Source organism: Heteronotia binoei, chromosome 19 (assembly GCF_032191835.1).
Source record: "Heteronotia binoei isolate CCM8104 ecotype False Entrance Well chromosome 19, APGP_CSIRO_Hbin_v1, whole genome shotgun sequence".
In the NCBI taxonomy this organism is placed as follows: Eukaryota; Metazoa; Chordata; class Lepidosauria; order Squamata; family Gekkonidae; genus Heteronotia; species Heteronotia binoei.
In genome coordinates, this window is record NC_083241.1 from 33,664,953 (window position 1) to 33,736,222 (window position 71,270).

General features: G+C 46.7%; 1 protein-coding gene, 1 long non-coding RNA gene and 2 other non-coding genes across 4 annotated transcripts in view; all 4 read left to right on the plus strand.

Moving 5' to 3' along the window:
- The first annotated feature begins 5,466 nt into the window (after positions 1-5,466).
- Positions 5,467-30,278, plus strand: LOC132587663 (zinc finger and SCAN domain-containing protein 20-like). Its single transcript, XM_060259979.1, has 6 exons — positions 5,467-5,931; positions 18,300-18,350; positions 21,508-22,005; positions 27,757-28,110; positions 28,533-28,647; positions 30,163-30,278. The coding sequence occupies exons 1-6, from the start codon at positions 5,494-5,496 to the stop codon at positions 30,276-30,278; spliced, it is 1,572 nt and encodes a 523-aa protein (XP_060115962.1). The 5' UTR covers positions 5,467-5,493.
- On the plus strand, positions 13,517-13,591 carry TRNAT-UGU (transfer RNA threonine (anticodon UGU)). Its single transcript has one exon. It is a non-coding gene; the product is annotated as a tRNA-Thr (tRNA).
- A 19,386-nt stretch (positions 30,279-49,664) lies between the features above and the next one.
- Positions 49,665-49,739, plus strand: TRNAT-UGU (transfer RNA threonine (anticodon UGU)). The gene has a single exon. It is a non-coding gene; the product is annotated as a tRNA-Thr (tRNA).
- An 18,914-nt stretch (positions 49,740-68,653) lies between these two features.
- LOC132587761 (uncharacterized) overlaps positions 68,654-71,270 on the plus strand; it is a 5,368-nt gene continuing 2,751 nt past the window's right edge. Inside the window, exons 1-2 of the long non-coding RNA XR_009556466.1 lie at positions 68,654-68,718; positions 68,915-69,041. This is a non-coding gene — a long non-coding RNA (uncharacterized LOC132587761). The remainder of the gene's footprint in view (positions 68,719-68,914; positions 69,042-71,270) is intronic.

Here is a 71,270-nt window from a genome sequence, read left to right on the forward strand (position 1 = left end):
AGGTGAGGGGATTTCCTCCATGTCAAGTCGGCAGATTCAATAATGAGTCCTTGTTGATAATAAAGTAACTAGTTTATTGATATCATGGTTCTCGACTACAGAGAAGTTGAAAGACTAAAGATCATACAGTAGAATGCAAGCATATAAGGTACACTTCAAAGGGATTCTTGCGGGTGGGGCACTATGCAGGGCACGTTCACACATTGATGTTACATTTTTGTTCTCAGGCCTACTCTGGCCTTGAGTGTCTCTCAGCTCCAACCTCCCCCGTTGCCCGGCCTGAGAAGGTCCGATAAATCTTTTCACACATTCCCATTTCAAAGCAAAGCTACATAACAAAGGAAGAGAGGGGGGTGAGGAAAGTTCAAGCTAGCAGCATTGGAATACATTGGCATACAGTATGGCTTTACCCAGGATGCTTCTTTCCTGAACCAAGGATTGAATGCAGGCCTGACCAGATCTAAAGCAGACTTGACACTCCAGGCATGTCCAATTCAAGCAACGATATCTGGCCTCATCCTGAAGTTTCCCTGTCAGACCTTTGTCCAAGTGTTAATCATGCAAATGGGAGATGTATCGGCTTCCCTTCAGTTGCCTTGTCTGCTAGAGAATTTTTATCTCCATCAGATAACTCACCAGGTCTGCTGACAGAAGGGTGCAGAGTCTGGGAGTGGGGCAGGACCCATTGCTTGCTGTCTTCCATTCCATCTCTCACCCCTCTCCCTCACTGCTGTTTCAGATGTTGGGACCACCCGTGAAGATAGAAGTTACAATCCCTGAGGCGGAAGGAGGTCCTTCTAAGGCGGGGCAGAGGGCGCAGGCCATGGAGCGTGCCCAAGATAGCCTCTCCTGTGGTAAGGACTCTCTGTGCCTGGGCACAACTGGGGCACCTTTTGAATATGATGGATCTAGAGTTCAGGTCAGGAAAAATGTCACACAACACAGAGTTACATCCATACATACACCTTTCTTGGCATAACAACACAGAGTTAATTTGTGGCACTTAATGTCCACTAACTGCGATGCCTCTAAAAGAAGAATAGATAGCGTCATAGAGGGCAATTGCTTCAATTAATTTAAATATTCATATCTGAGCTTCCTTCCAAAAGAGGAAATCAAAGTGCCTCAGAAGAGAAAAGGTGAAGAGATCTCAGCAAAGTTATCCAGACTGGTGAATAAAGGCAGCCTCCATCTTATGAGGCAGCAGAGCTCTGAAAAACAGTGTTAAGCAGGGAACTAACAAGCAAGCACCCTTCCTTCCTCTTTTGTCTCAGTCGCAGGTGCTGATGAGATGTTGAGCTGCCATCTTTTCAGAGGTGTTGAAACTGCTGCTGCACTACCAGTCCAGGTAGGAGAGGTGAGCAGGGGACAGCCTGGGTCTCTCCTCCTTCCTCAGGGGGGCTTTTGCTCCTGCACTTTCTACACGTTGTCAGGGCTAGAGGTCCTCTAAATGCCATTCCTTGTACCCACACCAAGCCATGCATCCTGTACCTTCCAGGGTGCCATCTCTGCCATGGCCACTGAGGAAGGAATCTGCTTTTTCTTTCAGGGTCCCTTTTCCTTTGAGGAGGTGTCCGTCTATTTCACGGAGGCAGAGTGGGCCCTGCTGGATCCGGGACAAAGAGCTCTGTACAAGGATGTTATGTTGGAGAACTACGGGAATGTGGCCTTTCTGGGTAGGAATCTTTCATAGGTGCCAAAGTGTGACTTGCTGCCCTTGTGATGAGGCATGAATCAAAATAGTGACTAGCAAAACATGATTTTGAGGCCTGTCCTGGTACTTGGGGAGGGGCTGTGGCATGTAGAAGATCCACGTTTCAATCTCTGGCATCCCCAGTGAAAAGGTTCAGGTAGGAGGTGATGGGAAAGACCTCTGTCTGAGACCCTGGAGAGCCACTGCCAGTCTGAGGAGACAATACTTGACTATGCTGGACCAAGGGTCTGATTCCATATCGAGCAGCTTCATGTGTTCCTATGTGTATGCTTGCTGAAGGGCAACTGAGGTCAGTGTTTTGGTTCTCACCCAAGCCAGAGAAGATGTCCTCGCCTGAGGTAAAGGAGATGAGAGGCCCTCAGAAAGACTCTGGAAGGGGACAGATCCACATTTCTCTGTTGCCAACTTTTAAAAGTCACCAGGGCTATTTTTTCCTGGGGGAACACGGCGGAACAGAGTTCTGGAACTTCTTAGTGGAAACAAAATTCTCAAAAAATGTTGAAAAGCTCATGAGAGGCACCCATGTGTTTCTCCTTCATTTCCCTCTTGAGAGTTCTGGCACCTCTTTTTCCAGAAAAAAAGCCCTTCAAGACACCCTTCCCCCTGGTTGGGATTACAAACTTCCTCTCTGCCTGTGATCTAGAAATCATCCTGTCTGGAAACAAAGCTTGCGTTGCCCGGGGCCAGTAGTCTTTGTCCCTTGGCAACATCCAGTTCATTAGGTTCACGAGGAGAGTGCATACAAGTAAAGCAGACCCCTTTTAAAAATGCATAAATGTTTAGTCGCATTAACCTTTGGGGAAGAAGGGTACTTTGTCTCACAGATCCATTCTCTTTATACTGTTTTTGTTCTTCCACTGCTGTACAATAAATAAATTCTCTCTTTCTCTCCCTCTCCCTCTCTGTCTGTGAAAGAAGCGAGAAGTATAAGAGAGACTACAATGGAGACGGATAACAGTCTTACGTCCAAAGAAAGCCTGCAGAGTTCTTCAAGAGTGTCCCAGGAGCATATTTCCTTCCCAAATGAGCTGGCCGAGAGTGAGTATCCTTCGTGGCTTTGTCAGTGGAACAGGCAAGGAATAGCCATGGGGGATTTCTGACTCACTTCTGAATAGAGATGTAAAATTTCCAGAAATTTTGAAGCTCGGCAATTTTTGGAAAAATGGAAAAAATTAGCACTTCTTTTTTCTTTTCCAAATTGAAAGTCATTCTGTTACTTTAGGAATATAAAATATGACTATGGACAATTTTACTGGGCATTAAAGTATCATAACTAGCATATTAAAAATATAGTGTATCCAAACAGTTATTACAAAAAAAATTACTTTTTAAATATTTATTTGTAATTGTAACAAATGGAGCAACAATCTCCTGAACTGTTTACTAGTTTATGTGGAATACACAAAAAAACCTCCACAAAACAATTTTTTTAAAATCCAGAAGTAACCATTATTCATATTTCCTCTCCACAGTATTAAATAAAATTTAAAAAAAACATTCATGTTAAAATAAAATGTTCGATAATCAATATATTTTATTTTATTTTTTCAGTTTTTCCTATTTTTCAGAAAAAAAACCCAAAAAGGCTTCAGGAAAAAACCAGAAAAACCATTTTTTCTGAATTTTTCCCTTTTTCCCCCTGGGCCTTCACATTTCTACTTCTGAGCAACACTTAGTTGGAACAATTGTACATCCTTTCTGGGTAAGGAGGGAGGCAGGACTTCTGGGGACTGGAAATCTGGAAACTCAGAAACCCCTTCAGGGCTAGAACTCAGCTGTGGCTCTTGAGAGAGTTTGAGGTATCCTTAAATACTATATATTCTGGGGAAAGCTGGTTAGGATAGTTACGGTCAGTCAAGCAGAATGAGGCGAAAGGGCCATCAGTCCTTTTTTATTGCAATAGATGCCTTTAGACCTTACGAGCCCTCCCAGATGCTAACAAGATCTCTCTCTTTTTTTCAGCAAAGGATGATCAGAGGAATAAAGAGGGTGAGGAATTTCATCAGCAAATGCCAGATAGAGATAAGAATGAAACCTTAAAAGAAAACATCAGGAATCAAAGCACAGCAAAGAGAAAGAAAGGTGGCAGTATGATTGAGAAACGAGATGGAAGAGAGCATAATGCCCATTTTCCAAAGCACAGGATAATGAAGGCAAGTCAATCCATTCATTGTGAAAACTACAATGGAAATAGATCAATGCTCCTTGGGCACCAAAAAACCCACACAGGGGAGAAAACTTTTGAATGTTCCGTGTGTGGAATGAAATTCAGTCAGAGCGGCAAGCTTCAACAGCATCAAAGGAGTCACACAGGGGAGAAAGCTTTTGAATGCTCAGAGTGTGGGAAGAAATTTAGTCTGAGAGGCAATCTTCAAAAGCATCAAAGAACTCACACAGGGGAGAAACCTTTTGAATGCTCTGAGTGTGGGAAGAGATTCAGTCAGAGTGGCGGTCTTCAAGTGCACCAAAGAACCCACACAGGGGAGAAACCTTTTGAATGCTCAGAGTGTGGAAAGAGATTCCGTCATAGGAGCAATGTTCAACTGCACAAAAGTGAACACATGCGGGAGAAACTTTTTGAATGCTCAGTGTGTGAAAAGAGATTCAGTCACAGTAGCAAACTTCAGTGGCATCAGAGAACTCACAAAGAGAAACGTTTTCAATGTTCAGAGTGTGGAAAGAGCTTTAGTCAGAGTGGCGGTCTTCAACAGCATCTTAGAACCCACACAGGGGAGAAACCTTTTGAATGCTCTCTGTGTGGAAAGAGATTCAACCATAGTGGTACTCTTCAACAGCACCAAAGAACCCACACAGGGGAGAAACCTTTTGAATGCTCAGAGTGTGGAAAGAAATTTAGTCTGAGAGGCACTCTTCAACAGCATCAAAGAACTCACACAGGAGAGAAACCTTTTGAATGCTCAGAGTGTGGAAAGAGATTCAGTCAGAGTGGCAAACTTCAGCGCCATCGGAGAACTCACACAGGGGAGAAATCTTTTGAATGCTCAGAGTGTGGAAAGAGATTCAGTCATAGAAGCAATCTTGAACTGCACCAAAGTGAACACACAGGGGAGAAACCTTTTGTATGCTCAGAGTGTGGAAAGAGATTCAGTCACGGTGGCAAACTTCAACAGCATCAGAGAACTCACACAGAGAAAAGTTTTCAGTGTTCAGAGTGCGGAAAGAGCTTTAGTCAGAATGGCAGTCTTCAACAGCATCTTAGAATCCACACAGGGGAGAAACCTTTTGAATGCTCAGAGTGTGGAAAGAGATTCAGTTGGAGTCGCAGTCTTCAGATGCACCGATGTAACCATACAAAGGAGAAACCTTTGGAATGCTTTGAGTGTGGAAAGAGATTCAGTCAGATTCAGTATCTGCAAAAGCATCAGGGAACGCACACAGGAGAGAAACCTTTTGAATGCGCCGAGTGTGGAAAGAGATTCCGTCAACGTAGCAACCTCCAACTGCACCAAAGGACACACACAGGGGAGAAACCTTTTGAATGTTCAGTGTGTGGAAAGAGATTCAGTGAGAGGGGGTCTGTTAAAAAGCATCAGAGAACTCACACTGAGGAGAAACCTTTTGAATGCTCCTCGTGCGGAAAGAAATTCCGTGAAAGGGGGTCTCTTCGAAAGCATCAGATAACACACAAAGGGGAGAAGCCTTTTGAATGCTCAGACTGTGGAAAGAGATTCAGTTATAGTAAAGCACTTAAGTTGCACAAAAGAACTCACACAGGGGAAAAACCTTTTGAATGTTCAGAGTGTGGAAAGAGATTCAGCATGAGGAACAGTCTTCAAAACCATCAGAGAACCCACACAGGGGAGAAACCTTTTGAATGCTCAGAGTGTGGAAGGAGATTCAGTCAAAGTAGCAGCCTCCAATTGCACCAAAGAACGCATACAGGGGAGAAACCTTTTGAATGCTTTGAGTGCGGGAAGAGATTCAGTATGAGTGGCAATCTTCAGCATCATCAGAGAACCCATACAGGGGAGAAACCTTTTGAATGCTTTGAGTGCGGGAAGAGATTCAGTATAAGTAGCAATCTTCAACATCATCAGAGAACCCATACAGGGGAGAAGCCTTTTGAATGCTTTGAGTGCGGGAAGAGATTCAGTATGAGTAGCGATGTACGACGGCATCAGAGAACTCACACAGGGGAGAAACCTTTTGAGTGCTCAGAGTGTGGGAAAAAATTCAGTTATAGAAACAATCTTGAAGTGCACCAAAGAACCCACACAGGAGAAAAACCTTTTCAGTGCTCAGAGTGTGGAAGGAGATTCAGTGAGAGGGGGTCTCTCCAAAAGCATCAGAGAACCCACACAGGGGAAAAACCTTTCGAATGCTCAGAGTGTGGAAGGAGATTCAGTGAGAGGGGGTCTCTCCAAAAGCATCAGAGAACCCACACAGGGGAGAAACCTTTTGAATGTTCAGAGTGTGGAAAGAGATTCAGTGTGAGAGACAGTCTTCAAACCCATCAGAGAACCCACACAGGGGAGAAACCTTTTGCATGCTCAGAGTGTGGAAAGAGATTTAGTCAGAGTAGTGCTCTTCAGCGGCATCAGAGAACACACAGGGGAGAAACCTTTTGAATGCTCAGAGTGTGGAAAGAAATTTGGTCACAGTAGCAATCTTCAGCAGCATCAGAGAACTCACATGGGAGAAACCTTTTGAATGCTCAGAGTGTGGGGAAAAATTCAGTCATAGAAGCAATCCTAAAGTGCACCAAAGAACCCACACAGGAGAAAAACCTTTTCAGTGCTCAGAGTGTGGGAGGAGATTCAGTCACAGTCACCATCTTCAAAATCATCTGAGAACCCATACAGGGGAGAAACCTTTTGAATGCTCAGAGTGTGGAAAGAGATTCAGTGAGAGGGGTATCTTCAAAAGCATCAGAAACCACAGAACGGAGGAACCTGTCATGAGTCATGCAGGTCAGGGGGTACGAAGTCACCCAATGGTTGCTGCCAGGTCTAGGGTTGCCAACTTCCAGGTGGGATGCGGAGATGTCCCAGAATTACAACTGAACTCTAGACAACAGAGATCAGTTCACCTGAAAAACATGGCTGCTTTGGAGAGTGGGTTCTATGGCATTTTAAATCCTAAACTGCTGTTGGGCTGGGCTGTGGGTGCAAACAAACTTCTACTAATCCCTGAATAGACAGATTATAATGTTGTTTGGGAAGATGGAGATCTTGAATGACTTTATGCTGCCCGCTTTTGAGGGAATTTGGCTCACTCTTGCTGAATTGATTAAAAGCCGTGTCCCAGCACACCCACATTATCCAGAAGTGACATGAGCACATCAGTGGAATGCTTGCATCACTTTCAGATAACACGGGTGCTCTGGGGGCAGGGCCTGATGCTACCTGGAACAGCGTGCATGCATTGAGCTGAACACAGAGTCAAACCAGACAGGCAAGTTTGGGGCAAGTGCTGGGCAAAGTTTGATCTGAATTTTGGCTCAGATTTGGACCCATTCCTATCTAAGACTCAACCCACAAATCTCCAGGAATTCCCCAACCTTGAACTCACATCCTTGGCAAAGTGTCCTTCCTTGGATGTTTTAAAAAGAGGCTGGATGGCCATCTGATAGCAATGCGGATCCTGTGAATTTAGGGGGAGGTGTGTTTCCTGCATTGTGCAGGGGGTTGGATTAGATGACACTGGAGGTCCCTTCCAGCTCTATGATTCTGTAACAGGTCACAGGCAAGCAGGTCATGAGCCAAGCTGTACAACAATGCACAGTCCAGTCCAAATAGTCACTGGCCAGAGATATGTTGCGAGAGAAGATGTCCAGATACCAGTCTGGGAAAGGGAGAGTGGGGTGGAGTGTATCCCTGCTCTCCATCAGTACCACAGATGGTAGTATCCATCTCTGCCAGGTAGCCAAGATGACAAATGGGGGCACCATCCTCTGGTGCTATGCAGCTGACCAGTCTCAAAAGTGGGCCTGAGGACCCGTACTTCACTTGTGGCACAGGGTCCCAGAGCTTTCTCTCTTGTCCTCCATGCTTTGGATTCTGGACTATTCTGAGGGACTTTGAGAATCTCAGAAGTATCTCTGCCGGAGTCTCTGTTCTGCCCCCTCCCTGCACATCAGTCAGTTTGTTAAGAGCTTGACAAGACCTGGTGCAGTGTTTAACCAACTAACAATCAAACAGAGGTGTCACATCAATGCGTATATACAACCGAAACTGCTTTAAGCGTTGGTCCGCATAGCCGTTCACATCTATTGGGCTGGCAGTGGTTGTCCCGGTTTTCTAACATAGATATTTTCTAGGCCGGCTGCAGTGATTCTTCTTTAACTGAACATGGCAAAGATTAACCGTTCTGCGGTCCCTTCAGCCACTGTGCCACACTCCTTCTGTGGGGCCACCTGATGTGAACTGTCTTCAGGCAGTGGGTCACAAAGTGATAATAAAAGAATGTTCCTTCTGCATTCCAAAATATTGTCCTGAAGTGCCTTTAAGGCAGGGGTGGCCAAACTGCGGCTCGGGAGCCACATGTGGCTCTTTCACACATATTCCACCGCCCCAACAGCAGGCTTGGAGAAGGTATTTGTCTCTTTTAATCACTTCTCTATGCCAAGCCAGCCGGAGACTCAGAGAATGCATTTGAATTTAAAGTTGCTTTCTTTCCACCTCTCCCTCCCCCCATCTATTTGCCTGCCTTCCTGACTTTCAGATCTGACGTTTACTCTGTGTGGCTCTTACATTAAGCAAGTTTGACCATCCCTGCTTTAAGGCATCCCAGTTTGTTTCTTTGTGGTACTGTTATTTGTTTAATGCTCTTTCTGTGATGTTCTAGAGCAGGGGTGTCAAACCTATTTGTTATGAGGGCCAGATCTGATACAAATGAAACCTTGTTGGGCTGGGCCATGTCGGGTTGGGTTGGGCCAGGTCATATGTGTATCTATTTTAGGATTTGGTAGATTAGGTAGCAGAGATATAAACTTTATAAAGGACACAGACAAACACAATTTAAAAAAAAAACTTAAAACATGATTAAAACATCATCACTCAGTGGTATTAAAGGTGCTTTCTTTGTATCTCTCCCATGGGATCCAGGGATCTGGGCAAAGGCTCTGGCTCTTTCCTTTCTTCCTTGACCAGGAGGTGAAAGGAAGTAGCTTGGCTCAGTAGCTCTGCTGTGCGATTGAGTGAGCTTGGAAAAACAAGCTCTGCCTTCCCCTCTTCATCCCCAAGACAGGAGCCTCAGCCAATGGAGAAAATAGAGGTTTTGCTCAGTAGCTCCTGTGTGATTGAGCAAGCCTTGTAAAGCAAGCTGTTATGCAGAAGGAAGCAAGAGAGAGGAAGAAGGAAGCAGATAACAGCCAGTTGCTCAGGGGCCTGATTTGGTCCCTGGGCCGCATGTTTGACACCCCTATTCTAGAGGCATTTTGGCCAGGAAAGGGTTAATTACATCTGCATTTAGATTTCCAAAATATTGTTCTGAAGTGACTGTAATGCACCCCACTCTTTCCTTTAGTAAAAGTGCAAGAGGTCCATGTTTTAACTTTTAAAATATTTTTTTAAATTGTCTGTAAAGCACCCCCCCTTTTTTTTCTTTGCTATACTGTTTATTTAATGCCTGTTCTGGCCTGTTTCGGGGTGTCCTGGGGGCATTTAGACTGTAAAGGGTTAATGAAAGGGTAGGCAATCCACAAACAGCCCTGTGGAACAGAGTGGTAAGATGCAGTACTGCGGTCCAAGCTCTGCTCATGAACTGAGTTCGATCCCAGCAGAAGCTGGGTTCAGGTAGCTGGCTTGAGGTTGACTCCGGCTTCCATCCTTCCAAGGTGGGTAAAATGAGTCCCCAGCTTGCTGGAGGTAAAGTGTAGATGACTGGGGAAGGCAACGGCAAACCACTCCGTAAAAAGTCTACCGTGAAAACATTGTGATTCAGCGTCACCCCAGAGTCATAAATGACTGGTGCTTGCACAGGGGACTACCTCTACCTTTTTACCTTTATGCAGGTTTTAAAAGATGTCAGGGCAAATCTCTCATCTGCCAGCCGAGGGCACCTCCAAAAACCATCCGCAAGAAGGGTGACTTTCGGCTGCCCAACTGTTCAGACGGTCGTTCCTTAGAGACTCCTGGTTGGTCTCTAAGGGGCTGTTTTCCCGATTTGATGAAGCACCTTTGCTCACCGGGCGGGCAAGAATATGCCTGTTCCACATCGGGGCCATTTTCCTGTCCTCAGCCTCCCCATGGCTGCCATTCTGCCCCCCTCCCAAAAAAAATTATACTAAGGCTTTTTAAAACCATAATTCATTGAAATATTGATATAAATCAGAGAGCCTGTTTGGTGTAGTGGTTAAGTGTGTGGACTGTTATCTGGGAGAACCGAGTTTGATTCCCCACTCCTCCACTTGCAGCTGCTGGAATGGCCTTGGGTCAGCCATAGCTATCGCAGAGGTTGTCCATGAAAGGGCAGCTGCTGTGAGAGCCCTCTCAGCCCCACCCACCTCACAGGGTGTCTGTTGTGGGTGGAGAAGATATAGGAGATTATAAGCCATTCTGAGTCTCTGATTCAGAGGGAAGGGCGGGGTATAAATCTGCAATTCTTCTTCTAAATTAATTAACTTTAGCAGTCGATTATCAATATCAACAACATGATTAGGGTATGTCTGTTACATATTTTGGCAATATCTGAAAACAGGCTCTGCAGCCACCTGTTTCATACCACTGGGACCTGCAATTAACTGCCATAGGTCCCCAGCATAATAGCCAAAAAGAGGAAATTGTAGACTCCTTGGTTTCCCTCGCTCAAGTAGCCAGAATGGTAACTACCCGGGCCAAGTCGAAACAAAACCACTCTATACCAAAAAAGGGGGGGGGGGGTAGATGGCTGGCCATGGAAACTGAGAACGAAGGGGAGGAACGGCCCGGGGAAATGCAGAAAGGGGAAGATGGATTCTGGTACAAGGATGGGAAATTGTATGTCCCTAGGAGCCTCCGGGCCGTGGTCCTGCAATTTTGCCACTCCAACAAATTAGCGGGACATTTTGGGTACATGAAAACTTTACACTTAATCAATCGAAAATTCTGGTGGCCTTCTATGAAAAAAGACATCTCTGAGTTCATGGCCTCTTGTCCTATCTGTTTAATGGCAAAAGGGGGGGGCAAGCCTCCTGGTCTACTGAAGCCTTTGGAAATGGCGAGGCGACCCTGGTCCATAGTATCCATAGACTTCATAGTGGAATTACCCGCTTCACAAGGGAAAACCGTAATCCTTTTAATAGTGGACCCGTTTTCTAAACAAGCCCACTTTATTCCCTGTGCGCAATTGCCCACTGCCAAGAGATTGGCTTATTTATTCTTCCAACACATTGTGATACTCCACTCCTTCCCGGATAAGATAATTAGTGACTGTGGTCCACAGTTCATTGCCAAGTTTTGGTGGGAGTTTTGCAAACTGACGGGTATAGAACAGGGTTTGAGCTCAGCCTATCACCCCCAAACAGACAGACAGACGGAACGAGTAAATGCGCTGCTAGAGCAGTATTTATGGTGTTACATGAATCACCAACAGTCCAACTGGGTGGATCTGCCGAGTATGGGTACAATAATAGCGGTCACAGTTCGACTAAGGCTTCACCTTTCCAGATAGTGATTGGCTACAAAGGGAAGCCCTTTCCTCTGTTGCCAGGGGATAATGGATCTCGGACCCCACGACTTTTGAACAATGGTGGGGAAAATTGGGGGAGAGTTGGAAACTCATACAAGAGAACTTGGAAGTGGCGAAAGAAACCTATAAACAGCAGTACGACAAATCCCATGTGCCGGTATGGGACTTCAGGGTAGGGGATACCGTGTTTGTGTCAACCAAGAATATGCTACTTAATCAACCTTCCAAGAAACTGGCGGATCGATTTTTGGGTCCTTTCAAAATAAAGAGGGTAATTAACAAGGTAACTGTAGAACTGGAACTGCCCAAGATGTTTAGTAAAATACACCCTGTCTTTCATTGTAGTCTTCTGCGCAGAGACCTGGGTGGCACACTTTGGCACCCTCGGCCTCCAGCTCCACAGCCTATCCGGATTGGGAATCAGAGTCATCATGAAGTACAAGAAAGTTTAGATGCAAAATTCAAGCGTGGAGTATTGTATTATCTGATTAAGTGCTAACATTTCCCTGCCAGTCAAAATGAATGGGTGGCAGAGCAAAATGTATTGGCCCCTGAGTTGATCAATAAATTCTGTAAAGCTTACCCGCACAAACCTCAACGCTGAGCAAAAGAGGGGCAGTATGTCAAACATGGTACAATTGCAATGGTGATTTATGGTTTTATTGCTCCCTAAAAGCTGGTCTGCGTAACATTATGGGGAGCTGGCTTGGCTTGACTATGTTATTCTTCCCCTTTCCCCCTCCTGCTTTATTGCAGTGTGTAGTAGAATAGTGAGAAACGAAACTAGCGGTGGGAGGAAGAGAAATAGCACCTTCCCATACATTCCGACATGGGAGTGTAGGCCATCTGGGAAAGCAAGGACGAGACACTGATAACATTGTGGGAATGTGGACATTTTTGATAGTTTATGTGCTGACTGGCAACCCTGTGCCCCTCCCATGAGCACCCTTTGAAGTATTCCTTAAAAGTATTGTATCTGTGTAGTATTGGTGTCATTCTCAAGGTCTCGAACCATGAGAGCATCCCGATTTAGCAATAAACGTAGTTTTGTATCCACTTGACTCGTTCTTTTGGAAATCGTAAGCTTGACAAAGTACAGAGACACACATCCAGGCCCGTAGGGAGAGGTGGTCCCACAGGTAGGAGGTACCCAGCCCATGAAGGGGTTTGCACATGATAGCAAGTACCTGAAACTGAAGCTAGATAGAACATGTGGCAGTAATCTGGCCTCCAGGTTACCATAGGGTGGATCCAAGTGTCTAGGTAGACATAAGGAAAGTATAACAATGAGCGCAACACATTGAGTGATGCTGAAATTCCATAGTGGGATCCTAGTTTCAAGAAGCTATGCATCGTAGCATGGATCACAGTCCCTAATAATTTCACCAAGTGACTTTGGGAACCATTTAGCACCATGTCACTCTTGCCTGCAAAGAAAAGCCCTCTTGAATAACGCCATGTTGCATGGCTTCTGGCAATAAAAAACACAGCGTTATTTCAGATCTCAGGCCTCCCCGACCAGCATCTTGCCTGGGGTAATTTCCCACTTGTTCACTTGCAGCCATTTGACCCTCACCAGTCTGGCTCCATCCCTCTGGGAGAGGCTTCCTTAATGGGACGTTTTCTCCATGCCATGGAAACCTGCTCATCTCCATGCACTGAGCCTCTAGGAGAGGACATTTTCCTCCACGCCAGGTGGCAACCTGTTGTGGTCCGTTTTGTCTACTCTAACTGGCAGGGGCTCAGAACGTGCTTCTCATTTTTATGATGCTGATGGAGAACTCTACAGTTATTCCTTGTTGAAGGCCATCTTTTTCACATCTCACTTTTCAGACACGTTCCAAACTTGTTGAATTCTGCCTCTGTCTTCTGGCGGTGTTTGCTACACTTCCCAGTTTGGTGCCATCTGCAAATTTAAGGAGATGTCCATCCGCCTCATCATCCAGATCAGTTATAAAGATATTGAAAGGTATTGGGGTCTAGAACTGAGCCCTGAAGCACCCCACCTGGAGACCTCCCTCCAATCAGATGAAATGCCATGTTGGGTGGGGTTCTCCAACCAGTTCGCTCTCCAACTTGGTGTTCTAGAGTCCAGTCGGCAATCCTCCGTTTACTCATCAGAACATTATTGGGAACCCTGTCAAGAGCTTTAGATTAGATTGATAGATTAAGGGAGGGACTGTGGCTCAGTGGTAGAGCTTCTGCTTTGTAAGCAGAAGGTCCCAGGTTCAATCCCCAGCATCTCCAACTAAAAAAGGTCCAGGCAAATAGGCGTGAAAAATCTCAGCTTGAGAGCCGCTGCCAGTCTGAGTAGACAATGCTGACTTTGCTGGACCGAGGGTCTGATACAGTATAAGGCAGCTTCATATGTTCATATATGATATCCCAGCAATAAAAGCAATAAATCACAGTAAAACAGTGATGACAGATTAGCAGGAAAATACATTGATTAATCTGACTAGCTGCTTTTATCCCTGAAATCCAGATAGACAACGTTGACAGTGTTCCCACAATCCAGTAAGCTCATCACTCAATCAATGGAGGGAATAAAACAAAGAAGCCATCTGGAGTGTGGGCAAGCCAACTCTCAGAGTAGCCTACCTCAAAGGGTTGTTGGGAGAGCAAAATGGAAGAGGCAAGACCAGCATACACCCCCCCCCCGAGCTCCTCAGAGGGAGGGACTAAATAAAGGACTAGATAAATAGCTTTCAAAACCACAGCCTTCTCCCTGGAGTGCCACAGGAGAGGGAGGGGCTGTGATGGGCAGGGCCCCATCATGACTTTTATGGGCCCTGGGCACTTCTGCCTTTGTACCACCACTGCACCTGGCCACCGGAGAGAGATGGGGGTAGAGTTTCCAGATCCAGGTTTGGGGGTGGAGCCTGAGGAGGACAGGGACCCCAGACGGGTACAATGCCATAGAGCAGGGGTGGCCAACGCTAGCTCTCCAGATTTTCTTTTTGCCTACAACTCCCATCAGGCCCAGCCAGCATGGCCAATGGCTGGGGCTGATGGGAGTTGTAGGCAAAAAACATCTGGAGAGCTACCGTTGGCCACCCCTGCCACAGAGTGCACCCTCCAAAGCAGCTACTTTCTCCAGGGGTATAATAGCAGAGACAGTTCTTGGTGTCAATAAAGATCAAATAACAAGAACTCACCAAAATAATCAATATTGAAATCTGATATGATAAATAAATATAATATTATTAGAAATTTACAACAATTATCACAATAGTGCATTCAAAGCAGCTAAGAAGTCCGTGAGTAATAGCTCCTGTAATCCTGCGGCGTACTGTCTTCTTTAAAACAGAAAGCCTTCCCGGTCTGTTCCACATTTGTAGCTTCTGTTTTAGAACTGCTAATGGTCACCAAGGCTCCAAAAATGCAGGAAAGAAGCAGTAGGTCCACAAGAAAAAAATTATCTAATGAATTGAGAGCTGAGAGTACTTGCCCAATCTAGACGATGGCAGTTTCCCAACCTTCATCGGCTCTCTCTCTCGTATTGAAAACTTTCCACAGAGCTATATGGATATGATTACATAAATTACAATGGTACTATTATAAAAGAGAGAGTAATTCTACAATACAGTCCAAACATACTCACCCACAGTATAATAATCTTTAATATAGGATCAATGTGTGTTCTTCTCTAATCAAGTCTGTCCCCGGCTCTTGGTTCTGGGAGTTGTCGCTCCCGTTAAATACCAAATGTCCAATTATTCTTAAAGCGATTTTACATCTTGTCGAATTACAGATAAGCAGAATAATCATTATTAAGTCCTCCAGGATGCACAGTTTGGGGTTTTTGAATCCAATAACTCTCCTGTTGTAAGAGGATCTTGTTTATATCCTCTGTAATAAATGGTTGGTATTTATATAGTACAAAGAATTTTAGTTTTCTGACGTTATGTTTTGTTTCATTAAAATGAAAAACATGGGACTTTCTCGTACAGCTTTCCATTCTTGATTTATGTTCCAAAGCCCTTACTTTCAACATTCTTAAAGTTATACCAACATAATTTACATTCACACAATGCTAAATATACTAATTGTTTTGAGTTGCAGCAGGTTAGAGGTTTCAACACAATCTTTTCACCAGTGACTGGATTAATAAACTTCTTAATAGGTAACATCATGTCACATGCTTTGCACATTCCACAAGGGTAGTGTCCTGTGGGTCTATTTTGAATTTGATTATCTTCCTGGTCATTCTTTAGTTCTACTCTAACAAGTTGGTTTCTCAAGATTTTCAGGGTTCCTAAACCCAATTTGTGGTGGCATGGAGCAACCTGGAATGTGCACAACTATGTGCCAAAATTTCTGAATGGTTCTACAAATTTTATATGCTGTAGGAAATCTAAGTAAACCACATATTCAACGTTCCAACTTAGTTCTAGTCATATCCTGGAGCAAGGAGTCTCTTGTTCTATTTTCTGCTCTCCATCTGGCATTGCATGTTACTTTCTCTGGATAGCCTCTATCTAAAAGCTGCCTTCCAAGTCTATCTGCTTCTCTTTTATAATCAAGCTGAGAGCGATGGGGGTAGGGTTTCCAGATCCAGGTCGGGGGACTCCTAGAGATTTGGGGATGGCACCTGAGGAGGACAGGGACACCAGTAGGGTACAATGCCATAGAGTCCACCCTCCAAAGCAGCCTCTTTCTCCAGGGGAACTGATCTCTGCAGCCTGGAGATGGGCTGTAATTCCAAAGGATCCCCAGGTCTCACTTGAAAGCTGGCATCCCTACCTCCCACTATAATAATAATATTAAATATTATTTTTGGTTGAAATACTTCAACTTGTTTCTGTTTTGGGCAAAATGTAATAGCCTTTCATGGGCTCTAAAATTTCAGTTGTTTTCTGATGCAAGGAAAAATACATTTTCTTCTACCTAAAATTTCATTTTTCCTTCTGATTTTAAAAGAATTCTTTTTAAAAAAATTGTGACCCCCCCAACTGCAGTATTGCCGCCCCAGGCATTGTGCCTACTGTGCTTTATGCAACAGTTGACCCTGGTGGCGAGACAAGCATCCCTTTTAGGGTCAGCCTCTGGCCCACGGAAGATTCACCGCTGGGCAGATCCTAGCCGGCAGCCTCACTGAGGACTGGCAGCTTCAGAAGTGTTAGGGTTGCCTTTCCAGGATCCAGATGTGTTGGCATAGGAAATGATGCCAGTAAGGCATGAGGCATTGCTTACTGATCTGACAGCTACTGTCAAATAGATGACTAAGGATGATCTGGCAGATGAGAACTGGTTCTAGCCAGAAAGATGATGTAATCAGGTGAGGAGTGCCGAATGACTCAGCACTGTCTCCTCATTGGTGCAGTAATTAGCATCAACTGTATAATAATGGAACTATGCTGTACCTACTATCCTCTTACTATTTATATGATTGATTGGCGGAGCATTATGATGGAGTGTCCGTACATATGTAAATAAAACCTTGTATATGGTTTAAGAACACAGTGTGGTGTTGGCTGTGTTAAAACTATTTCTCATCGGAGTGAACAGGCAGAGGCAGACAAAGGCAGTCACAAATCTGCTAACTTATACACCGACAAGATGAGTCACAAGGACTCCCCTCACCCCCAAAATGTCTTTTCTTTAAACTCTTCCCCCCTCTTGCTTGCAACATCTCTAGCCTGCCACCAAGGGTTGCCAACTCCCGAGCTGGAAATACCTGACGATTTGGGAGGGGAGGGACGGTGGCTCAGTGGTAGAGCATCTGCTTAGTAAGATCTAGCTTGGTGAGATCTAGCTCCCAAAATCTCTTAAAAATCCCTGAACCAAAGGAGGGCAAACTGAAAACAACTCGAGAGCAGGCCTTCTCAATAATGGCTCCCCATTGGTGGAATCAATTACCAGTGGAGGTTCGAGCCCTGCGGGGCTATAATCAGTTCCGCAGGGCCTGTAAAATTGTCCTTTTTCAAATGGCCTACAAGACTGAATCCTGAAGTGACACCTAGCCATCTGATATATACTGTCTTGTATTATAGCACCTTAACTTGTGGTTTTAATTAAATTATTTAAATGTATTTTATTGTATAATGTATTTATTGTAATCATGGCACTTTCCATGTCTGTAAGCCACCCTGAGCCTGCCTCGGCGGGGTAGGCGGGATAGAAATAAAAAATTATTATTATTATTAAGCAGAAGGTCCCAGGTACAGTCTCTGGCATCTCCAACTGAAAAAGATCCAGCCAAATAGGTGTGAAAAACCTCAGCTTGAGACCCTGGAGAGCCGCTACCAGTCTGAGTAGGCAATACTGACTTTGATGGACCCAGGGTCTGATTCAATATAAGACATCTTCATATGTTCATATGAGGGGGTGACGCATAGGTATGGAGGATTTTGGGGAGACCTCCGTGGGGGGGGGGTGATAATGCCATGGAGTCCACCCTGCCAAGTAGCCATTTTTGAAGGGGAATGTCATCTGAAGATTAGTTCTAATTCTGGGAGGTCTCCAAGGCCCATGGGGGAGGTTGAGAATTCTCTGCTAGCCCCCCCCCCCCCGCCCGCTTCAAGCATCGCAACCCTTTTCCTTCACTGCTTTGTGGCTCCTTTGCACCAATCTCCCCTCCCAACCCCACCAAAGAAAAGGCTGCTCTCTCTGATGTGTTGGAAATAAAGGACTTTGCCCCATTTCTTAGCCTCAGATTTCAGAGGCTGGACCATAGAGCAGGGTTGGCCAAACTTTGGGGAGGGATGGTGGCTCAGTGGTAGAGCATCTGCCTGGTAAACAGAAGGTCCCAGGTTCAATCCCCGGCATCTCCAACTAAAAAGGGTCTAGGCAAATAGGCGTGAAAAACCTCAGCTTGAGACCCCGATGAGCCGCTGCCAGTCTGAGTAGACAATACCGACTTGTAGGCCGCTCTCTGACTGATTCAGGAAGAAGGTGGGGTATAAATCTGCAGCCTTCTTCAGTTTTTCTCCTTCCGTCTCTGGGGCTGCAGGCGGACAGTTTCTTCCCAGAGATGAAGCAAAAACTTGAAGGTGGGGGTCGGGTGAGTGGTCCCCCAAACCCAGCCTCCTTTCTCGGGATCAGTGTTCCGTTTCCTCGAAGCTGAATTAGTGTGAGCCTCCAGCTCACACATTTTTTTGTCTTAGCTCAGGAAGGGCGACGCCAGAGCACAATAATTGATGCAGGAGATCGCAATTTTAATGCCAGTGGCTCACAATTTTGGCTCACAAGACACTGCAGTTTAGCGGGAACATGGCTCGCGATCCGGACTCCGTTCCTTCCCTTCCAGATGGGTGCTTTCTGGTCGCGTTGGAGGCCCTGAGTTTTCTCTCCCGGGGCAATAGAGAAAGTCAGAGCAATCCCCACTCGTCCTTATTGCAAGAACGGCATCATTTCACCCCCTCCCCCCATTGAGCTTGACTGTCCTCCTTCCACAGGGTGCTCCAGCAGCGCGACCCCGGGCAAATTGACTCCTCCAGAGGAGCCCCATTGAGCGGCAGAAGGCGTGGCTGACGGCAGCCTGGAGAGGACAGGTTTTCCTTGGCCTGCAGCACTGCAAGGGTTAAACCCATAGAGCTCTTTGCTAGAGAGGCCGAGCAGGAAGAGGGGGTTGTTTCTGCATGGGGGGAGAGAGCGGGAAGGGCTGCAGAGGCGCAGCAGCGGGAGAAAGCCCTGCAGCCGGATCCCGGGAAGGCGGACTTGGAAGTAAGGCGTTGCATGAGAGGCCTTGAGATCTTGCAAGGGAGGGAGGGAGGGAGGCAGGCGGGGATCCTTCTCCGCCCTGGTTGGCATCGGGTTGGTATCTCCCGTTTCCCGCCGCGATGCAATAATCAGAGCTTCTTGGGGATGGGTGATCTTGCTTTTCTGTACAAGAAAGGAACAAAACTGATGTCCTGTCGCTGGCCTTTTGAATCTCCAAAGATCATGGCGGCCTTTCCCCTGTCTGATAAGAAAGTGGTGGGGGGGGGGATTGCTGCCTGTCTTGGACTAGACGCAGCCCCATCCTCAGACCCCCATGCCTTCTAGGGAGGCCAGCCTCCAGGTGGGACCTGGGGATCCCCTGGCATTACAGCTCACCGATCAGTTCCTTTGGAGAAAATGGATTCTTTGCAGAGTGGACTCCCGGTCCTCTCCAAGTTCCTTCCCCAAACCTCCAGGAGTTTTGCAGCCTAGAACTAGGAATCCTAGTGGCCAAGAGCGACAGGGAAACCCCACTGTGAGACAAGCCGTGACTGGCAGTGGCCAAGGCCTGCCCAGCAAAAAAGAGAACGTTGTAAAAAGAGGTTGTGAAGATGCAGAGAGGGACGCCAGCACAGATCATGGAAACCCAGCAGTGTCCTTAAACCACAGCAGGGGGTGGACTCTCCCCAGCCTGGCAGATATAGCCACACCCACTGGTAGCAGCATGGGTTTTTTTTGGAGCAGAATTCACTCCATGTAAATCTTCAACTGGCTATCTCCTCAGTTAGAGGAACAAGACATTTTTCTGCAGACCTGTTGGTAACCCTAGCCCTATGCTACTTAATAATAATAATAATAAACTGAGTGAATTCCCAGAAGGTAGAATTGTATCCACAGCAGAAGCAAATGGGCGGAGATGCCATGAAATGCAAATGTCCGTGACATTTCTATGCATTGCTGTGGTAGCTCAGCAGGACTGGCAAGGCACTCTGTTCGTGTTCAGATGCATTGTCAGCCAATGGAAAGCTAGGCAGAAAACAAAAGGGAGTAAATAATTAGCCTACTAATTGTCTAAGCCTCACCCCGTGCTTAGACAAGAATAAGCTGTCCAGAAAATAACAGTGAACACTTCCTAACTAAGGCATGAGTGCCAGCCAACATCTTGCCTGAACAACATCCAGGGGTGGAATTCTAGCAGGAGCTTTTTTGCATATTATGCCACACGCCCCTGTTGTAGCCAGTCACCTAAGAGCTTACAGGCTCTTATTACCAGGCCTACTGTAAGCTCTTGGAGGACTGGCTACATCGGGGGGGGGGGGGGGTGTATAGCCTAATATGCAAATGAGTTCCTGCTTCAAAAAAAGCCCTGGATACCAGCCACTCACAGACACAAGGCCAAGAGAAACAAATGCAAAACAGGAGTACATCACTGTAACAATACTGGAGCATACAAGGGAGAGAGCACCATGGGTTCGAATACCGACCCACAGCAGTATTTTGCGGAATGGATACACAGGGAGAGAATTGCCCTTGCACCCTCATTCTCTCTTTGCAGAGGCAGCAGTAACACAATGCTAAATTCTTCCTTCTGCGCTGCTATTTCGGTGTGAGAAACAGCATCTTTTGGCAGATAATAACCTAAGAGAAGCCATGCTGGATCAGGCCAATGGCCCATCCAGTCCAACACTCTGTGTCACACAGTGGCCAAAAAAACCAGGTGCCATCAGGAGGTTCATCAGTGGGGCCAGGACACCAGAAGCTCTCCCACTGTGCCCCCCTCAAGCATCCAGAATACAGAGCAACACTTGCCCCAGACAGAGAGTTCCAACAATACGCTGTGGCTAATAGCCCCTGATGGACCTCTGCTCCATATGTTTATCCAATCCCCCCTTGAAGCTGCCTTCCAGATGAGAGAGATAATAAACCCCCAGACAACAGAGCAGGGAGAAACACACAGGCGCAGGAGGCGTGGGTTCAGGTCCCACAAAGAGAGATTCCAGGGGGGGGGGGTAAATTCAAAGCTCGATTTTTGATGGTGAGGAGGCCCAGAAAGGAGACTCAGATGGAATCAAATGGGATGAATCATTCATGCTGATTGGCTGGCCCAAATGTCAAGTATTTTGGCTGCCCCCCCCCACTCAACGCACAGCAGCCAAGAAGGTCAGAGCGCCTGCTCTGGCTGCAACGCCACTGAGGATGTTCTCCGCAGCTGAGAACGAAACGTCTGGAAGAAAAACTTTCTCCAGTAGAACACGGCACTTGAGCCCGAAAGATCCTACAAACCCTAAAGAGGTACTCAACTTTCCCTAAGAACCAAAGAGGCATACCTAAAATAGCTTGGTATGTAATATGGCAAAATGATATTAAACTATTCTACAAACCACTTTTGTTCTGATCCACCAGGGGGATTCTCACACATCTCCTAAGCATATAAAGGGTTGTGAGGTTCAGGAGTGTATCTCCATTCTTTTAAATTTTCCTTTTCACACGTTGCTGTCTGTCTCTCTCTGTCCCCCCAGGCAGAAGACTCTTTCCATAGCCAAGTGAATACAGGCATCTCTTCCCAGTCTGTGACCCAAGAGAAGGGGCAGGAGATGGAAGAAGAGGACCCAAGAGGACCTGGGACTGGCGAGGCAGCAAGTATAGGCCCCCATCCCATCCAATCTGGGAGTGGTGTTGACTTCTGGGAAAGGGCTGGGCCAGAGATTCTAACTCAAGACAGCATAACCTCAGATGTCAATAGCCAGCGCTTCCAGCTGTTCGGCTACCATGAGGCCGATGGGCCCCGAGAGGTTTGCAGCCAGCTCCATGGACTTTGCAACCAGTGGCTGAAGCCGGAGAGGCACAGCAAGAAGCAGATGGTGGACCTGGTGATCCTGGAGCAGTTCCTGACTCTCCTGCCCCAGGAAATGCAGAGCTGGGTCAGGGGATGCGGGCCAGAGAGCAGTTCCCAGGCGGTGGCCTTGGCCGAAGGTTTCCTCCTGAGTCGGGCCGAGGAGAAGAGGCAGGCAGAACAGGTGAGGGGATTTCCTCCAGGCAGGTCCTGAAGCAATGATATCTCAACTGATCAAAGCCACCAAGTATTGCACCGTCTTTCAGTTTGCAAAAATATATTATAAGGATTGTGTACAACACATAATAGGCAATACAATAATGATAGAGGCCGGCGGTGCTAGGGCCTTTTAAAGTAGCAGAAAACCCCAAGGGGCCAAAAAACCTGAGGAGTGTAGCTTCAAGGCAGCCACTTTCTTAAAAAGACATCTCTCTAGATTTTGATGGCTCTTTCTATTCTTCACACTGAAATGAGAAGCATAATGCTGTGATGAGAGAATGTAGAAAAGGGTTCCTAAATAATTAAGCTGTTAAACTGAAGAAAGAATTTGAAACGTCATCAAAATCTAGAGAGACATCTTTCTAAGAAAGTGGCTGCATTGAAGCTACCTGGCCATTACATTTAAAGGGACTGCACACCTTTGAAATGCCTTTTCTTCATTGGAGATGAGGGATAGGGGCATCTTTTGGGGCTCATAGAATCCAGTCCATTGGAAGGTGTTTTGAGGAGAGGCACTGGATGCTATGTTGCAAATATGATGCCTCGACTTCAAAAAACAGTCCCCCCCACCAAGCCCCAGATACCCATGGATCAATTCTCCATTATACCCTATGGGAATCAGTCCTCATAGGGAATAATGGAGTGCCCAGCAGACATTTCCCACCCACCCCCGTACTTTCTGATGACCCTAAAGTGGGGGGAGGGCTTCCAAACCAGGGGATTCCCTGGTTTTTGATTGACAAAAAAGGGGAAAAAACCCAGAAAGCTGGAGACTAGGGGAAAACCGTGTTGAAAGTGTTAAATCTGCCAACTCATATAACTGTTACTCACAAGTGATACTAGTTTGCTATAATGCTTATTTTTGTTTACTCCTAAAAATGGATCACCTTGCACTTATATCATGAATGTTCAGTCTAATTACAATCAGCCTGCAGCTATCAGCCGCCAATGAGAACTGTTGCCTTGTGAAATTGACCTAAACTTACTTTGAATTGAGCTGTGGTTCCAGAGAAATTAATCTCTTTTGTCAGACGAAGAATCGTATTCGAAACACGTATATTACCGGAAACGTGTCATACACAATTCGTTTTCTGGATGAGAAACTCTGGCAGCTTTATCTAAGTGTTCAGGTATAAATTGTTATTTTTGTACCAGTGGACTATACATGGAATTTATTGTCGTTTGAATGTATCTTCAGACATGTAGTGTATATTTCTATGTATGTACGTTCATGATATAAGTGCAAAGTGATCAGTTTTTAGGAGTAAACAAAAATAAGCATTATTGCAAACTAGTATTATTTGTGAGTAACAGTTATATGTGTTGGTAGATTTAACACTTTCAACACGGTTTTCCCCTTGTCCCCACCTGGGGATTGGCAACCAGTGATCCCTCTAAACTGAGTTAGCGTGAGCTAGCTCACAGATTTTTAGCCTCCAACTCCCACATTTTTGCCTTAGTTAAGGAAGGATGATCCCAGAGCACACTAATTTATGCAGGAGCTCACAGCGTTAATGCCAGTAGCTCACAAAGTAGAGTTCTTGCTCACAAGACTCTGCAGCTTAGAGGGAACATTGTTGGCAACCCCAGAAAGCCACCCGTTTTCTCCAGACGAACTCATCTCTGTCAGGGGCAGATCAGCTGTAATTCCAAGAGAGCTTCAGGCCCATCGGGAGGTTTACAACCCAATTTTCCACTGCTGTGTAATCAGTTTCTTTTATGGGGAAGGGAGTGATAATCAATGTCTTTCAGTACACAGAAGGTTAAAATGAACAAATCCGATGTTCTGTTGCTTGTCATTTTAATCGGCAAACAAAAAGCTGGTCTTTTCCCATTAGATGAGTAGGAAAGGGACCCTTGCCTCTCCTGGAATCGCCTGCAGCCCCATCCCAAGTCCCTGATGCCTTCCCACTGTGGGGCCAGCTGGGGCTGCCAGCTGCTGTCCAAGGCCTGCCCAGCAGAGGAGAGAAACATTTTTAACAAATAGCTTGTGAGCATGCAAGGAGGGATACCAGCAAAGATCATGGAAACATGACCAACGCCACCCCCCCCCCCCCAGCACAGCAGAAGGTGACTCCCCCCCAGCCAGGAAGAGAGAGGTGGAGCATCAGGAGTTTTTTTGGTAGCAGGAACTCCTTTGCTTATTAGGCCACACCCCCGGATGTAGCCAATCCTGGAGCTTACAGTAAGTCCTGTAAGAAGAGCCCTGTAAGCTCTTGGAGGATTGGCTACATACCAAGGAGTTCTTGCTACAAAAAAGGCCCTGTGAAGCATGCTGGTATGACCACACCCCTGGTGTCAGTCTTCCCCGGAGACAAATGGAATATAGGCATGCAGCACTGAGGACCCTGGTGTGAGTGACCAACGCCCACCCACCCCCCAGCACAGAAAGAGGTGACTCTGGAGGGAATTAGACGAGAACAAACTGAAATGGAAAATGTTCTGCTTGGAGATAATGAAAAAATAATTTCAAAAACTTATAAGTTACTTTTAAAATGGTCTATGGAAAATGAAGTAGTGAAATCTCAAATGTTTAAATGGGCAATCAATGTAAATAAAGAAATACAGATGGATACTTGGGAATATTTATGGAAGAACCCCATGAAACTTTCAACAGGTCAGAGTATTAAAGAAAATTGTTATAAGATGATGTACAGCTGGTACATGACACCGAAAAAATTGGCAAAAGATGAATAACAAGATGCCAGATAGATGTTGGAAATGCAAAAAACATGAAGGTGCTTTCTCACATATGTGGTGGACTTGTGAAAGAGCAAAACAGTATTGGCAGATGATTCAACAAGAAATTTCTAAGATCTTGGGGTACGAATTCAAGAAAGCGGCAGAGACTTTTTTACTGGGATTACAAATGGAAAATTTTCCGAAAGAAGATAGAACTATAATTTGGTATATGCTTTCAGCTGCTAGGACATTATATGCGTAGCTGTGGAAACAAGAAAAAATACCAGAAAAATGGGATTGGATTGTAAAAGTTATAACATGGAGTGAAATGGACAAATTAACTAGAACTTTAAGAGACTATGACTTAGAAGTTTTTAAGATGGAGTGGAAAAAATTTAGAAGATACGTAGAAAAAGAGTGGAAAATAAAAGGACATTGGACAATTTTTGATAACAATTAAGATTAAGTTTTAGAAGAAAGAAGAATTTAAATTTTTGTTCTTTATTAGTTTAGGGTACCTTTAGATATTACTATTTTGAATTAATAACACCACTGGGAGTCAAGTAAAGGGGGGAGGGGTAGTTAGAAAGTAATATATGGGATGGCTGAAAAGAAAATATTAATGATGTAAAAAGTAGAGATTGCTACCATATGTTACCAGTAAAATTGTTTAAACACAGAAAGGGGTGACTCCCTCCAGCCAGGAAGAGAGAAGCTGAGAATCGGGGCCTTTTTTTTGTAGCAGGAAGTCCTTTGCCTATGAAGCCACAACCCCTGATGTAGCCAATCTTCCTGGAGCTTCCAGTAGGCCCTGTACTAAGAGTCCTGCAAGCTCTTGGAGGACTGGCTCCATCAGGGGTGTGTGGCCTAATATACAAAGGAGTTCCTGCTACAAAAAAAGCCCCGTGGAGCATGCTGGTATGACCACACCCCTGGTCTCAGTCTCCCTCGGACACAAATGGAATGTGGGCATGCAGCCCTGAGGATCCTGGTGTGAGTGACATAAAAACACCAGGGAGCTCCATGGATGTGGGTCCAAGCACCCATCCACACAGTATTTTGGGAAAAGGAGGCACAGGAAGAGAACACGGCTGTTTCAACTACATCACTCCAGAGCTCTCTTGGCAGAGGCAGCCCTAACACAATGCCAGATTCTCTCTCCTGCACTGGGGTTTGGGTGGGAGGAACAGCATCTTTTTGCCGGGCAAGAGAGATACAGACCCCCGGGCAACACACCAGGGAGAAACACAAAGACACAGTCCCAGGAGGTGTGGGTTCAGGTCCCCGCTAAGGGAATGCCAACAAGAGTACTAAGTTCACCATTGGAGAGGTCCAGAAAGGAGTCCGAGGTGGGATCAAATGGGGTGAATTGTTCATGCTGAGTGGCCGGCCTAAATGTCAAGCATTTTGGCTGGTCCCCACCCCCAGCAGGGCACCAGTGAGACGCAAGGTAGCTATTAAAAGCTGTTCCAAGACTGGGCTTAGGCTTGTTCCCACAAAAGGTCATACTCCAGAAAACGGTCCTTCTGTCAGGGTGAGTTCAGATATGCGGCCAGGAGAAAACTGCAATGCTTCTCTGGATGGAAGACTTGTGATACCCGCCCTGCTTCTTCAAGTGGTCAGAAACTCCAAGGGATCCTGTTTCCTAGGGTTGGTTCCTGTTTGAAGGAGAAAACCCCAGAGCCTTCAAGTGTCTTCTTATTATTTAACGACAAATATACTGGCAGAGCTGAGTACTGGTGGAAGCCGGAGGGATTTCCACAGAGCAGGAGGTGTGGTACCCCACAATAGATGATGTGGAGAAACACCATTTTGGGCCTATGTTTGTCTGGGATTGGTTGGAGGAGTTTCTCAAACTCTAGACAGGCTTTGGGCCTAGTCTCTCCCTCCCCCCCCCTCCTGTCTGGGAACAGCAATTCTGAGGAGGCCTCCTAGAGTGACAGGAAGTCTGTCAGGCTGGTCTCCCATAATGCTGCAAGCAGGAAAGCCAGTTCCTGGGCGGGAACTGGGTTTGATATTAGAGGGTTTTGGAGGGAAACAGACGGTTAAAAAGTTGTCAGGGGAAGCTGACGGTCATTTGAGTTTGATTTGAGTCTTGGTGACTGGTGAGTCGGTTCTGGATGGTATGGTCAGGGCCAGTTATATATTAGGGAAAGAAGGAGCGTTTTATCCCTACTTTCATTTATTACTTCTTGTTCACCCTGTATTTAAGAATACCTGTAAATAGTTGCATGATTTAAATAAATGTTTTATTTGTTTAAAAGGTAGTCCCTCTGTACCACGAAGGTTCCCCAACCACACTACTGTTAGAGGGGAGTCCAGGGAAGGCATACAGTTGGCAAGGGTGCCAATCCTCCAGGGGTCTCCCAAAGGAGGACTTTGGTCTCTGGGTTAACCAGGTGCTGGGTTGGCAGAGGACCTTGAGGCCAGGCCTCAGAACTGGCGGGAAGGGGGATTGGGAGTCCTGTTCCTCTCGGTCAGGAACCCCTAAATTGAACAGGTGGTGGCAGCGTGCCCTAGTGGTGGGAAGAGGATAAGCTCCCTCCAGGAGTTGGCAACTCAAAAGAGGAGGTGACGGGACTGGGTCTGAAGGTAGAATCGGGCCGGTTCCGTCAATAATGCCTCTTCTTAACCCAAATCTCAGCCTTGTGTGCTTTTCTCTCCCAATCTCAGCTGTTTGTTCTTCCCACAGACACATTCCTGCCCCTTCCCCTCAGCTGGGTGCTCAGACAGAGCTCTGGCCTAACACTTCAGTCCTGTTGAAGAGATACATGCAATGGTTAAAGGGTCACCAATCCCTCTTGCCCTTTTGGGCTTCCACTTTAAAAATTAACCCCTCGGGCCCAGACATGGATAGCCCGGGCAAACCCGATCTCATCAGATTTTGGAAGCTAAGCAGGGCCGACCCTAGCAAGTACTTGGATGGGAGACCTCCCTGGAATACCAGGGCAGGGAGGCAGAGGCAGGCTATGACGTCGATTATCTGAAAGTTCCTTTACACTCATTGCCATCCGTCTCTCTCTGTCCCCCTTAGGGAGAAGCCTCTCTTCATAGCCAAGTAAATACAGGCATCTTTTCCCAGTCTGAGGTGACCCAAGAGAAGGGGCAGGAGATGGAAGAAGAGGACCCAGGAGGACCTGGGACTGGCAAGATAGCAAGCAAAGGCCCCCGTCCCATCCCAGCTGGGAGTGCTGTTGAATTCTGGGAAACAGCTGGGCGAAAGATCCTAGCTCAGGACACCATAACCTCTGATGTCAATTGCCAGCACTTACAATTGTTCTGCTACCATGAAGCCGATGGGCCCCAAGAGGTTTGCAGTCAGCTCCATGGACTTTGCAACCAGTGGCTGAAACCGGGGGAGCACAGCAAGATGCAGATTCTGGACCTGGTGATCCTGGAGCAGTTCCTGACTCTCCTGCCCCAGGAAATGCGGAGCTGGGTCAGAGGATGTGGGCCAGAGAGCAGTTCCCAGGCGGTGGCCTTGGCAGAAGGTTTCCTCCTGAGTCAGGCACAGGAAAAGAGGCAGGCAGAACAGGTGAGGGGATTTCCTCTGGGCATGTCCAATTCAAGCAATGATATCTGGCCTTATCCTGAAGTTTCCCTGTCAGACCTTTGTCCAAGTGTTAATCATCCAAATGGGAGATGTATCGGCTACCCTTCAATTGCCTTGTCTGCTAGAGAATTTTTATCTCCATCAGATAACTCACCAGGTCTGCTGACAGAAGGGTGCAGAGTCTGGGAGTGGGGCAGGACCCACTGCTTGCTGTCTTCCATTCCATCTCTCACCTCTCTCTCTCACTGCTGTTTCAGATGTTGGGACCATCTGTGAAGATAGAAGTTATAATCCCTGAGGCGGAAGGAGGTCCTTCTAAGGAGGGGCAGAGGGCACAAGCCGTGGAGCGTGCCCAAGATAGCCTCTCCTGTGGTAAGGACTCACTGTGCCTGGGCACAACTGGGGCACCTTTTGAATATGATGGGTCTAGAGTTCAGGTCAGGAAAAATGTTAAATACTTCTTCACACAACACAGAGTTACATCTATACATACACCTTTCTTGGCATAACAACACAGAGTTAATTTGTGGCACTTAATGTCCACTAACTGCGATGCCTCTAAAAGGAGAATAGATAGCGTCATAGAGGGCAATTGCTTCAATTAATTTAAATATTCATATCTCAGCTTCCTTCCAAAAGAGGAAATCAAAGTGCCTCAGAAGAGAAAAGGTGAAGAGATCTCAGCAAAGTTATCCAGACTGGTGAATAAAGGCAGCCTCCATCTTATGAGGCAGCAGAGCTCTGAAAACCAGTGTTTAAAAGCAAAGAACTGTCAAAAAATGTTGACTGTACAGAGGGCAGTTTCACGAACCAAGAAGGGGTTCCACGAAGCAGGGAATTAACAAGCAAGCACCCTTCCTTCCTCCTTTGTCTCAGTCGCAGGTGCTGATGAGATGTTGAGCTGCCATCTTTTCAGAGGTGTTGAAACTGTTGCTGCACTACCAGTCCAGGTAGGCGAGGTGAGCAGGGGACAGCCTGGGTCTCTCCTCCTTCCTCAGGGGGGCTTTTGCTCCTGCACTTTCTACACGTTGTCTGGGCTAGAGGTCCTCTAAATGCCATTCCCTGTACCCACACCAAGCCATGCATCCTGTACCTTCCAGGGTGCCATCTCTGCCATGGCCACTGAGGAAGGAATCTGCTTTTTCTTTCAGGGTCCCTTTTCCTTTGAGGAGGTGTCCATCTATTTCACGGAGGCAGAGTGGGCCCTGCTGGATCCGGGACAAAGATCTCTGTACAAGGATGTTATGTTGGAGAACTACGGGAATGTGGCCTTTCTGGGTAGGGATCTTTCATAGGTGCCAAAGTGTGACTTGCTGCCCTTGTGATGAGGCATGAATCAAAATAGTGACTAGCAAAACATGATTTTGAGGCCTGTCCTGGTACTTAGGGAGGGGCTGTGGCATGTAGAAGATCCACGTTTCAATCTCCAGCATCCCCAGTGAAAAGGTTCAGGTAGGAGGTGATGGGAAAGACCTCTGTCTGAGACTCTGGAGAGCCACTGCCAGTCTGAGGAGACAATACTGACTGTGCTGGACCAAGGGTCTGATTCCATATCGAGCAGCTTCATGTGTTCCTATGTGTATGCTTGCGGAGGGGCAACTGAGGTCAGTGTTGTGGTTCTCACCCAAGCCAGAGAAGGTTTCCTCGCCTGAGGCAAAGGAGACGAGAGGCCCTCAGAAAGACTGGAAGGGGACAGATCCACATTTCTCTGTTGCCAACTTTTAAAAGTCACCAGGGCTATTTTTTCCTGGGGGAACGCGGCGGAACAGAGTTCTGGAACTTCTTAGTGGAAACAAAATTCTCAAAAAATGTTGAAAAGCTCATGAGGGGCACCCATGTGTTTCTCCTTCATTTCCCTCTTGAGAGTTCTGGCACCTCTTTTTCCAGAAAAAAAGCCCTTCAAGACACCCTTCCCCCTGGTTGGGATTACAAGCTTCCTCTCTGCCTGTGATCTAGAAATCATCGTGTCTGGAAACAAAGCTTGCGTTGCCCGGGGCCAGTAGTCTTTGTCCCTTGGCAACATCCAGTTCATTAGGTTCACGAGGAGAGTGCATACAAGTAAAGCAGACCCCTTTTAAAAATGCATAAATGTTTAGTCGCATTAACCTTTGGGGAAGAAGGGTACTTTGTCTCACAGATCCATTCTCTTTATACCGTTTTTGTTCTTCCACTGCTGTACAATAAATAAATTCTCTCTTTCTCTCTCTCTCCCTCTCTGTCTGTGAAAGAAGCGAGAAGTATAAGAGAGACTACAATGGAGACAGATAACAGTCTTACATCCAAAGAAAGCCTGCAGAGTTCTTCAAGAGTGTCCCTGGAGCATATTTCCTTCCCAAATGAGCTGGCCGAGAGTGAGTATCCTTCGTGGCTTTGTCAATGGGACAGGCAAGGAATAGCCATGGGGGTTTTCTGACTCACTTCTGAATAGAGATGTAAAATTTCCAGAAATTTTGAAGCTCGGCAATTTTTGGAAAAATGGAAAAAAATGCTACATTAGCACTTCTTTTTTCTTTTCCAAACTGAAAGTCATTCTGTTACTTTAGGAATATAAAATATGACTATGGACAATTTTACTGGGCATTAAAGTATCATAACTAGCATATTAAAAATGTAGTGTATCCAAACAGTTATTACAAAAAAAAATTACTTTTTAAATATTTATTTGTAATTGTAACAAATGGAGCAACAATCTCCTGAACTGTTTACTAGTTTATGTGGAATACACAAAAAAACCTCCACAAAACAATTTTTTAAAATCCAGAAGTAACCATTATTCATATTTCCTCTCCACAGTATTAAATAAAATTTAAAAAAAACATTCATGTTAAAATAAAATGTTCCATAATCAATATATTTTATTTTATTTTTTCAGTTTTTCCTATTTTTCTGGGGGGAAACAAAAAAGGCTTCAGGAAAAAACCCATTTTTTCTGAATTTTCCCCTTTTTTTCCCTGGGCCTTCACATTTCTACTTCTGAGCAACACTTAGTTGGAACAATTGTACATCCTTTCTGGGTAAGAAGGGAGGCAGGACTTCTGGGGACTGGAAATCTGGAAACTCAGAAACCCCTTCAGGGCAAGAACTCAGCTGTGGCTCTTGAGAGAGTTTGAGGTATCCTTAAATACTAGATATTCTGGGGAAAGCTGGTTAGGGTAGTTAAGGTCAGTCAAGCAGAATGAGGCGAAAGGGCCATCAGTCCTTTTTTACTGCAATAGATGCCTTTAGACCTCACGAGCCCTCCCAGATGCTAACAAGATCTCTCTCTTTTTTCAGCAAAGGATGATCAGAGGAATAAAGAGGGTGAGGAATTTCATCAGCAAATGCCAGATAGAGATAAGAATGAAACCTTAAAAGAAAACATCAGGAATCAAAGCAGAGCAAAGAGAAAGAAAGGTGGCAGTATGATTGAGAAACGAGATGGAAGAGAGCATCATGCACATTTTCCAAAGCACAGGATAATGAAGGCAAGTCAATCCATTCATTGTGAAAACTACAATGGAAATAGATCAATGCTCCTTGGGCACCAAAAAACCCACACAGGGGAGAAAACGTTTGAATGCTCCGTGTGTGGAATGAAATTCAGTCAGAGCGGCAAGCTTCAACAACATCAGAGGAGTCACACAGGGGAGAAAGCTTTTGAATGCTCAGAGTGTGGGAAGAAATTTAGTCTGAGAGGCAATCTTCAAAAGCATCAAAGAACTCACACAGGGGAGAAACCTTTTGAATGCTCTGAGTGTGGGAAGAGATTCAGTCAGAGTGGCGGTCTTCAAGTGCACCAAAGAACCCACACAGGGGAGAAACCTTTTGAATGCTCACAGTGTGGGAAGAGATTCCGTCATAGGAGCAATCTTCAACTGCACAAAAGTGAACACATGCGGGAGAAACTTTTTGAATGCTCAGTGTGTGAAAAGAGATTCAGTCACAGTAGCAAACTTCAGTGGCATCAGAGAACTCACAAAGAGAAACGTTTTCAATGTTCAGAGTGTGGAAAGAGCTTTAGTCAGAGTGGCGGTCTTCAACAGCATCTTAGAACCCACACAGGGGAGAAACCTTTTGAATGCTCTGAGTGTGGAAAGACATTCAAGTATAAAAGCAGTCTTCAACTGCACCAAAGAACCCACACAGGGGAGAAACCTTTTGAATGCTCAGAGTGTGGAAAGAGATTCAGTCTGAGAGGCACTCTTCAACAGCATCAAAGAACTCACACAGGAGAGAAACCTTTTGAATGCTCAGAGTGTGGAAAGAGATTCATACAAAGTGGCAAACTTCAGCGCCATCGGAGAACTCACACAGGGGAGAAACCTTTTGAATGCTCAGAGTGTGGAAAGAGATTCAGTCATAGAAGCAATCTTGAACTGCACCATATTGAACACATGGGGGAGAAACCTTTTGAATGCTCAGAGTGTGGAAAGAGATTCAGTCATAGAAGCAATCTTGAACTGCACCATATTGAACACATGGGGGAGAAACCTTTTGAATGCTCAGAGTGTGGAAAGAGATTCAGTCATGGTGGCAAACTTCAAAAGCATCAGAGAACTCACACAGAAAAAAGTTTGCAATGTTCAGAGTGTGGAAAGAAATTCAATCGGAGTGACACTCTTCAACAGCATCAGAGAACCCACACAGGTGAGAAACCTTTTGAATGCTCAGAGTGTGGAAAGAGATTCAGTTGGAGTACCAGTCTTCAGATGCACCGAAGTATCCATACAGGAGAGAAACCTTTTGAATGCTTCGAGTGTGGAAAGAGATTCAGTCAGATTCAGTATCTGCAAAAGCATCAGAGAACGCACACAGGAGAGAAACCTTTTGAATGCTTCAATTGTGGAAAGAGATTCCTTCAAAGTAGCAGTCTCCAACTGCACATGCAAAGAACACACACAGGGGAGAAACCTTTTGAATGTTCAGTGTGTGGAAAGAGATTCAGTGAGAGGGGGTCTGTTCAAAAACATCAGAGAACTCACACTGAGGAGAAACCTTTTGAATGCTCCTCGTGTGGAAAGAAATTCCATGAAAGGGGGTCTCTTCGAAAGCATCAGATAACACACACAGGGGAGAAGCCTTTTGAATGCTCAGACTGTGGAAAGAGATTCAGTTATAGTAACGCACTTAAGTTGCACAAAAGAACTCACACAGGGGAAAAACCTTTTGAATGTTCAGAGTGTGGAAAGAGATTCAGCGTGAGAGACAGTCTTCAAACCCATCAGAGAACTCATACAGGGGAGAAACCTTTCGAATGCTCAGAGTGTGGAAAGAGATTCAGTCAGCGTTGCACTCTTCAAAGTCATCAGAGAACCCATACAGGGGAAAAACCTTTTGAATGTTTTGAGTGTGGAAAGAGATTCCGTCTGAGCGGCTATCTTCAAAATCATCAGAGAACCCATACAGGGGACAAACCTTTTGAATGCTTTGAGTGCGGGAAGAGATTCAGTAGAAGTGGCAATCTTCAACTTCATCAGAGAACGCATACAGGGGAGAAACCTTTTGAGTGCTCTGAGTGTGGGAAGAGATTCAGTATGAGTTGCCATCTTCAGCAGCATCAGAGAACTCACACAGGGGAGAAACCTTTTGAATGCTCAGAGTGTGGGAAAAAATTCAGTTGTAGAAGCAATCTTGAAGTGCACCAAAGAACCCACACAGGAGAAAAACCTTTTCAGTGCTCAGAATGTGGGAAGAGATTCAGTCACAGTCAGCATCTTCAAAATCATCTGAGAACCCACACAGGGGAGAAACCTTTCGAATGCTCAGATTGTGGAAGGAGATTCAGTGAGAGGGGGTCTCTCCAAAAGCATAAGAGAACCCACACAGGGGAGAAACCTTTTGAATGCTCAGAGTGTGGAAAGAGATTCAGTAAGAGGGGATCTCTTCAAAAGCATCAGAGAAACCACAGAACGGAGGAACCTGTCATGAGTCATGCAGGTCAGGGGGTATGAAGTCACCCAATGGTTGCTGCCAGGTCTAGGGTTGCCAGCTTCCAGGAGGGATTTCGAGATCTCCCAGAATTACAACTGAACTCTAGACAACAGAGATCAGTTCACCTGAAAAACATTGCTGCTTTGGATAGTGGATTCTATGGCATTTTAAATCCTAAACTGCTGTTGGGCTGGGCTGTGGGTGCAAACAAACTTCTACTACTCCCTGAATAGACAGATTATAATGTTGTTTGGGAAGATGGAGATCTTGAATGACTTTATGCTGCCCACTTTTGAGGGAATTTGGCTCACCCTTGCTGACTTGGTTAAAAGCCGTGTCCCAGCACACCCACATTATCCAGAAGTGGCATGAGCACATCAGTGGAATGCTTACATCACATTGAGATAAGATGGATGCTCTGGGGGCAGGGCCTGATGCTACCTGGAATATGGCTGCTTTGGAGAGTGAATTCTATGGCATTTTAGATCCTAAACTACTGTTGGGCTAGGCTGTGGATGCGAACAAACTACTACTAATCCCTGAACAGACGGGGAGAATAGTACTTGTTGGAAGATGCAGAATTTGAATGACTTTATGCTGCCCGCTTTTGAGGGAATTTGGCTCACCCTTGCTGCCTTGGTTAAAAGCCGTATCCCAGCACACCCATATTATCCAGAAGTGACATGAGCACATCAGTGGCACATTTGCATCACTTTCAGATAACACGGGTGCTCTGGGGGCAGGGCCTGATGCTACCTGGAAGAGCGTGCATGCATTGAGCTGAACACAGAGTCAAACCAGACAGGCAAGCTTGGGGCAAGTGCTGGGCAAAGTTTGATCTGAATTTTGGCTCAGATTTGGACCCATTCCTACCTAAGACTCAACCCACAAATCTCCAGGAATTCCCCAACCTTGAACTCACATCCTTGGCAAAGTGTCCTTCCTTGGATGTTTTAAAAAGAGGCTGGATGGCCATCTGACAGCAATGCGGATCCCGTGAATTTAGGGGGAGGTGTGTTTCCTGCATTGTGCAGGGGGTTGGATTAGATGACACTGGAGGTCCCTTCCAGCTCTATGATTCTATGACAGGTCAGACAGGCAAGCAGGTCATGAGCCAAGCTGTACAACAATGCACAGTCCAGTCCAAATAGTCACCAGCCGGAGATATGTTACGAGAGAAGATGTCCAGATACCAAAGTCTGGGAAAGGGAGAGTGGGGTGGAGTGTATCCCTGCTCTCCATCAGTACCACAGATGGTAGTATCCATCTCTGCCAGGTAGCCAAGATGGCAAATGGGGGCACCATCCTCTGGTGCTATCCAGCTGACCAGTCTCAAAAGTGGGTCTGAGGACCCCTACTTCACTTGTGGCACAGGGTCCCAGAGTTTTCTCTCTTGTCCTCCATGCTTTGGATTCTGGACTATTCTGAGGGACTTTGAGAAGCTCAGAAGTATCTCTGCCGGAGTCTGTGTTCTGCCCCCTCTCTGCACATCAGTCAGTTTGTTAAGAGCTTGACAAGACCTGGTGCAGTGTTTAATCAACTAACAATCAAACAGAGGTGTCACATCAATGTGTATATACAACCGAAACTGCTTTAAGCATAGCCGTTCACATCTATTTGGGCTGGCAGTGGTTGTCCCAGGTTTTCTTTTCTTCTTTTTTTAATTAATATTTTTATGTTTTATTGACTCTTGTACAATTGACCATTACAACATATGAATTTTGGAATTACAAATAACCCTTCCCCCCCCCCCAATCCTCCCCATCTTCTCTTAGTCTTTCCCCCTCAGCCAAGGGCACAAAGTCTTGATCTTCCACTGAATGTCCTTCCTTGTTTCTCCTGAGATCCATTCTAAATAAGGGTTCCATCTGGTCTCGATTTCCTTGACTTTATCTTCCCACGTGGAATCCTTGTTGATTGTTGCCACGATGTCAGACTGTATGTAATCAAACAAATAGTTGTGCCAGATTTCTATTGACCATTTACTTTTATCTTTCCACCCCAAAGCGATGACCGCCTTCCCCGCTAGTATCATTGCCTTGACAAGGTTTTGAGTGGGTCTACTTAGTGCCAGACTTCCTATTGTGCTTAACAACATCATATTAAAGCCAATGGTTAATGGTACATTGCAGATTTTTTCTAATAAATTGAACAATTTCCCCCCAGAAGGGTTTAACCTCTTCACACTCCCACCACATATGTGCAAACCAACCCTTAAATTGTTTGCAATGCCAGCACTTGGAACTCATTCCTGGGAATATATTGGCTATTTGTGCGGGTGTTTTGTACCATTTTGTGAAAAATTTATATTCCAGTTCTTTAAATTTGATTACTTTAATCCCTTCTAGTCCTTCCAAGATTTTCCCAGCCAACCTCTCTGTTAACTGACCTTCATGACTCCAAATCTTTTGTAAATGTACTATTATTTTATCTTTATTTGAAATCATTTTTCTGTATAGTAACCCCACTAGACCCTTCCTTTGTTTGGACATTACTTTATATATCTCTTCCATTGGAGCATCTAACCAAAGCTCTCCCTTTTCACTGATCTTCTTAACTATCTTATGTAAGCCTGCTATGTTTAACCAGTATTGATTACCTAAATCTTCTGTAATTTCCTGTAAAGGTTTTAGTTTACCACCCCTAAACATATCGTCCACTCTAAAATAGCCTTTGTTTTTAAGCCTTTCCCACCATTTTATAGCATGCGCCTCCTTAACAATAGCTTCTAGGGGGCTCCACCTTGAAACCTTTCCTAGCCACTGTGGGTACCATTTCATCCAGGTTTCTAATGCTGCTCGTCCCAGGTTTTCTAACATAGATATTTTCTAGGCCAGCTTGCAGTGATTCTACTTTAACTGAACATGGCAAAGATTAACCGTTCTGCGGTATCTTCAGCCACTGTGCCACACTCCTTCTGTGGGGCCACCTGATGTGAACTGTCTTCAGGCATTGGGTCACAAAGTGATAATAAAAGAATGTTCCTTCTGCATTCCAAAATATTGTCCTGAAGTGCCTTTAAGGCAGGGGTGGCCAAACTGTGGCTCGGGAGCCACATGTGGCTCTTTCACACATATTCCACCGCCCAACAGCAGGCTTGGAGAAGGTATTTGTCTCTTTTAATCACTTCTCTATGCCAAGCCAGCCGGAGGCTCAGAGAATGCATTTGAATTTAAAGTTGCTTTCTTTCCACCTCTCCCTCCCCCCTGTCTATTTGCCTGCTTTCCTGACTTTCAGATCTGACGTTTACTCTGTGTGGCTCTTACATTAAGCAAGTTTGACCAGCCCTGCTTTAAGGCATCCCACTTTGTTTCTTTGTGGTACTGTTATTTGTTTAATGCTCTTTCTGGCCCTTTCTGTGATGTTCTAGAGCAGGGGTGTCAAACTTACTTGTTATGAGAGCCAGATCTGATACAAATGAAACCTTGTTGGGCTTGGCCATGTCGTGTTGGGTTGGGCCAGGTCATATGTGTACCTATTTAAGATTTGGTAGATTAGGTAGCAGAGATATAAACTTTATAAAGGACACAGACAAACACAATTTAAAAAAAATTAAACTTAAAACATGCTTAAAACATTATCACTCAGTGGTATTAAAGGTGCTTTCTTTGTATCTCTCCCATGGGATCCAGGGATCTGGGCAAAGGCTCTGGCTCTTTCCTTCTTTCCTTCCTTCCTGGACCAGAAGGTGAAAGGAAGAGGCTTGGCTCAGTAGCTCTGCTGTGCGATTGAGCAAGCCTGGAAAAACAAGCTCTGCCTTCCCCTCTTCCTCCCCAAGACAGGAGCCTTAGCCAATGGAGAAAATAGAGATTTTGCTCAGCGCCTGTGTGATTGAGCAAGCCTTGGAAAGCAAGCTGTTATGCAGAAGGAAGCAAGAGAGAGGAAGAAGGAAGCAGATAACAGCCAGTTGCTTAGGGGCCTGAATCAGCCCCTGGGCCGCAGGTTTGACACCCTTGTTCTAGAGGCATTTTGGCCAGGAAAGGGTTAATAAGTGCTCAGTACTTCTGCATTTAGATTTCCAAAATATTGTTCTGAAGTGACTGTAATGCATCCCACTGTTTTCTGTGGTACTATTGTTTGTTTAATGCTCATTCCGGCCTGTTCCATGGTTTTCCGGAGGCATTTTGGCCTGGAAAAGGTTAGTAAAAGTGCAAGAGGTCCATGTTTTAACTTCTAAAATATTTTTTTGAGTGTCTGTAAAGCGCCTACCCTTTTTTTTCTTTGCTATACTATTGTTTATTTAATGCCTATTCTTGCCTGTTTCGGGGTGTCCTGGGGGCATTTAGCCTGTAAAGGGTTAATGAAAGGGTATGCAATCCACAAACAGGCCTGTGGAACAGAGTGGAAAGATGCAGTACTGCGGTCCAAGCTCTGCTCATGAACTGAGTTCGATCCCAGCGGAAGCTGGGTTCAGGTAGCTGGCTTGAGGTTGGCTCAGCCTTCCATCCTTCCGAGGTGGGTAAAATGAGTCCCCAGCTTGCTGGGGGTAAAGTGTAGATGACTGGGGAAGGCAATGGCAAACCACTCCGTAAAAAGTCTGCTGTGAAAACTGTGTGATTCAATGTCACCCCAGAATCGTAAATGACTGGTGCTTGCACAGGGGACTACCTTTACCTTTTTACCTTTATGCAGGTTTTAAAAGATGTCAGGGCAAATCTCTCATCTGCCAGCCGAGGGCACCTCCAAAAACCAGCCGCAGGAAGGGTGACTTTCAGCTACCCAACTGTTCAGACGGTCATAAGAACATAAGAGAAGCCATGTTAGATCAGGCCAATGGCCCATCCAGTCCAACACTCTGTGTCACACAGTGGCAAAATTTTATATATATACGCACACACACACACACACATACATACATACACACTGTGGCTAATAGCCACTGATGGACCTCTTCCATATTTTATCTAAACCCCTCTTGAAGGTGGCTATGCTTGTGGCCTCCACCACCTCCTGTGGCAGTGAATTCCACATGTTAATCACCCTTTGGGTGAAGAAGTACTTCCTTTTATCCGTTTTAACCTGTCTGCTCAGCAATTTCATCGAATGCCCACAAGTTCTTATATTGTGAGAAAGGGAGAAAAGTACTTCTTTCTCTACTTTCTCTATCCCATGCATTATCTTGTAAACCTCTATCATGTCACCCCGCAATCGACGTTTCTCCAAGCTAAAGAGTCCCAAGCGTTTCAACCTTTCTTCATAGGGAAAGTGTTCCAGCCCTTTAATCATTCTAGTTGCCCTTTTCTGGACTTTCTCCAATGCTATAATATCCTTTTTGAGGTGCGGCGACCCGAACTGCACACAGTACTCCAAATGAGACCGCACCATCGATTTATACAGGGGCATTATGATACTGGCTGATTTTTTTTCAGTTCCCTTCCTAATAATTCCCAGCATGGCGTTGGCCTTTTTTATTGCAAATGCACACTGTCTTGACATTTTCAGTGAGTTATCTACCACGACCCCAAGATCTCTCTCCTGGTCAGTCTCTGCCAGTTCACACCCCATCAACTTGTATTTGTAGCTGGGATTCTTGGCCCCAATGTGCATTACTTTGCAGTTGGCCACATTGAACCGCATCTGCCATGTTGACGCCCACTCACCCAGCCTCAACAGATCCCTTTGAGTGTTCCTCACAATTCTCTCTGGTTCTCACCACCCTGAATAATTTAGTGTCATCCGCAAACTTGGCCACTTCACTGCTCACTCCAAACTCTAAATTATTTATGAACAAGTTAAAGAGCATGGGACCCAGTACCGAGCCCTGCGGCACCCCGCTGCTTACCGTCCTCCACTGCGAAGATTGCCCATTTATACTCACTCTCTCCTTCCTATTACTCAGCCAGTTTTTGATCCACAAGAGGACCTGTCCTTTTACTCCATGACCCTCAAGCTTTCTAAGCAGCCTTTGATGAGGAACTTTATCAAAAGCTTTCTGGAAGTCAAGGTAAATAACATCTATCGGGTCTCCTTTGTCCACATGTTTGTTCACCCCCTCAAAGAAATGTAACAGGTTAGTGAGGCAGGATCTTCCCTTGCAGAACCCATGCTGAGTCTTCCTCAATAACCCGTGTTCATCAATGTGCCTACTCATTCTGTCCTTGATAATGCTTTCTACCAACTTTCCCGGTATTGAAGACTGGCCTGTAATTTCCCAGATCTCCTCTGGAACCCTTTTTAAAGATGGGGTGACATTTGCTACCTTCCAGTCCTCAGGAAGGACTTCAATGAAAGATTACAGATTTTTGTTAGAAGATCCACAAATTCAACTTTGAGTTCTTTCAGAACTCTCGGATGTATGCCATCTGGACCCGGTGACTTATTAGTTTTAATTCGTCCATCAGTTGTAGGACCTCCTCTTTTGTCACCTCAATCTGACTCAGGTCTTTCAACACCCCTTCCAAAATTAGGGGTTCTGGGGCGGGCAAAAAGTTCTCATCTTCCACAGTGAAGACAGAGGCAAAAAATTCATTCAGCTTCTCAGCCATTTCCCTATCCTGCTTCAGTAATCCTTTTACCCCATGGTCATTCAAGGGCCCCACTGCCTCCCTGGCTGGTTTCCTACTTCTAATATATTTGAAAAAAAAATTATTGTTGGTCTTTATGTTTTTTGCAATATGCTCCTCATAGTCCCTTTTTGCCTGCCTGATCACAGTCTTGCATTTGATTTGCCATAGCCTGTGTTCCCTTTTACTAATCTCACTTGGACTGGTTTTCCACCGCTTAAAGGAGTCCTTCTTACCTTTTACAGATTCCATTACTTTGTTTGTTAACCATGCAGGCCTTTTCTTATGCCTGTTTGTGCCTTTCCTAACTTGTGGTATGTATTTTATCTGAGCTTCTAGGATTATAGTTTTAAATAGTCTCCAAGCTTCCCCAAGGGTTTTGACCGTATTTACCTTTCCTTTCAGTTTCCTCCTCACATGCCTCCTCATCTCAGTGAATTTACCCCTTTTAAAGTTAAACGTGGTTGTGGTGGTCTTTTTGGGCAACTCCCTATTTATACAAACGGTGAAATCAATAACATTATGGTCAATGCTCCCAAGTGGCGCAATCACTTTAACATCTCTCACCAAGTCTTGGGCATTACTTAGGACCAAATCCAGGATCGCCCCACCCCTAGTAGGTTCTGAGACCATCTGCTCCATAGCACAGTCATTGAGAGCATCAAGAATCTCAATCTCTTTCTCTCGACCAGAACACATATTGACCCAATCAATCTGCGGGTAGTTAAAATCACCTATTACGACACAGTTTTTACGTTTAGCCGCTATCTTTAAGCCTTCCATCATATTATTATCGTCCTCTCTCTTTTGATTTGGTGGGCGATAACAAACTCCCATAGTTAAATTTCCTTTTGGGCCCTCCATTTCAACCCAAAGCATTTCTAAAAGGGAATCTGACTTCAGTCTTACTGGACCGTATATCCTCTCTGACATACAGAGCCACCCCACCTCCAACCCTTCCCTCCCTATCCTTCCGATATAACTTATATCCAGGAATCACCGTGTCCCACTGATTCTCCTCATTCCACCAAGTTTCTGAAATTCACACAGCGTCTATGTTTTCTCCCAACACTAAACATTCCAATTCACCAATTTTACTTCGAACACTTCTAGCATTTGTATACAAACATCTATAATTTCCCAGGCAAGCTAGGCCCGCCACCTTCCGCCTGCTGCCTCGAGACTCTGGCAGACAGTCCATACTGTTTGTCACCATCACAGTGGACAACGATGATCTGTTACCCGGTAGAAAAATAGCAGCCAACCCTTCATCTCTTTACGACGAGTCCTCCCGAACCAGAGACATTTCATCTCCTGTCGGCTTTCCCCCAAGATTTAGTTTAAAAACTGCTCTGCCACCTTTTTGATTTTAAGCGCCAGCAACCTGGTTCCATCCGGGGACAAGTGGAGACCGTCTCTTTTGTACAGCTCCCGCTTGTTCCAGAAAGCATCCCAGTGCCTAACAAACTTAAACCCTTCCTCCTTACACCATCATCTCATCCACACATTGAGACTTCTAATTTGTGCCTGTCTCTCCTGCCCTGCACGTGGAACAGGTAGCACTTCTGAGAAGGCTACCTTGGAGGTCCTGGCCTTAAGTCTCCCGCCTAGCAGCCTAAATTTTTCCTCCAGGACCTCACGACTGCATTTCCCCACATCGTTGGTGCCAACATGCACCACGACCACAGGCTCCTCCCCAGCACTGTCTATCAGCCTATCTACTACACGTGTAATGTCTGCTACCTTCGCACCAGGCAGGCAAGTCACCATACGGTCAGTACGCGGTTTCGCCACCCAGCTGTCTACTTGCCTGAGGATCGAATCACCAACTACCAACCCCCCCCCTCTCCCCGTTCCCAGGGATGGTTCCTTGGCGCGAAAGGATTCCCGTTCACTAACCGAAGAAGAGGTCCCTTCTGAGGGCACATTCCCCTTATCCTTAGCACGGTGCCCTGTTCCCTCTAGACCATCACACTCTCTGGCAGCAACGGGGCTGCTACGTTCAGAGCGGGGCTCATCTAATACATTCCTTAGAGACTCCTGGTTGGTCTCTAAGGGGCTGTTTTCCCGATTTGAAGAAGCACCTTTGCTCACCAGGTGGGCAAGAATATGCCTGTTCCACATCGGGGCCATTTTCCTGTCCTCAGCCTCCCCATGGCTGCCATTCTGCCCCCCCCCAAAACATTATACTAAGGCTTTTTAAAACCATAATTCATTGAAATATTGATATAAATCAGAGAGCCTGTTTGGTGTAGTGGTTAAGTGTGTGGACTGTTATCTGGGAGAACCGGGTTTGATTCCCCACTCCTCCACTTGCAGCTGCTGGAATGGCCTTGGGTCAGCCATAGCTATCGCAGAGGTTGTCCTTGAAAGGGCAGCTGCTGTGAGAGCCCTCTCAGCCCCACCCACCTCACAGGGTGTCTGTTGTGGGGGGAGAAGATATAGGAGATTATAAGGCATTCTGAGTCTCTGATTCAGAGGGAAGGATGGGGTATAAATCTGCAATTTTTCTTCTAAATTAATTAACTTTAGCAGTCGATTATCAATATTGACAACATGATTAGGGTATGTCTGTTACATATTTTGGCAATATCTGAAAACAGGCTCTGCAGCCACCTGTTTCATACCACTGGGACCTGCAATTAACTGCCATAGGTCTTAAGTTGCTAGATCTCACAGAGGAGTCCACTTATTTGGCTTGATCCCAGCCTCTCCCCCGCCCCCAAAGTACATCTGGGGCTGACTCTCTTCTGCCATCACCAGGCCAAGAGTCAGAGGTGCGCCTGTCTGATTGCCTGGTCCCCGAAGGCCTTTAAGAAACTTCTCCAAATTAAAAATTACTCACCCACCCCAAATCTCCATGGAAACAAAGAACCCTTGAGAATCAAATCAATTCCCAGCTCACAAATCCTGCCTACTTTGGTTGGTACCTTGCTAACCTTGACCCAACTTTCTCCTTTATATGTGGGTGCTGTCAAGCATGGTACAATTGCAATGGTGATTTATGGTTTTATTGCTCCCTAAAAGCTGGTCTGCGTAACATTATGGGGAGCTGGCTTGGCTTGACTATGTTATTCTTCCCCTTCCCCCCTCCTGCTTTATTGCGGTGTGTAGTAGAATAGTGAGAAACGAAACTAGTGGTGGGAGGAAAAGAAATAGCGCCTTCCCATACATTCCGACATGAGAGTGTAGGCCATCTGGGAAAGCAAGGATGAGACACTGATAACATTGTGGGAATGTGGACATTTTTGATAGTTTATGTGCTGACTGGCAACCCTGTGCCCCTCCCATGAGCACCCTTTGAAGTATTCCTTAAAAGTATTGTATCTATGTAGTATTGGTATCACTCTCAAGGTCTCGAACCATGAGAGCATCCCAATTTAGCAATAAACGTAGTTTTGTATCCACTTGCCTCGTTCTTTTGGAAATCGCATGCTTGACATTTTGAGAGTCATCCTTTAAGAAGTTTAACGGCCCTGGCAACTTTGTAACTGGATTGCTGAAAAGATACCAGAGAGCAGTGAACTTCTAGAACCTGAAGAAGGGGCGAGAGCACCAATACCGCCGTGGCATGTGCTGGACGCCCAAAGAGTGGCCGGGAGAGGCTCCCCACTCCACATCCAACAACTTTCAGTTACCCCATGCCAGTGGCAACCGCACACCTCTACCACCATGATGGATGGGGCACCAGCGAGCAGAGAAGCCATTCTAACCAGACACATGCATAGGGTGTGAATGGCTATGGGAAACAATGAGGCGAGAGAGACTGGGGAGGAGTGCGGCGCCACTGCTGCTGGAACAACAGGAGCTGAGACGCAACTGGCAGAGACAGGGGAAGAAGAACCCCAAGAGCAGATGGGCCCGGGAGAAGAAGACAAAGTGGCCCGAGAGTTCCGCTTGATGGTGAGAAAGGAAGTCGAAGGGGTCACCAAGGGGTTGCGGGATGAAATGCAAGCTACGGCCACCCTCATGGCCAAAGAATTTAGTAAACCGGTCGATAGGATCCTGAAACCGAAAGACCCGAGAGAAGTCCCGCAACCACCCGCGGCTAGACTCTCGGTGATCCCGGTGAGGGCGCAACCATTGAGGGCGCCTCCTCACAGAGAAGGGGGATGAGGACAGGAGTTGGACGCCACTTTTGACAGGGACCCGGAAGAAGTGGAATACTTCACCATCCAAGCCAATAGCTATATGCATTATTGGGGGAACACCTTCCCAGATGAGTTCAGCAGGGTCGACTACCTCGGGTCGAAACTGAAAGGGGCTGCTAAGCGCTGGTACATGAGTCTGTACGAGTCCTTGAGCACAGAATTGGACGACGTCGACACGTTCCTGCAGGCGCTACTGACACAGTACGAGGATCCACTACAGGAGACTCACGCTTTGGCCACCCTGAGGGACATTCAGCAGGGCTCTAAATCGATCCGCGAGTACGCAGCCGAATTTCGCTCCAACGCAGCGAAGGTGAGGGGATGGAGTGAGCTGATGAAGATCGAACACTTCAACCGGGGGCTGAATGCGAGTGTACTGGATCGAGCCCTATAGCAAGCTAGGCCGACCACTCTGATAGGGTGGGTACAACTGGCTGGCGAGGTGGAGACCAACACGAAGAGGGTGGCCTTGCAATGTCAGCAGCAGAGCGGTAAGGGGAGCCGCGACCCAAAGACTGTGGTGAAAATGGAGGCGAAGACCTAGATGGGGGGAGCTGGTAGAACACCACCCGCCTGCAAGTGTTTCCGCTGCGGGGACCCGAACCACCTGGCGGTCAACTGCCCTGACCCGCTGCAACTGGTGTCAACCAGTACAAAGACGAGCACCCCGACACCGATGAAGCCAGCTGGCCGCCCTAAGGATGCGGCGAAGAGCAGCGTGGTCGCGAGTTCGATCTTGGGGGAGGAGACCATCATCATAGACAAGCTGAGTGAAATGTCCTGGGAGAACGAGCTGGCGGGAAACAAGGGTGTTTTCATGAACTTTATTAATGAGGTACTGAGGGAGTATTCGTACAAGGGGGTAGTGGTGTACCTGAATGACATCATTATCTATTCAGAGGATCTTAAATCACATGTGAAACTAGTCCGAGAGGTCCTCAGCACAGCACACAACAGCACAAACTGTACGCTAAGCTGTCTAAATGCGAGTTGCACCAAATAGAACTAGATTACTTGGGCTTCAGGGTGTCCGGGAAAGAGCTAGCCATGGATCCGAGTAAAGTGCAAGCCGTATTAGATTGGGCTCCCTCGAGGACACGTAGACAGCTCCAATCATTCCTCGGATTCGCCAATTTTTACAGTAATTTCATCCAGGGGTTCGCCCAAACCATATTGCCCCTTACGGAGTTGTTGAAAACGAAGGGGAGGGGGCTGGATGCCAAAAACCAGCGGCGAAACTGAATTGGACGCCTAAATGCCAGGAAGCGTTCACCATATTTAAAAGACTGTTCACGAGTGAACCTGTCCTGAGTCACCCTAACGAATTAAAATCCTTCATTGTTCAATGCGATGCCTCGGACGTTGCCGTGGGGGCCATCCTCATGCAGAGGGATGAGGAAGGACAATTGAAACCCTGTGCCTACATCTCCAAGAAATTTTCCCATGAACAATGTAACTGGTCAGTATGGGATAAAGAGGCATTCGCAGTAATCTATGCTCTAAAGACTTGGAGGTCTTGGCTGGAAGAGGCCAAAGTACCGTTTGAAATTTGGACTGATCACAAAAATTTAGAGGCACTTACGGGGCGCCGTAAGCTCACCGAGAAACAGATCACGTGGGCGGGGTTGTTTTCAAAATTTGATTTCAGTCTGAAGCATATTCCAGGGGCTAAGAATTTCTTGGCGAACACCCTTTCGAGACTTCCCCAGCATAATAGCCAAAAAGAGGAAATTGTAGACTCCTTGGTTTCCCTCGCTCAAGTAGCCGGAATGGTAACTACCCGGGCCAAGTTGAAGCAAAACCACTCTACCAAAAAGTGGTGGTGGGGGGGGGGGGGGTAGATGGCTGGCCTTGGAAATTGAGAACGAAGGGGAGGAACAGCCCGGGGAAATGCAGAAAGGGGAAGATGGGTTCTCGTACAAGGATGGGAAATTGTATGTCCCTAGGAGCCTCCGGGCCGAGGTCCTGCAATTTTGCCACTCCAACAAATTAGTGGGACATTTTGGGTACGTGAAAACTTTACACTTAATCAATCGAAAATTCTGGTGGCCTTCTATGAAAAAAGACATCTCTGAGTTCATGGCCTCTTGTCCTATCTGTTTAATGGCCAAAAGAGGGGGGGGCAAGCCTCCTGGTCTACTGAAGCCTTTGGAAACGGCGAGGCAACCCTGGTCCATAGTATCCATGGACTTCATAGTGGAATTACCCACTTCACAAGGGAAAACCGTAATACTTGTAATAGTGGACACGTTTTCTAAACAAGCCCACTTTATTCCCTGTGTGCAATTGCCCACTGCCAAGAGATTGGCTTATTTATTCTTCCAACACATTGTGAAACTCCACTCATTCCCGGATAAGATAATTAGTGACTGTGGCCCACAGTTCATTGGCAAGTTTTGGCGGGAGTTTTGCAAACTGATGTGTATAGAACAGGGTTTGAGCTCAGCCTATCACCCCCAAACGGACGGACAGACGGAACGAGTAAATGCGCTGCTAGAGCAGTATTTATGGTGTTACATGAATCACCAACAGTTCAACTGGGTGGATCTGCTCCTGTTCGCCGAGTATGGGTACAATAATAGCATTCACAGTTCGACTAAGGCTTCACCTTTCCAGATAGTGAATGGCTACGAAGGGAAGCCCTTTCCTCTGTTGCCAGGGGATAATGGACCTACGGACCCCACAACGTCTGAACAATGGTGGGGAAAATTGGGGGAGAGTTGGAAACTCATACAAGAGAACTTGGAAGCGGCGAAAGAAACCTATAAACAGCAGTATGACAAATTCCATGTGCCGGTATGGGATTCAGGGTAGGGGATACCATGTTTGTGTCAACCAAGAATTTGCCACTTAATCAACCTTCCAAGAAACTGGCGGATCGATTTTTGGGTCCTTTCAAAATAAAGAGGGTAATTAACAAGGTAACTGTAGAACTGGAACTGCCCAAGATGTTTAGTAAAATACACCCTGTCTTTCATTGCAGTCTTCTGCGCAGAGACCTGGGTGGCACCATTTGGCACCCTCGACCTCCAGCTCCACAGCCTATCCAGATTGGGAATCAGAGTCATCATGAAGTACAAGAAATTTTAGATGCAAAATTCAAGCGTGGAGTATTGTATTTTCTGATTAAGTGGAAACATTTCCCTGCCAGTCAAAATGAATGGGTGGCAGAGCAAAATGTATTGGCCCCTGAGTTGATCAATAAATTCTATAAAGCTTACCCACACAAACCCCAATGCTGAGCAAAAGAGGGGCAGTATGTCAAGCATGGTACAATTGCAATGGTGATTTATGGTTTTATTGCTCCCTAAAAGCTGGTCTGCGTAACATTATGGGGAGCTGGCTTGGCTTGACTATGTTATTCTTCCCCTTTCCCCCTCCTGCTTTATTGCAGTGTGTAGTAGAATAGTGAGAAACGAAACTAGCGGTGGGAGGAAGAGAAATAGCACCTTCCCATACATTCCGACATGGGAGTGTAGGCCATCTGGGAAAGCAAGGACGAGACACTGATAACATTGTGGGAATGTGGACATTTTTGATAGTTTATGTGCTGACTGGCAACCCTGTGCCCCTCCCATGAGCACCCTTTGAAGTATTCCTTAAAAGTATTGTATCTGTGTAGTATTGGTGTCATTCTCAAGGTCTCGAACCATGAGAGCATCCCGATTTAGCAATAAACGTAGTTTTGTATCCACTTGACTCGTTCTTTTGGAAATCGTAAGCTTGACAAAGTACAGAGACACATATCCAGGCCCGTAGGGAGAGGTGGTCCCACAGGTAGGAGGTACCCAGCCCATGAAGGGGTTTGCACATGATAGCAAGTACCTGAAACTGAAGCTAGATAGAACATGTGGCAGTAATCTGGCCTCCAGGTTACCATAGGGTGGATCCAAGTGTCTAGGTAGACATAAGGAAAGTATAACAATGAGCGCAACACATTGAGTGATGCTGAAATTCCATAGTGGGATCCTAGTTTCAAGAAGCTATGCATCGTAGCATGGATCACAGTCCCTAATAATTTCACCAAATGTCTTTGGGAACCATTTAGCACCATGTCACTCTTGCCTGCAAAGAAAAGCCCTCTTGAATAACGCCATGTTGCATAACGCCATGTTGCATGGCTTCTGGCAATAAAAAACACAGCGTTATTTCAGATCTCAGGCCTCCCCGACCAGCATCTTGCCTGGGGTAATTTTCCACTTGTTCACTTGCAGCCATTTGACCCTCACCAGTCTGGCTCCATCCCTCTGGGAGAGGCTTCCTTAATGGGACGTTTTCTCCATGCCATGGAAACCTGCTCATCTCCATGCACTGAGCCTCTAGGAGAGGACATTTTCCTCCACGCCAGGTGGCAACCTGTTGTGGTCCGTTTTGTCTACTCTAACTGGCAGGGGCTCAGAACGTGCTTCTCATTTTTATGATGCTGATGGAGAACTCTACAGTTATTCCTTGTTGAAGGCCATCTTTTTCACATCTCACTTTTCAGACACGTTCCAAACTTGTTGAATTCTGCCTCTGTCTTCTGGCGGTGTTTGCTACTCTTCCCAGTTTGGTGCCATCTGCAAATTTAAGGAGATGTCCATCCGCCTCATCATCCAGATCAGTTATAAAGATATTGAAAAGTATTGGGGTCTAGAACTGAGCCCTGAAGCACCCCACCTGGAGACCTCCCTCCAATCAGATGAAATGTCATGTTGGGTGGGGTTCTCCAACCAGTTCGCTCTCCAACTTGGTGTTCTAGAGTCCAGTCGGCAATCCTCCGTTTACTCATCAGAACATTATTGGGAACCCTGTCAGGAGCTTTAGATTAGATTGATAGATTAGGGGAGGGACTGTGGCTCAGTGGTAGAGCATCTGCTTTGTAAGCAGAAGGTCCCAGGTTCAATCCCCAGCATCTCCAACTAAAAAAGGTCCAGGCAAATAGGCGTGAAAAATCTCAGCTTGAGACCCTGGAGAGCCGCTGCCAGTCTGAATAGACAATGCTGACTTTGCTGGACCGAGGGTCTGATACAGTATAAGGCAGCTTCATATGTTCATATATGATATCCCAGCAATAAAAGCAATAAATCACAGTAAAACAGTGATGACAGATTAGCAGGAAAATACATTGATTAATCTGACTAGCTGCTTTTATCCCTGAAATCCAGATAGACAACGTTGACAGTGTTCCCACAATCCAGTAAGCTCATCAATCAATGGAGGGAATAAAACAAAGAAGCCATGTGGAGTGTGGGCAAGCCAACCTCTCAGAGTAGCCTACCTCAAAGGATTGTTGGGAGAGCAAAATGGAAGAGGCAAGACCAGCATACACCCCCCCCCCGAGCTCCTCAGAGGGAGGGACTAAATAAAGGACTAGATAAATAGCTTTCAAAACCACAGCCTTCTCCCTGGAGTGCCACAGGAGAGGGAGGGGCTGTGATGGGCAGGGCCCCATTATGACTTTTGTGGGCCCCAGGCGCTTCTGCCTTTGTACCACCACTGCACCTGGCCACCGGAGAGAGATGGGGGTAGAGTTTCCAGATCCAGGTTGGGGGACTCCTGGAGATTTGGGGGTGGAGCCTGAGGAGAACAGGGACCCCAGATGGGTACAATGCCATAGAGCAGGGGTGGCCAACGCTAGCTCTCCAGATTTTCTTTTTGCCTACAACTCCCATCAGGCCCAGCCAGCATGGCCAATGGCTGGGGCTGATGGGAGTTGTAGGCAAAAAACATCTGGAGAGCTACCGTTGGCCACCCCTGCCACAGAGTGCACCCTCCAAAGCAGCTACTTTCTCCAGGGGTATAATAGCAGAGACAGTTCTTGGTGTACAATAAAGATCAAATAACAAGAACTCACCAAAATAATCAATACTGAAATCTGATATGATAAATAAATATAATATTATTAGAAATTTACAACAATTATCACAATAGTGCATTCAAAGCAGCTAAGAAGTCCGTGATTAATAGCTCCTGTAATCCTGCGGCGTACTGTCTTCTTTAAAACAGAAAGCCTTCCCGGTCTGTTCCACGTTTGTAGCTTCTGTTTTAGAACTGCTAATGGTCACCAAGGCTCCAAAAATGCAGGAAAGAAGCAGTAGGTCCACAAGAAAAAAATGATCTAATGAACTGAGAGCTGAGAGTACTTGCCCAATCTAGACGATGGCAGTTTCCCAACCTTCATCTGCTCTCTCCAGGATACACAGTTTGGGGTTTTTGAATCCAATAACTCTCCTGTTGTAAGAGGATCTTGTTTATATCCTCTGTAATAAATGGTTTTGGTTGGTATTTATATACTACAAAGAATTTTAGTTTTCTGACGTTACGTTTTGTTTCATTAAAATGAAAAACATGGGACTTTCTCGTACAGCTTTCCATTCTTGATTTATGTTCCAAAGCCCTTTCAACATTCTTAAAGTTATACCAACATAACATAATTTACATTCACACAATGCTAAATATACTAATTGTTTTGAGTTGCAGGAGGTTAGAGGTTTCAACACAATCTGTCAAGTCTCCAAATTCAATAACGAGCCGTTTGTTGAAACAAAGTAGCTAGTTTATTGATAAGGTTGTGTTTGGATAGATTCAGATTGAAAGACTAAAGATCATACAGTAGACTGCAATCATATAAGGTACACTTCAAAGGGATTCTTAAGGGAGGGGCACTATGCAGGGTACATTCACACACTGATGTTACATTTTCGTTCCCAGGGCGGCTTTGTCCTTGAGCATCTGTGGCTCCAACCTCCCCCGATACCCAGTCTGGGAAGGCTCAGATAAAGTCTTCACATATTCCCATTTCAAAGCAATACTACATAACAAAGGGAAAGGAGGGGGTGAGGAGAGGCTTAGCTAGCAGCATTGGTATACATATTGGCTTTATCCAGAAGGTTCCCTGCTTGAGCCAATGTTCAGTACAAGCTTGACCAAAGTTTTACAGAGACTTGACACAATCTTTTCACCGGTGACTGGATTAATAAACTTAATAGATAACATCATGTCACATACTTTGCACATTCCACAAGGGTAGTGTCCTGTGGGTCTATTTTGAATTTGATTATCTTCCTGGTCATTCTTTAGTTCTACTCTAACAAGTTGGTTTCTCAGATTTTTAGGGTTCCTAAACCCAATTTGTGGTGGCATGGAGCAACCTGGAATGTGCACAACTATGTGCCAAAATTTCTGAATGGTTCTACAAATCTTATATGCTGTAGGAGATCTAAGTAAACGACATATTCAACGTTCCAACTTAGTTCTAGTCATATCCTGGAGCAAGGAGTCTCTTGTTCTATTTTCTGCTCTCCATCTGGCATTGCATGTTACTTTCTCTGGATAGCCTCTATCTAAAAGCTGCCTTCCAAGTCTATCTGCTTCTCTTTTATAATCAAGCTGAGAGCGATGGGGGTAGGGTTTCCAGATCCAGGTCGGGGGACTCCTAGAGATTTGGGGATGGCACCTGAGGACAGGGACACCAGTAGGGTACAATGCCATAGAGTCCACCCTCCAAAGCAGCCTCTTTCTCCAGGGGAACTGATCTCTGCACTCTGGAGATGGGCTGTAATTCCAAAGGATCCCCAGGTCTCGCTTGAAAGCTGGCATCCCTACCTCCCACTATAATAATAATATTAAATATTATTTTTGGTTGAAATACTTCAACTTCTTTCTGTTTTGGGCAAAATGTCATAGCTTTTCATGGGCTCTAAAATTTCAGTTGTTTTCTGATGCAAGGAAAAATACATTTTCTTCTACCTGAAATTTCATTTTTCCTTCTGATTTTAAAAGAATTAAAAAAAATTGTGACCCCCCCCCCCAAAAAAAAATTATTGCCAGGCCAAGGCATTGTGTCTACTGTGCCTTATGCAACAGTTGACCCTGGTGACGAGACAAGCATCCCTCTAGCCCACGGAAGATTCATCACTGGGCAGATCTTAGCCGGCAGCCTCACTGAGGACTGGCAGCTTCAGAAGTGTTAGCGTTGCCTTTCCAGGAGCCAGATGTGTTGGCACAGGAAATTATGCCAGTAAGGCATGAGGCATTGCTTACTGATCTGACAGCTACTGTCAAATAGATAACTAAGGATGATCTGGCAGATGAGAACTGGTTCTAGCCAGAAGGATGATGTAATCAGGTGAGGAGTGCAGAATGACTCAGCACAGTCTCCTCATTGGTGCAGCAATTAGCATCAACTGTATAATAATGGAACTATGCTGTACCTATCCTCTTACTATTATATGATTGATTGGCGGAGCATTATGATGAAGTGTCCGTACATATGTAAATAAAACCTTGTATATAGTTTAAGAACACAGTGTGGTGTTGGCTGTGTTAAACTATTGCTCATCGGCGTGGACGGGCAGAGGCAGACAAAGGCAGTCACAAATCTGCTAACTTAAACCCAGCAAGATGAGTCACAAGGACTCCCCTCACCCCCCAAATGTGTTTTCTTTAAACTCTTCCCACCTCTTGCTTGCAACATCTCTAGCCTGCCACCAAGAGTCGCCAACTCCCGAGCTGGAAATACCTGAAGATTTGGGAGGGGAGGGACGGTGGCTCAGTGGTAGGGCATCTGCTTGGTAAGAAGAAGGTCCCAGGTTCAGTCTCTGGCATCTCCAACTGAAAAAGGTCCAGGCAAATAGGTGTGAAAAACCCGATGCCAGTCTGAGTAGACAATACTGACTTTGATAGACCTAGGGTCTGATTCAGTATAAGACATCTTCATATGTTCATATGAGGGGGTGAAGCATAGGTATGGAGGATTTTGGGGAGACCTCCGTGGGGGGGGGGGGTGATAATGCCATGGAGTCCACCCTGCCAAGTAGCCATTTTTGAAGAGGAATGTCATCTGAAGATTAGTTCTAATTCTGGGAGGTCTCCAAGGCCCATGGGGGAGGTTGAGAATTCTCTGCTAGCCCCCACCGCCCGCTTCAAGCATCACAACCCTTTTCCTTCACTGCTTTGTGGCTCCTTTGCACCAATCTCCCCTCCCAACCCCACCAAAGAAAAGGCTGCTCTCTCTGATGTGTTGGAAATAAAGGACTTTGCCCCCTTTCTTAGCCTCAGACTTCAGAGGCTGGACCATAGAGCAGGGTTGGCCAAACTTTGGGGAGGGATGGTGGCTCAGTGGTAGAGCATCTGCCTGGTAAACAGAAGGTCCCAGGTTCAATCCCTGGCATCTCCAACTAAAAAGGGTCTAGGCAAATAGGCGTGAAAAACCTCAGCTTGAGACCCCGATGAGCCGCTACCAGTTAGAGTAGACAATACCGACTTGTAGGCCGCTCTCTGACTGATTCAGAAAGAAGGTGGGGTATAAATCTGCAGCCTTCTTCAGTTTTTCTCCTTCCGTCTCTGGGGCTGCAGGCGGACAGTTTCTTCCCAGAGATGAAGCAAAAACTTGAAGGTGGGGGTCGGGTGAGTGCTCCCCCAAATCCAGCCTCCTTTCTCGGGATCAGTGTTCCGTTTCCTCGAAGCTGAATTAGTGTGAGCCTCCAGCTCACACATTTTTTTTGTCTTAGCTCAGGAAGGGCGACGCCAGAGCACAATAATTGATGCAGGAGATCGCAATTTTAATGCCAGTGGCTCACAATTTTGGCTCACAAGACACTGCAGTTTAGCGGGAACATGGCTCGCGATCCGGACTCCGTTCCTTCCCTTCCAGATGGGTGCTTTCTGGTCGCGTTGGAGGCCCTGAGTTTTCTCACCCCGGGGCAACAGAGAAAGTCAGAGCAATCCCCACTCGTTCTTATTGTAAGATCTGCATCATTTCACCCCCTCCCCCCATTGAGCTTGACTGTCCTCCTTCCACAGGGTGCTCCAGCAGCGCGACCCCGGGCAAATTGACTCCTCCAGAGGAGCCCCGTTGAGCGGCAGAAGGCGTGGCTGACGGCAGCCTGGAGAGGACAGGTTTTTCCTTGGCCTGCAGCACTGCAAGGGTTAAACCCATAGAGCTCTTTGCTAGAGAGGCCGAGCAGGAAGAGGGGGTTGTTTCTGCATGGGGGGAGAGAGCGGGAAGGGCTGCCGATGTGCAGCAGCGGGAGAAAGCCCTGCAGCCGGATCCCGGGAAGGCGGACTTGGAAGTAAGGCGTTGCATGAGAGGCCTTGAGATCTTGCAAGGGAGGGAGGCAGGCGGGGATCCTTCTAGGCCGTGGTTGGTATCTCCCGTTTCCCGCCGCGATGCAATAATCTTGGGGATGGGTGATCTTGCTTTTCTGTACAAGAAAGGAACAAAACTGATGTCCTGTCGCTGGCCCTTTGAACCTCCAAAGATCATGGCGGCCTTTCCCCTGTCTGATAAGAAAGGGCTTGGGGGTGGGATTCCTGCCTGTCTTGGACTAGACGCAGCCCCATCCTAAGACCCCCATGTCTTCTAGGGAGGCCAGCCTCCAGGTGGGACCTGGGGATCCCCTGGCATTACAGCTCACCGATCAGTTCCTTTGGAGAAAATGGATGCTTTGCAGAGTGGACTCCCGGTCCTCTCCAAGTTCCTTCCCCAAACCTCCAGGAGTTTTGCAGCCTAGATCTAGGAATCCTAGCTGCCAAGAGCGACAGGGAAACCCCACTGTGAGACAAGCCGTGACTGGCAGTGGCCAAGGCCTGCCCAGCAGAAAAGAGAACGTTTGAAAAACAGGTTGTGAAGATGCAGAGAGGGACGCCAGCAAAGATCATGGAAACCCACCAGTGTCCCTAAACCACAGCAGGGGGTGGACTCTCCCCAGCCTGGCAGAGAGAGGCGGCGCATGCAGATATAGCCACAGGCACTGGTAGCAGCATGGGGTTTTCTGGAGCAGGACTCACTCCATGTAAATCTTCAACAGTTAGAGGAACAAGACATTTTTCTGCAGACCTGTTGGTAACCTTAGCCGTAGGCCTCTTTATAATATAAACTGAGTGATTTCCCAGAAGGTAGAATTGTATCCACAGCAGAAGAAAATGGGCGGAGATGCCGTGAAATGCAAATGTCAGTGACATTTCTATGCAACGTGTGTTGCTGTGGTAGCTCAGCAGGACTGGCTAGGCAGAAAACAAAAGGGAGTAAAGAATTAGCCTACTAAAGTCAGGGAATGTTCACCCCGTGCTTAGACAAGAATAAGCTGTCCAGAAAATAACAGTGAACACTTCCTAAGGCATGAGTGCCAGCCAACATCTTACCTGAACAACATCCAGGGGTGGAATTCTAGCAGGGGCTCCTTTGCATATTAGGCCACACACCCCTGATGGAGCCAACCTTCCAAGAGCTTACAGGGCTCTTAGTACAGGGTCCAGAGATAGAATTCTAGCAGGGGCTCCTTTGCATATTAGGCCACACACCCCTGATGGAGCCAACCCTCCAAGAGCTTACAGGGCTCTTAGTACAGGGTCCAGAGATAGAATTCTAGCAGGGGTTCCTTTGCATATTAGGCCACACGCCCCTGATGTAGCCAGTCATCCAAGAGCTTACAGGCTCTTAATACTGGGCCTACTGTAAGCTCTTGGAGGACTGGCTACATGGGGTATAGCCTAATATGCAAATGAGTTCCTGCTTCAAAAAAAGCCCTGGATACCAGCCACTCACAGACACAAGACCAAGAGAAACAAATGGAAAACAAGAGTACATCACTGTAACAATACTGGAGCACACAAGGGGGGGAGCGCCAAGGGTTCGAGTACCGACGCACAGCAGTAGTTTGCAGAATGGACACACAGGGAGAGAATTGCCCTTGCCCCCTCACTCTCTCTTTGCAGAGGCAGCAGTAACACAATGCTAAATTCTTCCTTCTGCGCTGCTGTTTTGGTGTGAGAAACAGCATCTTTTGGCAGATAAGAACATAAGAGAAGTTATGCTGGATCAGGCCATTGGCCCATCCAGTCCAACACTCTGTGTCACACAGTGGCCAAAAAAACCAGGTGCCATCAAGAGGTTCATCAGTGAGGCCAGGACACCAGAAGCCCTCCCACTGTGCCCCCCAAGCATCCAGAATACAGAGCATCACTGCCCCAGACAGAGAGTTCCAACAATACACTTTGGCTAATAGCCCCTGATAGACCTCTGCTCCGTATGTTTATCCAATTCCCCCTTGAAGCTGTCTTCAAGATGAGAGAGATAACAAACCCCCAGGCAACACAGCAGGGAGAAACACACAGGCACAGGAGGCGTGGGTTCAGGTCCCACAAAGAGAGATTCGGGGGGGGGGGGGGGATTTAAAGCTCGATTTTTGGTGGTGAGGAGGCCCAGAAAGGAGACCCAGATGGAATCAAATGGGATGAATCATTCATGCTGATTGGCTGGCCCAAATGTCAAGTATTCTGGCTGCCCCCCCCCCCCCCCCCCATCTCCAGCAGGGCACCAGTGAGACACTTAGCAGCCACCCAAAGCTGTTGAAGGACTGGGTTTAAGCCAGTTCCCACAACAGGGCAGACTCTGAAAAAATGGTCCTTCTTTCAGAGTCAGTTCGAATATGGGGCAGGAGAAAAGCATGATTCTTCTCTGGAAGAAAGACTTGTGATATCTGCCCTCTTCTTCAAGTGGCAAGAAGCTCCAGGGAATACTGTTTCCCAGGCTTAGTTCCCCTTTAGCCAGTTTGGTATAGTGGTTAAGTGTGCAGACTCTTATCTGGGAGAACCGGGTTTGATTCCCCACTCCTCCACTTGCACCTGCTGGAATGGCCTTGGGTCAGCCATAGCTCTGGCAGAGGTTTCCCTTGAAAGGACAGCTGCTGTGAGAGTCCTCTCAGCCCCTCCCACATCACAGGGTGTCTGTTGTGGGGGGAGAAGATATAGGAGATATAGAAGATATACGAGTCTCTGATTCAGAGAGAAAAGAGGGGTATAAATCTGCAATTCTTTTTCTTCTTGGAAGGAAAAAGCCCTGGCACCCTCCAGTATCTTGTTATTATTTGCTTTAATGAGAAATATACTGGATGAGCTGAGCACGGGTGGAAGCCAGAGAAATTCCCATAGAGCAGGAGGTCGGATACCCCACAACAGATACAACAGTGCTGAAAGATTCTTGAGCCAAATCAACCCTGACCCAGATAGCCCAGGCAAGCCAAATCTCATCACATCTCAGAAGCTAAGCAGGGCTGACTCTGGCAGCAGGTAGTTCAGTAGGAGACCTCTAAGGAATACCAGAGTTGGGAGGCATCGGCAGGCTTTATTCAGCCACGTCTCTGGATAGCCTCAATGCCCCCAGTAGGGATCAGTCATCAGAAGTCACCATGACTTCCGAGGACATATGCATATGTGCATAAAAAAAATAAAAAAATGAAATTCTTGAACCAAAGCCTGTCTGCCTTTCCCAATCTCAGTTTCTTGATCTTCCCACAAACACATTCCTACCCCTTCCCCTCAGCTGGGTGGTTGGACAGAGCTCTTGCTTAACACGTCGGTCCTCCTGCAGAGATATATACAGTGGTTAAGGGGTCCCCAGTCCCTCTTGTCCTTTTGGGGCTCCACTTTACCTTACAAATTAGCCCTTGGGACAGTGTGAACCAATGTAAATGTCCTTTCTCAGAATCAGTGTAATGAGACACTAAGCTTGTAACATTGTTAAAGAACCAAACAGAGGTACTCAACTTTCCCTAAGAACCAAAGAGGCATACCTAAAATAACTTGGTATGTAATATGGCAAAATGATATTAAACTATTCTACAAACCACTTTTGTTCTGATCCACCAGGGGGATTCTCACACATCTCCTAAGCATATAAAGTGTTGTGACGTTCAGGAGTGTATCTCCATTCTTTTAAATTTTCCTTTTCACACGTTGCTGTCTGTCTCTCTCTGTCCCCTCAGGCAGAAGACTCTTTCCATAGCCAAGTGAAGACAGGCATCTCTTCCCAGTCTGTGACCCAAGAGAAGGGGCAGGAGATGGAAGAAGAGGACCCAAGAGGACCTGGGACTGGCGAGGCAGCAAGTATAGGCCCCCATCCCATCCAATCTGGGAGTGGTGTTGACTTCTGGGAAAGAGCTGGGCCAGAGATTCTGACTCAAGACAGCAAAATTTCAGATGTCGATTGCCAACGCTTCCAGCTGTTCGGCTACCATGAGGCCGATGGGCCCCGAAAGGTTTGCAGCCAGCTCCATGGACTTTGCAACCAGTGGCTGAAGCCGGAGAGGCACAGCAAAAAGCAGATGGTGGACCTGGTGATCCTGGAGCAGTTCCTGACTCTCCTGCCCCAGGAAATGCAGAGCTGGGTCAGAGGATGTGGGCCGGAGAGCAGTTCCCAGGCGGTGGCCTTGGCCGAAGGTTTCCTCCTGAGGCAGGCAGAACAGGTGAGGGGATTTCCTCCAGGCAGGTCCTGAAGCAATGATATCTCAACTGATCAAAGCCACCAAGTATTGCACCGTCTTTCAGTTTGCAAAAATATATTATAAGGATTGTGTACAACACATAATAGACAATACAATAATGATAGAGGCCGGCGGTGCTAGGGCCTTTTAAAGTAACAGAAAACCCCAAGGGGCCAAAAAACCTGAGGAGTGTAGCTTCAAGGCAGCCGCTTTCTTAAAAAGACGTCTCTCTAGATTTTGATGGCTCTTTCCGATGTTCACACTGAAATGAGAAGCGTAATGCTGTGATGAGAGAATGTAGAAAAGGGTTCGTAAATAATTAAGCCGTTAAACTGAAGAAAGAATTGAAACATCATCAAAATCTAGAGAGACATCTTTCTAAGAAAGCGGCTGCATTGAAGCTACCTGGCCATTACATTTAAAGGGACTGCATACCTTTGAAATGCCTTCTTCATTGGAGATAATGAGGGATAGGGGCATCTTCTTTTGGGGCTCATAGAATCCAATCCATTGAGGAGAGGCACTGGATGCTATGTTGCAGATATGATGCCTCGACTTCAAAAAACAGTTCCCCCCACCAAGCCCCAGATACCCATGGATCAATTCTCCATTATACCCTATGGGAATCAGTCTTCATAGGGAATAATGGAGTGCCCAGCAGACATTTCCCACCCACCCCCGTGCTTTCTGATGACCCTAAAGTGGGGGGAGGGCTTCCAAACCAGGGGATCCCCTGGTTTTTGTTTGACAAAAAGGAAAAAAACCCAGAAAGCTGGAGACTAGGGGAAAACTGTGTTGAAAGTGTTAAATCTGCCAATACATATAACTGTTACTCACAAGTGATACTAGTTTGCTATAATGCTTATTTTTGCTTACTCCTAAAAATGGATCACTTTGCACTTATATCATGAATGTGCAGTCTAATTAAAATCAGCCTGCGGCTATCAGCCGCCAATGAGAACTGTTCCCTTGTGAAATTGACCTAAACTTACTTTGAACTGAGCTGTGGTTCCAGAGAAATTAATCTCTTTTGTCAGATGAAGAATCGTATTCGAAACACATATATTACCAGAAACGTGTCACACACAATTCGTTTTATGGATGAGAAACTCTGGCACCTTTATCTAAGTTTTCAGGTATAAATTGTTATTTTTGTACCAGTGGACTATACATGGAATTTATTGTCATTTGAATGTATCTTCAGACATGTAGTGTATATTTCTATGTATGTACATGCATGATATAAGTGCAAAGTGATCAGTTTTTAGGTGTAAACAAAAATAACACAAAGTAGAATTCTTGCTCACAAGACTCTGCAGCTTAGAGGGAACATTGTTGGCAAACCCAGAAAGCCACCCGTTTTCTCCAGACGAACTCATCTCTGTCAGGGGCAGGTCAGCTGTAATTCCAAGAGAGCTTCAGGCCCATCGGGAGGTTGACAACCCAATTTTCCACTGCTGTGTAATCAGTTTCTTTTATGGGGAGGGGAGTGAGAATCAATGTCTTTCAGAATACGGAAGGTTAAAATGAACAAACCCGACGTTCTGTTGCTGGTCATTTTAATCGGCAAACAAAAAGCTGGTCTTTTCCCATTAGATGAGTAGGAAAGGGTCCCCTGCCTCTCCTGGAATCGCCTGCAGCCCCATCCTAAGTCCCTGATGCCTTCCCACTGTGGGGCCAGCTGGGGCTGCCAGCTGCTGTCCAAGGCCTGCCCAACAGAGGAGAGGGACATTTTTAACAAACAGGTTGTGAGCATGCAAGGAGGGATACCAGCAAAGATCATGGAAACATGACCAACGCCACCCCCCCCCCCCAAGCACAGCAGAAGGTGACTCCCCCCCAGCCAGGAAGAGAGAGGTGGAGCATCAGGAGTTTTTCTGGTAGCAGGAACTCCTTTGCTTATTAGGCCACACCCCCGGATGTAGCCAATCCTGGAGCTTACAGTAAGTCCTGTAAGAAGAGCCCTGTAAGCTCTTGGAGGATTGGCTACCTACAAAGGAGTTCCTGCTACAAAAAAGGCCCTGTGAAGCATGCTGGTATGACCACACCCCTGGTGTCAGTCTTCCTCGGAGACAAATGGAATATAGGCATGCAGCACAGAAGACCCTGGTGTGAGTGACCAACGCCCACCCACCCCCCAGCACAGAAAGAGGTGACTCTGGAGGGAATTAGACGAGAACAAACTGAAATGGAAAATGTTCTGCTTGGAGATAATGAAAAAATAATTTCAAAAACTTATAAGTTACCGTATTTTTCGGACGATTAGACGCACCAGAGGATAAGACGCACCTTCCTCCTGGGGGGCGATCCGCTGCCTCTTCCTCCGATCCGGAGCTTCCCCGGCGCCTGCTTGCCTGGCTCCATCTTCTTCAGGAAAGCCTGGGATCGCTCCACGTGGCCCCAGCGCTTCGCAAGCGCCGGCCGCGGAGGGGGCAGTGTGCTTCCTACTTCCCTGTGTTCCTGCCTTCAGCTGTGATGTTTAAAGCAAGCGCTGCGATCGCTCCCTCCCCCCTCCGATCGCAGCGCTTGCTTTAAACATCACAGCTGAAGGCAGGCACACAGGGAAGTAGGAAGCACCCCCCCCTCCGCAAACGCAGCGCTTGTTAAAGCGCTGCGTTTGCGGAGGGTGGGGGGGAAATCCTCTGTGCCTGGCTCCAGCTTGTACTGATAGCAAGGGCTGGGATCAGAGGCTTGGCTGCCTCCGAACCCAGCCCTTGCTATCAGCACAAGCTGGAGCCACGCAGACAGGGACAAAGGAAGCACCCCCCCTCCCTCCGCAAACGCAGCGCTTTCACAAGCGCTGCGTTTGTGGAGGGGGGGGGGAATTCTCTGTGCCTGGCTCCAGCTTGTGCTGATAGCAAGGGCTGGGATCGGAGGCTTGGCTGCCTCCGAACCCAGCCCTTGCTATCAGCACAAGCTGGAGCCACGCAGACAGGGACAGAGGAAGCACCCGCCCCCTCCGCAAACCCAGCGCTTCGCAAGCGCTGGCTGTGGAGGGGGCGGCGTGCTCTCTCCCTGCTTGCCTGCCTGGCTTCAGCGCTGATGCTTAAAGCAAGCACTGGGATCAGAGGGCGGAAAGAGCGATCCTGGCGCTTGCTGTAAGCGTCAGAGCTGGAGCCAGGCAGGCAGGGGCGGGAAGCGCCGGGACGGAGGCAGCGGAGGGGCACCTCGGAGGAAGGTACGTATGGTACCTTCGCTCCATAAGACGCACACACTTCCCCCCCCACTTTTTGGGGAGGAAAAAGTACGTCTTATGGTGCGAAAAATACGGTACTTTTAAAATGGTCTACGGAAGATGAAGTAGTGAAATCTCAAAGGATTAAATGGGCAATCAATGTAAATAAAGAAATACAGATGGATACTTGGGAATATTTATGGAAGAACTCCATGAAACTTTCAACAGGTCAGAGTATTAAAGAAAATTGTTATAAGATGATGTACAGCTGGTACATGACACCGAAAAAATTGGCAAAGATGAATAACAAGATGCCAGATAGATGTTGGAAATGCAAAAAACATGAAGGTGCTTTCTATCATATGTGGTGGACTTGTGAAAGAGCAAAACAGTATTGGCAGATGATTCAACAAGAAATTTCTAAGATCTTGGGGTACGAATTCTAGAAAGTGGCAGAGACTTTTTTACTGGGAAAATTTTCCGATAGAAGATAGAACTATAATTTGGTATATGCTCTCAGCTGCTAGGACATTATATGCACAGCTGTGGAAACAAGAAAAAATACCAGAAAAATGGGATTGGATTGTAAAAGTTATAACATGGAGTGAAATGGACAAATTAACAACAATTTTAAGAGACTATGACTTAGAAGTTTTTAAGATGGAGTGGAAAAAATTTAGAAGATACGTAGAAAAAGAGTGGAAAATAAAAGGACATCGGACAATTTTTGATAACGATTAAGATGAAGTTTTAGAAGAAAGAAGAATTTAAATTTTTGTTCTTTATTAGTTTAGGGTACCTTTAGATATTACTATTTTGAATTAATAACACCAGCGGGAGTCAAGTAAAGGGGGGAGGGATAGTTAGAAAGTAATATATGGGATGGCTGAAAAGAAAATATTAATGATGTAAAAAGTAGAGATTCCTACCATATGTTACCAATAAAATTGTTTAAACACAGAAAGAGGTGACTCCCTACAGCCAGGAAGAGAGAAGTTGAGAATCGGGGCCTTTTTTTTGTAGCAGGAAGTCCTTTGCCTATGAAGCCACAACCCCTGATGTAGCCAGTCTTCCTGGAGCTTCCAGTAGGCCCTATATGAAGAGTCCTGCAAGCTCTTGGGGGACTGGCTACTTCAGGGGGGTGTGGCCTAATATACAAAGGAGTTCCTGCTACAAAAAAGCCCTGTGGAGCATGCTGGTATGACCACACCCCAGGTCTCAATCTCCCGCGGACACAAATGGAATGCGTGCATGCAGCCCTGAGGATCCTGGTGCGAGTGACATAAAAACACCAGGGAGCTCTATGGATGTGGGTCCAATCACCCACCCACACAGTATTTTGGGGAAAGGAGGCACAGGGAGAGAACACGGGGTGGGTGGGCGTTGGTCACTCACACCAGGGTCCTCAGTGCTGCATGCCTATATTCCATTTGTGTCTGAGGAAGACTGACACCAGGGGTGTGGTCCACAGCTCACTTAGCAGAGGCAGCCCTAACACAATGCCAGATTCTCTCTCCTGCACTGGGGTTTGGGTGGGAGGAACAGCATCTTTTTGCCGGGCAAGAGAGATACAGACCCCCGGGCAACACACCAGGGAGAAACACAAAGACACAGTCCCAGGAGGTGTGGGTTCAGGTCCCCGCTAAGGGGATGCCAACAAGACTACCAAGTTCACCATTGGAGAGGCCCAGAAAGGAGTCCCAGGTGGGATCAAATGGGGTGAATTGTTCATGCTGAGTGGCCGGCCTAAATGTCAAGCATTTTGGCTGGTCCCCACCCCCAGCAGGGCACCAGTGAGACGCAAGGTAGCTATTAAAAGCTGTTCCAAGACTGGGCTTAGGCTTGTTCCCACAAAAGGCTGGACTCCACAAAAACGGTCCTTCTGTCAGGGTGAGTTCAGATATGCAGCCAGGAGAAAACTGCAATGCTTCTCTGGATGGAAGACTTGTGATACCCGCCCTGCTTCTTCAAGTGGTCAGAAGCTCCAAGGGATCCTGTTTCCTAGGGTTGGTTCCCGTTTGAAGGAGAAAACCCCAGAGCCTTCAAGTGTCTTCTTATTATTTAACGACAAATATACTGGCAGAGCTGAGTACGGGTGGAAGCCGGAGGAATTTCCACAGAGCAGTAGGTGTGGTACCCCACAATAGATGATGTGGAGAAACACCATTTTGGGCCTATGTTTGTCTGGGATTGGTTGGAGGAGTCTCTCCTCCTGTCTGGGCTTTGGGCCTAGTCTCTTCCTCCTTCCTTCTCTCCTGTCTGGGAAAAGTAGGCTTGCCAAATCCAATTAAAGAAAAATCTGTGGACTTTGGGGGCGGAGCCAGGAGACATTTGGGGTGGACCCAGGAACAAGGATGTGACAAACATAATTGAACTCCAAGGGAGTTCTGGCCATCACATTTAAAGGGACAGCACACCTTTTTAAATACCTTTCTTCCATAGGAAATAATTAAGGATAGGGGCACCATCTTTTGGGGCTCATAGAATTGGACCCTCTGGTCCAATCATTTTGAATCTTGGGGGGTATTTTGGGAAGAGGCACTAGATGCTATACTAAAAATCTGGTGCCTCTACCTAAAAAAATAGCCCCCCCAGAGCCTCCAATACCCATGGATCAATTCCCTATTATTCCCTATGGGAATCGTTCTCCATAGGGAATAATAGAGTGCCCAGTAGACATTTCCCTCACCCCCACGCTTTCTAAAGGGGGGAAAGGCCTCCATACCAGGGAATCCCCCCTCCCTGCCCCCTGCCTCTCACACACACAAATACTTACTTGGTCTTCTTCCAGCAGAACTTTGCTTGCTGTGGAAACGAAAGCAAGGCTGCACAGGAAAAGAAAGGGAGGGGCCGTTCTCCATGGAAACTGTTACTGACCTTTTCCCATGAATCCCTTCCTGTTTCCTGTGCAGCCTTAAAGGGACACATTTTAAAAACGGATCAGAAGCTCTACAACAACATGACGCCTACAGGTATGTTCTCTCTCGCCCCCCCCCCGCCCCCGCTTCCAGATTTTTTGAGAGCGGGGGAGGAGGCTGCAAATTTCGGGGGTCCCCCGCCAGGGCGGGGGGTTGGGAAGCCTAGGGAACAGCAATTCTGAGGAGGCCTCCTAGAGTGACAGGAAGTCTGTCAGGCTGGTCTCCCAGAATGCTGCAAGCAGGAAAGCCAGTTCCTGGGCGGGAACTGGGTTTGATATTAGAGGGTTTTGGAGGGAAACAGCCGGTTAAAAAGTTGTCAGGGGAAGCTGACGGTCAGTTGAGTTTGATTTGAGTCTTGGTGACTGGTGAGTCGGTTCTGGATGGTATGGTCAGGGCCAGTTATATATTAGGAAAAGAAGGAGTGTTTTATCCCTACTTTCATTTATTACTTCTGTTCACCCTGTATTTAAGAATGCCTGTAAATAGATGCATGTTTTAAATAAATGTTTATTTGTTTAAAAGGTGGTCCCTCTGTACCACCAAGGTTCCCCAACCACACTACTGTTAGAGGGGAGTCCAGGGAAGGCATACAGTTGGCAAGGGTGCCAATCCTCCAGGGGTCTCCCAAAGAAGGACTTTGGTCTCTGGGTTAACCAGGTGCTGGGTGGGCAGAGGACCTTGAGGCCAGGACAGAACTGGCAGGAAGGGGTATTGGGAGACCTGTTCCTCTCGGTCAGGAACCCCTAAATTGAACAGGTGGTGGCAGTATGCCCTAATGGTGGGAAGAGGATAAACTCCCTCCAGGAGCTGGCAACTCAAAAGGGCAGGTGACGGGACCGGGTCTGAAGGTAGAATCGGGCCGGTTCTGTCAATAATGCCTCAAGATTCTTAACCCAAACCTCAGCCTTGTGTGCTTTTCTCTCCCGATTCCAGCTGTTTGTTCTTCCCACAGACACATTCCTGCCCCTTCCCCTCAGCTGGGTGCTCAGACAGAGCTCTGGCCTAACACTTCAGTCCTGTTGAAGAGATACATGCAATGGTTAAAGGGTCACCACTCCCTCTTGCCCTTTCGGGGTTCCACTTTAAAAATTAAGCCCTTCGGCCCAGACATGGATAGCCCAGGCAAACCCGATCTCATCAGATCTTGGAAGTTAAGCAGAGCCAACCCTGGCAAGTACTTGTATGGGAGACCTCCCTGGAATACCAGGGAAGGGAGGAAGAGGCAGGCTGCAAAGTCGATTATCTGAAAGTTCCTTTACACTCATTGCCATCCATCTCTCTCTGTCCCCCCCAGGGAGAAGCCACTCTTCACAGCCAAGTAAATACAGGCATCTTTGCCCAGTCGGAGGTGACCCAAGAGAAGGAGCAGGAGATGGAAGAAGAGGACCCAGGAGGAGCTGGGACTGGCAAAACAGCAAGCAAAGGCCCCCGTCCCATCCCAGCTGGGAGTGCTGTTGAATTCTGGGAAAGAGCTGTGCCAGAGATCCTGGCTCAGGACACCATAACCTCTGATGTCAATTGCCAGCACTTACAGCTGTTCTGCTACCATGAGGCTGATGGGCCCCAAGAGGTTTGCAGCCAGCTCCATGAACTTTGCAACCAGTGGCTGAAACCGGGGGAGCACAGCAAGATGCAGATCCTGGACCTGGTGATCCTGGAGCAGTTCCTGACTCTCCTGCCCCAGGAAATGCAGAGCTGGGTCAGAGGATGTGGGCCAGAGAGCAGTTCCCAGGCGGTGGCCTTGGCGGAAGGTTTCCTCCTGAGTGAAGCAGAGGAGAAGAGGCAGGCAGAACAGGTGAGGGCTTTTCCTCCAGGCATGTCCAATTCAAGCAACGATATCTGGCCTCATCCTGAAGTTTCCCTGTCAGACCTTTGTCCAAGTGTTAATCATCCAAATGGGAGATGTATCGGCTTCCCTTCAGTTGCCTCGTGTGCTAGAGAATTTTTATCTCCATCAGATAACTCACCAGGTCTGCTGACAGAAGGGTGCAGAGTCTGGGAGTGGGGCAGGACCCATTGCTTGCTGTCTTCCATTCCATCTCTCACCCCTCTCCCTCACTGCTGTTTCAGATGTTGGGACAATCCATGAAGATAGAAGTTACAATCCCTGAGGCGAAAGGAGGTCCTTCTGAGGAGGAGCAGAGGGCGCAGGCCATGAAGTGTGCCCAAGACGGCCTCTCCTGTGGTAAGGACTCACTGTGCCTGGTCACAAGTGGGGCAACTTTTGAACTTGATGGGTCTAGAGTTCAGGTCAGAAAAAAATGTTAAATACTTCTTCACACAACACAGAGTTGCATCCATACATACACCTTTATTGGCATAACGACACAGAGTTAATTTGTGGCACTTAATGGCTACTAACTGCGATGCTTCTAAAAGGAGAATAGATAGCTTCATAGAGGACAATTCCTTCAATTAATTTAAATATTCATATCTCAGCTTCCTTCCATAAGAGGAAATCAAAGTGCCTCAGAAGAGAAAAGGTGAACAGATCTCAGCAAATCTATCCAGACTGGTGAATAAAGGGAGCCCCCATCTTATGGGGCAGCAGAGCTGTGAAAACCAGTGTTAAAAGGTAAAGGTAGTCCCCTGTGCAAGCAGCAGTCGTTTTCCACTCTGGGGTGACATTGCATCACAATGTTTTCACGGCAGACTTTTTACGGGGTGGTTTGCCCTTGCATTCCCCAGTCATCTAAACTTTCCCCCCAGCAAGCTGGCGACTCATTTTACCCACCTCGGAAGGATGAAAGGCTGAGTCAACCTTGAGCCAGCTACCTGAACCCATCTTCTGCCAGAATCAAACTCAGATCATGAGCAGAGAGCTTCAACTGCAGTACTGCAGCTTTACCACTCTGCGCCACGGGGCTGCTAAACCAGTGTTTAGGGCCCAATAATCATGGGCCAAATTACCAAGACCTCTGTGGTGTCATGAAAACCTGGTTGTGAAGTTAGGACTCCAAGAGACAGTCTGAAAACTCATTTCTATTACCCTCAAGTCTCCAGAGGCACTCAGGTTACATCCGGACCAAATGTGATGGTGACCTGTCATGCAATGTCATTTCCACTCCCTCTTTCCCTGATCCCTCCCACAGTTCACTTTTAGGTCACATAGAAGTCTGAAATACATTGGGAGTATTTATAATCCTTGAGCGAGGCCAGCCCTGCCGCTAGGCAAACTAGGTGATTGCCTAGGGCGCTGGCCTTCTGGGGGTTACGAATTGGGCACCCCATGTGACTTGGTGATGTTATCAGTGCAGGGGCGGGGCGCCAGAAGTTAGCCTCTCCTAGGCCGGCCCTGTCCCTGAGGCTAAGTTCCTGCTGCTTCCTTTATGCCTCTCCCAGAATTTAGGAAGAACTGTCAAAAATTATACAGAGGGCAAGGTTTCACAAACCGGGAAGGGGTTCCACGAAGCAGGGAACTAACAAGCAAGCACCCTTCCTTCCTCCTTTGTCTCAGTCACAGGTGCTGATGAGATGTTGAGCTGCCATCTTTTCAGAGGTGTTGAAACTGCTGCTGCACCACCTGTCCAGGTAGGCGAGGTGAGCAGGGGACAGCCTGGGTCCCCCCTCCTTCCTCAGGGGGGCTTTTGCTCCTGAACTTTCTACAGGTTGTCTGGGCTAGACGTCCTCTTAATGCCCTTCCTTGTACCCACAGCAAGCCATGCATCCTGTACCTGCCAGGGTGCCGTCTCTGCCTGGCATGGCCACTGAGGAAGGGATCTGCTTTTTCTTTCAGGGTCCCTTTTCCTTTGAGGAGGTGTCCATCTATTTCACGGAGGCAGAATGGGCCCTGCTGGATCCAGGACAAAGAGCTCTGTACAAGGATGTTATGTTGGAGAATTACGGGAATGTGGCCTTTCTGGGTAGGGATCTTTCAGGTTAAGCACTTAACCACTACACCAAACTGGATAGCCAGTTTGGTGTAGTGGTTAAATGTGCGGGCTCTTATCTGGGAGAACCGGGTTTGATTCCCCCACTCCTCCACATGCACCTGCTAGCATTGCCTTGGGTCAGTCATAGCTCTGGCAGAGGTTGTCCTTGAAAGGGCAGCTGCTGTGAGAGCCCTCTCCAGCCCCACCCACCTCACAGGGTGTCTGTTGTGGGAGGAGATTGTGAGCTGCTCTGAGACTCTTCGGAGTGGAGGGTGGGATATGAATCCAATATAGTCTTCAAGTGCAAATTGCTGCCCTTGGGATGGGGCATGAATTAAAATAGTGACTAGTAAAACATGTTTTTGAGGCCTGTTCTGGTACTTGGGGAGGGGCTGTGGCATGTAGAAGATCCATGTTTCTCTGGCATCTCCAGTGAAAAGGTTCAGGTAGGAGGTGATGGGAAAGACGTCTGTCTGAGACTCTGGAGAGCCACTGCCAGTCTGAGGAGACAGTACTGACTGTGCTGGACCAAGGGTCTGATTCCATATCAAGCAACTTCATGTGCTCCAATGTGTATACTTGCTGAGAGGCAACTGAGGCCAGTGTTGCAGCCCTCACCCAAGCTAGAGAAAGGTGTCCTCGCCTGAGGCAAAGGGGATGAGAGGCCCTCAGAAAGACTCTGGAAGGGGACAGAGCCTCATTTCTTTGTTGCCAACTTTTAAAAGTCACCAGGGCTATTTTTTCCTGGGGGAACGCAACAGAACAGAGGTCTGGAACCTCTTCGTGGAAAAGAAACAAAATTCTCAAAAAATGTTGAAAGGCTCGTGAGGGGCACCCATGTGTTTCTCCTTCATTTCTCCCTTTTCTGGCTCCAGAAAAAAAAGCCCTTCCAGACACCCTTCCCCCTGGTTGGGATTACAAATTTCCTCTCTGCCTGTGATCTAGAAATCATCCTGTCCGGAAACAAAACCTAGGTTGCCCTGGGTCAGTAGTCTTTGTCCCTTGGCAACATCCAGTTCATTAGGTTCACGAGGAGAGTGCATACAAGTAAAGCAGACCCCTTTTAAAAATGCAAAAATGCATAAATGCATTAACCTTTGGGGAAGAAGGGTACTTTGTCTCACAGATCCGTTTTCCTTATACTGACCTTGTTCTTCCAGAAGAATTTTTACTCTTCAGTTTCTTTCCTTCCCCATATGAGAATGATCACTTTCTCTTCCCTAACCTGGATATCACAGGCTAGACCTATCTTGTCAGATCTCGGAACCAAAGAAGGGCCACCTCCAAGGAACATCAGGGCCATGACACAGAAGCAGACAATGGAAAAATCACCTCTAAATTTTCTCTCTAGCTTGCCACCTTGTGGTGCATAATGCTAAAGAGCTGGAACTTTTGGCTGCCAGATGATCTTAGGATCCCATGGCTACATAACACACTGCTGTACAATAAATAAATTCTCTCTTTCTCTCCCTCTCTGTCTGTGAAAGAAGCAAGAAGTATGAGAGAGACTACCATGGATACAGATAACAGCCTTACATCCAAAGGAAGCCTGCAGAGTTCTTCAAGAGGGTCCCAGGAGCATATTTCCTTACCAAATGAGCTGACCGAGAGTGAGTATCCTTCATGGCTTTGTCAATGGAACACGCAAGGAATAGCCATGAGGGATTTCTGACTCACTTCTGAGTAGAGATTAAAATTTCCAGAAATTTTGAAGCTTGGAAAACCCCCCAGTTTTTTCCAATTTATTCCCCGGCAATTTTTGGAAAAAATGAAAAAAATGCTACATTAGCACTTCTTTTTTCTTTTCCAAATTGAAAGTCATTCTGTTACTTTAGGAACATAAAATATGACTATGGACAATTTTACTGGGCATGAAATTATTACAACTAGCATATTAAAAATATAGTGTATCCAAACAGTTATTACAAACAGAATTTACTTTTAAAATATAAATAAGAGCCAGTTTAGTGTAGTGGTTAAGTGTGCGGACTCTTATCTGGGAGAACCGGTTTGATTCCCCACTCCTCCACTTGCACCTGCTAGCATGGTCTTGGGTCAGCCATTGCTCTGGCAGAGGTTGTCTTTAAAAGGGCAGCTGCTGTGAGAGCCCTCTCCAGCCCCTCCCACCTCACAGGGTGTCTTTTGGGGGGGAGGAAGGTAAAGGAGATTGTGAGCCGCTCTGAGACTCTTCGGAGTGGAGGGCGGGATATAAATCCAATA

Coding starts and splice junctions, on each gene's coding strand:
- LOC132587663 (XM_060259979.1), top strand. CDS start 5,494: ATGAGGAACAGTCTTCAAAACCATCAGAGAACCCACACAGGGGAGAAA. Junction 5,932..18,299: donor GTTATAGAAACAATCTTGAA/GTGCACCAAAGA, acceptor CTGGGGCTGCAG/GCGGACAGTTTCTTCCCAGA. Junction 28,111..28,532: donor AGATGCAGATTCTGGACCTG/GTGATCCTGGAG, acceptor CTGCTGTTTCAG/ATGTTGGGACCATCTGTGAA.